This window comes from Barbus barbus, assembly GCF_936440315.1.
Source record: "Barbus barbus genome assembly, chromosome: 32".
In the NCBI taxonomy this organism is placed as follows: Eukaryota; Metazoa; Chordata; class Actinopteri; order Cypriniformes; family Cyprinidae; genus Barbus; species Barbus barbus.
The window spans coordinates 3,293,397-3,363,220 of NC_136760.1; the positions used below are offsets into that span (position 1 = coordinate 3,293,397).

At 37.5% G+C, this 69,824-nt stretch overlaps 2 protein-coding genes across 2 annotated transcripts; both read left to right on the forward strand.

Annotated features, from left to right (window-relative positions):
* Nucleotides 1-7,485: 7,485 nt before the first annotated feature.
* On the forward strand, nt 7,486-52,567 carry LOC306852296 (transient receptor potential cation channel subfamily M member 4-like; the record flags this gene model as incomplete). Its single annotated transcript, XM_079389008.1, has 28 exons — nt 7,486-7,542; nt 11,343-11,404; nt 11,492-11,669; nt 15,032-15,212; nt 18,688-18,857; nt 21,325-21,493; nt 21,872-21,939; nt 23,121-23,357; nt 23,732-23,828; nt 23,959-24,080; nt 24,977-25,210; nt 27,327-27,428; nt 27,536-27,664; nt 31,181-31,310; nt 31,403-31,548; nt 31,627-31,739; nt 35,632-35,739; nt 35,832-35,878; nt 35,978-36,216; nt 36,350-36,465; nt 38,488-38,620; nt 38,781-38,955; nt 39,802-39,967; nt 40,061-40,242; nt 40,339-40,471; nt 43,656-43,728; nt 43,815-43,908; nt 52,314-52,567. 28 exons carry the CDS (start codon nt 7,486-7,488, stop codon nt 52,565-52,567), a joined length of 3,915 nt encoding a protein of 1,304 aa, XP_079245134.1.
* On the forward strand, nt 52,489-60,648 carry LOC306852202 (uncharacterized protein). The gene is made up of 6 exons (XM_079388885.1): nt 52,489-53,359; nt 57,885-57,985; nt 59,712-59,780; nt 59,951-60,005; nt 60,165-60,201; nt 60,309-60,648. Exons 1-6 carry the CDS (start codon nt 52,657-52,659, stop codon nt 60,328-60,330), a joined length of 987 nt encoding a protein of 328 aa, XP_079245011.1. The 5' UTR covers nt 52,489-52,656; the 3' UTR covers nt 60,331-60,648.
* Nucleotides 60,649-69,824: the final 9,176 nt, after the last annotated feature.

A 69,824-nucleotide genomic window follows, 5' to 3' on the forward strand; every position in this document is an offset into this window, starting at 1 on the left:
CAGTGACAGCTGACAGGACAGGAAAGTTTGTTTAACTGACATATAGCCTAACAGCATCTCATTGTTCTACCGAAGCTCATTTGGCTGGTGTACCTTTTCCGCGCTCATTTGACTAGCTCCTGGTGCTGAGGCAAAGCTGAAGCATGCGTCTGAAAAGTCCCCCGTTTGATTTGGATGAAAAAAAAAATACACCGGTTCCGCATCTTAATAAAGGCATTTCTTGTCAAGAAAAAGGGGACAAAAACTGCAGTTTTGAGCGCAACTCGCTCTTTAAAGGAATGGGAGATGACGAGGGATCACGTGACCCTTCGACGGCGATGCAGGCTTGAGTCTTTCGCTCTGCTCACTTTGCCATATTTTGTATGATCCTGTCAGTAAAATTTGAACCACTCTGCATTGGACCTGTCATGAGTGCTAAGGCAGACAAAGGGGATCGGAAAAGAGAGATTGAGCAATCGCCAATGAAGAAAAAATTCAGAGATTCCGCCATCTCCAAAGACCTCGACGATGCTATTGCTAGCAGCATCGAACTAGCATTTAAAGAGCGGCAAAACACGTGGAATTCGGTTGTGAATTTGGCAGTAAGAGAGGCGATGGACTCTGTGCTGATTCCAGCATTACGCGAACTGCGTGAAGACATACAAGCGACCAACAAGTCGGTTAAAGAGCTAAGAGAGGAGTTTGAGACCATAGCTACCGCGGCGAAGCAGACACGTGACCGCGTAGATTCTGTTCAAGCAGCTGCACGTGAGGATAGGAGGACAGTCACGGGCTTAAGAAATCAGCTGGAGCGACTCACAGAGAAGGTGACGGATATGGAGGACAGGTGCAGGAGGAACAACGTACGACTGGTGGGGCTGAGGGATCCGACGCGGCTGGTTTCCTCAGAGTTAATATTTTTAAGTGGATTCCTTCCTTGAAGGGCCGTGACGTTGAGATTGACCTGCACATCGCGTGTATGACGGAGGGAGGGGCTCCGATCGGCCGCACACTCTCATCTTCCGTGTACTGAGATAGTCAGCTGCAAATATGGCTTGACCCCAAAAAAATTCTAACAAAAGGTTTCTCAGCGGTTTACAGTAGTATCAGATGTACTTAAAAACATACTAAAAGTTTACCAAAGTTTGACTCCAAGAAAGGCCCCATTTTCAAAATGGCGGCTGTCAGGTCCATAAAATGACCATTACTCCTTTGTATTCCTCCTAGACCAGGAATACTGGTGCCTGATACATGTTTTGGCCATGTAATATTCTAATTAGCATATTTGCATTATAGATAAGTGATTACAAGTACAATTATATATTAAATCAATTGGTTACAAGCATATTTATGCGAAAAATAAGTACAATTCCCCTTAAGTAATTGCATATTTCTCCTTTCTCATATTGTTTTGCCTAGTGTTGGTGGTTTCTGTAGTTCATAATTCTTTTGATTCCAATAAAGAATAAATTCATTAAAACTGTGTGGTACTGTAAAATTATTGTTTTAATAGTGTTTTATTTTTTTTTAATGGTTTTTTTGTTTTGCCTTTTGTTTTTTATATATATTTTTTATACTTTTCTATTTTCTTCAGTTGTTTCCTCTTATTCTGGTTTATATTTTATACTTTTTTTGCACTGTGACCTTCACTAGATTTACCATTAGTCGTCACACTCTTCCTCCCATAGAGGTTGATTATAGTGATTCTCACAATTCCCAACTTGACATGGTCTACAAGTACCTCTTTTCCACCAAAGCAGTTCCAGGTGCTAGTTCAGAGCCAGTGCTATAGCCGGTTCTTAGTTGGTTCGACTGGCGAACCCTTTAAGAACCGGTTGCTTTTCCACAGGCTAGAGAGCCAATACAGAGCCAGGGCTTACGTCACTGAATACGTTTCATGTTTCGGTTCACTAGCGCGGCACAACAGGCTTGTTCGAGGTGCATCAGCGCCACGCAGATCGATCGGCACACAACACACTAAAGCACCGTGAGAGCGATCCAAAAGCTTAAAGAGCCGTCTGCTTTCCAGTCGCTCCCGCAGCACCCCGATATGCCTCGCACCGAACGGTCCGCGCAGCGCCAATCCATCCCGGACAAGCCTAAACAAACTATCATCAATGGCGGACGTTGCGTTGCTATTGATGTTCATGGCTTTGCGAACCTACATCGGCATCCAAACACGGCGAATCAAACGTGTTCGCGTTTAGCTGCTATTTCAAATACGGCAGTCCAAGTTTCTGTTTGTCTTGTTGGTCACGGTAACCCTGCCCCCAGCCCCTGACGCAAGAGGTTCTTCCTTCTAGCCCAGCAATGTTTTGGTGCTACTTACGAACCGCTTTTACTGGTTCGGAGCTGGTGCTTTGGGTGTCGAAAAAACAAAGAACCGGTTTGAAACAACCGGCTCTGGCTCCGAACCAGCACTGGAACTGCTTTGGTGGAAAAGGGGTAAAGCAGGCATGCACCATAGTCCATATGCCCTGCAACTGCACCGTTGTGTTCGGCAGGCAGTTGTGCAATTACAGTGGATCATCTGCAGGAGGCTTTCTGGGGCAGCAGTCTTACTGGTCATAACTGGCAGGAACCGGTTGTTCACCAGTTTCCATCCCCAATCCACTGTGTTCATGTCTTGCTTTCCAATCCAGTGAAAGCCCATTGATCTGCACGATTGTCACAACACTCAAGAATGGACTCTGCGAGCGTATCAGTCTTAACACTACTTGTGTCTTTACTTCCATGTGTTATCGTAGTCCCACAGAAAAGACAATCAGTTTGGCTATTGAAAGGACCAGTTGCTTCTCTGGTACTTCTTTTATGGTGGCTCAGATTTATTATCTTGTTGGATTTTAATGTCTTTTTTATTTATGTACTTCTGTCAACATTTTGAGTGTACTATTTCACCAGCAGAAATGTGTACGTCGTCGTCTCTTTGTACACTTGCATTGTTGATTCCATCAGAACCTCAACCACATCAGAGCCATCTCTTAAGTTTTTACAGCAAATGGGGCAGGTTTCTTGGTTTACAACAACATGACTCATGGTCAAAATTGCATTTGGAGTGTACTTTTTTCTCAAGCTAATTCAACAGTGTCATCCTCTCTTAACACACTCACACATTGTTGGCCTTTTTCATGTGTTAGAAATCTTGGTGGGGGGGTGGGTGGTTTAAGTAGTCAAGGATGAATTTTGTTTGAGAAAAATGGTATACACTGTGCTGCCAACAACATTTCAATGAGACAAGCAATATCAAATGTCAGTATTCTCTTCCACCATCTTCTGAATTGCTGAAAATTGTGAATTTAGTTTTGTTGGGATACGTATAATGCCACCTTTGTACTCAAAACATCTATAGAGGAAAACATCTATTTAGCAAAAAAAGGGTATGTGTCCAAAAACACTTACTGAGTAGGAGTTACATGACATAGAATGGCTAAATCGTTTACATCTCTGGTTCACCCCAAACAATGATAAAACCTTACAGTAATCTCACAAAATCATGTATTCCATAAGTATGTAATCATGTCAGTGCAATTTAGACAAGACCAATGGATTCATAGACCAAGAAAACATGGGGTTAGATACCAAGAGTACTTGGCTAGGTCAAATAATGAAGGAGTTAGGATATTTTAAGGGCTTCCTGCCCATCTTCCTGGACACTATCTTGAAAATTACACCTTTCTAGTGGTTAAACTTTGGTAAACTTTTAGTATGTTATTAAGGACACCTAATACTACAAAAAACAACTGAGAAACCTTTTGTTAGAATTTTTTTAGGGTCAGATGGTTTTTTTTTTTATATATGCTACATTTGTTTAAAGAAAGTGGTTGCAATCCATTTATTTTAGCTACATTGAAATAAACAAATTTAGTTGACTAACTTTCCACATTTTTATTTAAATGTAGCTAAAATAAATGGATTGCAACCACTTATCTTAAAAAATGTAATTTTTTCATTGTACATACATTTATAATATTACGCCTACATTACGCCTTTTTAATGTAATAACTTTTACTTGGGCTATGGCAAAATATATATTTTTAGTGTTTCCTAAAAAGATTCAAAACCCGCGGCCGTGACGTCACCCGTCCAATCACAGCTAGCTTCATTCAAACTCAAAACTTTGAGTCAGGAAGAAAAGGTAAGCATTTCAAGCTTCTTTATTCCAATTTAAAGCACTTTAGAACGTTTATGATTTATTTTCGTATCTTATTATTTTAACCAGCTCAGCAACGCTAATGCAGAGAGGAACTAACACGCCATTGCATCAAAGTTATCAACGGCAAGTGTTAAATATGCAGTGTTTTACACCACAGTTTGTTAGTGGGAAAATAAAACATATAACGTTATTTGTTTGTGATTTTCTTTCTCAGTCGGACACAGACAAACAAGTCCGGTGATTTTTGTCTTTTAAACCAGGAGGATGGCTGAGAGATCTAACCAACAGATAAAAGGTAACGTCAAGACAAACACATTCACTATATTACAGTACTGTTTTAAACTTTGTGTTCATCGGTATTTATGATCCGCGTCGTCAGTTTCATCGAGCATAACCATAAACCATGTCATGCTAATTAAGTTTACTAATGCAGCCGAAGCCCCGGTAAACAAGCGGCTCGAGGAGCATTTATGATGGCTGTTTTGATAACGTTATTTACTATTTCAGACTGATATTAGCTCCTCACGTTTTTTAATTTGAAACTCATACTTGCAAATGTTTTTGAAATCAATATTTTCAGAGCAAAGGTGGCGTGGAGTGCTGGGATGTCAAAGACATCAAGGCGGCTGCAATACCACGGGCCTAAAGTGAAGTAGCTACGTAGAGTTCACATTGATTTAATTGATGGTTTTAGTGTTTGCGAGATGTACACCATCGTCTTCTGAAAGGTTTTTTAAGTATATTGCTTCATTTTTGGATGAATTGCTATTTTTTGCAAATGTAGCAGCACAAATGGTTCTTCTGAAGCAGTACAATATTTTAGACTGAGATTTAAATCATTTATCAGCTCATGCAGACACAAGACAAACACTGCTTCTTCACACCACATGAAGGACATCATGATATCCAAGGATGTTTGATGTAATGTAGTGTGCCACTATTTCTGATTCAGACTGTATTGGCAGAATTAAAAAACATGAAATGCCTTTGATTCAGTCATTATGCTTCAGAGGAATAGAGTTGGGTCTTGAAAGTTCTAGTTCTAGTAGGCTTTCTTAATATCTTAATATGGATTAATAAGGTCTTGTGTGTTATATTTTGCTTTGGGTTTGTATAAAGGTGTGTTGATTTATTATTTATATTTATTTGGTTGTTTTATTAATGAAAACCCCAGCTCAAGAACATTCAGCTGATACACCCCTGAAAGTTTTTCCCAATTAAATCCAGTTGACCGACAGCTCTGGAAGACATGTTGTGAAAATTACTACAAGTTTTTGAAAATTACTACAAGGTTTTAAATGGTCACACGCCCTACTGAATAAATACTACTCTGATCCTTCACACCTTTATTTTCAATTATGAACATTTAAATGTCTTTCCACACAAGTCTTAATTTTATGATTTGTTGTGACACATACTAACGCTTTTTTTGATGCATTTAGAAAAAGGAGCCTGAGCAGGTGCAGAAGGCAGCAGTCCGCATCATTGCTGTTGAGGAGGAAGAGGAAATGTCACGAGGAACCCACTGGATGTTTTGATCGTCTTTGAAGACAAAGAGATGATGTCAACCAAGTCTAGTGTCAGTGCACTGCTCCTGTTTTTGCACTTTATAGCACACTAGCTTCTCAAAGCAGCTTTACAGAACAGGCATGTGTCTACATTACAATTGAGCCTGATCTGTTCTATAAATACAATACTTTTTAACTTGAATAGTGTTGTATCTCATGATTTATAGTGATGCTATATGGGTGCACTCACTTCTGTTGTATACTGTATGTTTGAATAATTCAGTGGAAGTAATATTGATGTGACATACTGCTACAATTCCTCACTGCTAATCATGATGTTCTTTCTATTAAGTAGTATGTTTAATACAGGATATTTACAGTCTGATGTAGTAAAAAGAGAAAGTTGTATGAACATGCCCTCTGACCTTACCTCTTTTACTTTAAGGAATGCTGTTTTTGTGGAGCGTCAGTATATCTGATGTGTGAGCGGCCATCAGGCGCAAATGTAACAGAGCAATTCTTTATAAAATTCCAAGATGTTTTTGGACATGTATTTAAAATTGTTTTTGCTTCGTTTTATTTTTACATGTTTGAAAGGTTTTGTTTGTTTTTATCGTTTTTTAATTTATTTTTAAAACATGGTTGGTGCATTTTATGTTTTGCAATGCTAAAACCATTTGAGGTTTAAATAAACACTTTGAATTGTTAATAATCTGTCTCTGTCATTGAATTTATGTATTTATTGTTATGACCTTAAAAAGTGGATTCAGCATTGGGGGGAAAATTAATATATTTTTACTCAAAAATAATACACTTATAGTATCTTGCGTGTGTGTTTCAAAGACACTTAATTTGTAATGTACTCGTAATACAAAAAAAAAAAAACTTTATCACTAATCAAGCATGAAAATAGACGTACTTAAAGTGTACTAAGTATACTTGAAGTTGTCTCAATTTAGCATCAAAAAGTACACTAAATACACTTTAAGTTATACTTTAGTATAATTTAATTACAACTAAAATACACAGTACAAAAAAAAAGTTTATCCAAAATAGCACACTTCAAGTTAACTAATCGTTAACACACTTGAAGTATACTGACAATTAGTCTGGCTGCAAGTATACTTAGCATACTTTTTTTTTCACTAGGGCACTTTCAATGCATTGTTACAAATATCATTTTCAGCACACAGTTAAAAAAATTCATAAAATATATTTAAGTAAAATGCAAATAAATATACTTATAAAAATGTAAATTCAAGCATATTTTTGTAAAATGTTTTTTTAGAAAATATACTAAATTACAATTATTTTAAAGTGTGTTAAAAGTTGTATTTTGAAAATAGTCAAACGTATGCTGCTAATATACTTTTTGTATATTTAAAAATGGTACATTTTTTGTTATTATATTTGCAATGTACTATTAAAGCAGGGAATATATTACAAATACAATAAAGTATACTTTTTTTCACTAGGGTAAGCAGCAAAATAAGCATGTATAGCGCGGTGAATGTTTATATGATTGTCAACCAATGGGATGCTACATTTTATTCTTTCTGACATTAAAGCACTTGAATACGACAAGCTCTTTTAGCTAAAATTACGACTTCGTAAGTGGGAAACAGGAAATTTCCGACAGCACGTGAAGGCAGTCTTTTCGTCTTTTTTCCTCCAATCACGTGCCTCCTCTGTAGCCACACCCTGCGCTGGTTACACCTGATTTCTCAGGTACACCGAGAGTCTCGAGCGATCCCGGACTTCCTCGTTTGCGGGTGTCCTGGATGTTACACGCTGAAGTCAAACTCACGACAAACAGCGACTTCATAAATCTATAAACAGAGCAAGATGAATGAAAAGGAAGTTGAGGAAAGTGCAGTGGCCGTGATGCCGAAACAAGATCTGGTAGGTCTGTCAGAAAACTGCTTCCCAAACCTGTTTCTACAACCGAAGCACTTCCTTGCCTTGATTTTGTGTTGTTACAGGCACGCTCCGGCCGTTTGATGCTCATTTATTATGTTATTAATAAAGCAAAGACAGACTGCTTGCAATTCGGTATTGTTTCGCTTTATTGTTGGCAATGAGCAGGACTGCAGGGAGGGAGTTTCTCTAAAACAGCATACCACGAGTTATTATTGTGCATGTGCTTCTCAGGTAGTTATCATTATTAGTCACATAGTCGCCATCTATAATGCACACGGTACAGTTACATTTGCTGTAGGATACTATTTAAATGTACTGTGAGTGTTTTATGAACACATATTCTGCTTTTGTGGTGGTCTTTGTTTTAAAGGGATCATATTAAAACACCTAATTTATATAGGCGTATATAGTAAAGTTTAAACATTTTTGATTTCCATCTGTTGTTTATATATATATATATATATATATATATATAAGTATAAGTGACAAACAGGGTAAAAACATTAATTTACGTTCAATTTTATTAGATTTTTAAATTCCATGTTCTATTTCAGTAATTAAATTCTAATCAATGTATTCAGTTTTAGTAGGTATAATTTTACAGTACACACACACATGTTGGTTTTTATGGTTTACACGGACTCTCCATTGGCATAATGGTATTTCCTGTCGCTCTACAACGAAACCTACCCCTCGCAGGAAACTTTGCATTTTTAGATTTTCCAAAAAACTCATTCTGTATGATTTGTAAGCCTTTTGAGTTACGGGGACAGCAAAAGTTTCCATATATCACCTTCATGTTGGAATACCCATGTCATTATACACATTTGTGTCCCCATAAACCACATAAACAAGCACACGCAGTATCTCATTTTAATTTAGCTAAACTATAATAAGCTGTCTTTTAACAGATGCTTCACTTCATTCAAAGTTGCATTCATTAAAAAATGAATTCTCAGAAGATGTACTTTGAACAGTTTAAAGTTCTTATCCCGTTTCTCCAAAAATAATTACCCAATATTTCTATATATAGAATATTAGTAGTTATTTGTACTGTGCATGAAAAAAGTTTGTGCTTTTGGTGTTTCAGTGTTCTGGACAAACACTGCAGGGATATTAAACAGTTCTTACAGTCTAAATAAATGATGAGGTTTTTGAAATGGTAAACTGGTCTAGCTTGCTTTCTTGATGAAAGGGGTGGGTGGGGACCTAATGAAGAAATTACAAGTGGAGTCAGGATAAAGTGAGCAGTTTAACCTCGTTTTGTGACTGATAAAATCAAATAAATAACACGTTACAATAAGTTTTTATTATTTGTTAACATTAGTTAACTGCATTATTAGTTTGCAATACAATACTTCTACACTGTAAAAAAAATATAAATAATAAAACACTGCCAACGCTCTAAAAAAATGGTGCTACATAGCACTAAAAGTGGTTCTTGGCTCGTAATCATAGGGGAACCGCTTTTGGTGCTATATAGCACTATTTCTTTAAAGGTGCTATACAGCACCTTTGTCAAATGTTATGTAGAGCCATAAGAGATGCCATATTTCGTTGTATTTCTTGAACAAAAATGGTGCTAAACCAGTGTTTTTTTGGCTCGTAAAGGGGCTTAACGGGTTCTTTGTACGGCAGTGGTGCAATATAGCACCTTAATCACCTCAAAGCACCGCTGAAGAACCATACAGGAGCTTAACAGGTTCAGGTTCAATGGTAGCAGTGCTATATAGCCCCTCAGTCACGCTGAAGAACCAATTTCTGTTATTTTAATTCAGTGATTTTAACTCTTGATTGTGTTTTTAATGCTTTAAAGAGCATTGTTTAATGTTCTAATAACCATAAAAGGTACAGCTCAAAAATTCAGAGAGAAAGGCTGCATGGCTAGAAACTGCTGATCAACTGAATGCACAAGTAGCAACTATGTTAAAATGTCATTAGGCTACATTTTGGGCACAATACAATATATACAGTTGGTTGTAGCCTATGTTTTATTTATTTGATTATTTAAGGTGTATTTTCTGTGTACTTTTATTTTTGGACTAATCATAAAGTCAGCTAATTGTATGTGTGAGAGAGTCAGTGTTAATATCGATGCGTTCCAGTCGGTCAGTGTTAGAGGAGCTCATCTTAGCCTGACAGTTAGCCTGCTCCGGACCAGGTTAGTTTCTCAGCATAAGCTGCCACAGTGACTGAGCTTGAGCTATGCTAAACTTGCTTTCCGAAACCAAATCAAGTGAAAAGTCAGAATTACTGAAATAAGCCTGGCTTGTTTGGTAAACTAGTTTCATGAAACTGATCCGTTTCGATGAAGAAACAAACTCATCTACATCTTGGGAGGCCCGAGGATGAGCAAATTTTCAGCAAATTGTTGGGTGAAATATTTCTTTAATGTTATTCATTGCTAATTTTAACATTTATTCATACATTTAAAAAAAGAAACAGCTGAAGTTCTTAATATTAATCAATGCACTGTGAATTAACATGAACATGCAATTAACAATTATGCTTCTACTAAAATTAACCAAAAATTATGAAATGGGTAAACGTACCTATTAAGCTCACCAAAATCTACATTGAGACATTTTTAGTGCACAAGAGACTGGTTTCAGTACAAAAAGTAGTTAAAATAAAATATTAATCTGTCACACAAAAATATTTGATTTTAAATGACAAAAGCATTTCAATTAAGATATACATAAATTCAAAAACATTTTTATACCCTGCACACCCCTGTTCCCATTAAGCTCACATCATGTTTTATTAAAAAAAACAACCCTTTTAAAGAATAATTGAAAAATATATATTTTTTGAAGGTACAAAGTCAATCACAAAAAAAACGAACGCTAAAATCAAGTAACAAGGCATTCAGGTCGATCAGCTATATATTCATAGTGAAGTTTCATCTAAGCACACTGCAACATCTATAGTCCATGTTCAGCTAAGTAACACGGTCAAAAATCAAATAAAACAAACCAATAAAACATTTAATTCATGGGGACGAACACAGAAACTAGCCTCATTATGAAGCCTCTTTTTAAATGGATGTCAACTTGTTTAAAGTCTCTTAAGGCTGGAGAACACTACATGACCCCCACAGATTTACAGTCTGGAGAAATTGATGCTAGTTGCCGAAGATCAGAGCCAGTCTGCAGATTTGACTTGACAGAATCCATAAAATATCGATTAAATTAACTTAAAGTGACAGTCATCAGTTTATATCTTTATATAAGTCTTTCTATGAAGTATTAAATAGACGTTCAACGTGGAAGCGCTTAAAGAATGCACACTGAGCTTAATTGGAGAAGCGACAATTTTTAATATTTATGTAATTTATAAAAATGACAGGATTTTACTAAATATAGTCTAGGTTATGTATTAAGTTCATACATATTTTATTATGAACAACTCTTATTAACAATATCTATGAAATTCTACTTTTTCTTATTGATATCACACTGAAGCTGATAGTAGTGCACTCTTTAAACTCACCTCAACTCAATAAATTTTTTCTTTTTATAATCTGAGCTCAAAAATGAAAGTGAGCTTTAGGTATGTTTACCCTACTTTAAAAAGTATGTTGCTCATTATCACTTCATGTTTTTACTAATGTTAATGAACGGGATGCTACTGTAAAGTCTTACAGGTAAGATGAAGTGTTACACATTTTAAAGTTGCGCTCAGTGTTTTTTTTCCTCAATCGATCACATAATTAGCTTAATAATACTGAATATTACAGTATGCTTTCTAGTGCATTATTTTAAAGTATGTGTTGATTTTAGAGCTGGATTCCAAATTTCTTTAAGAAGAGAGTGTGCACGACATTTGTGGAGGACTCTTTCAGGTAAGATGGTTGACTGTTCATTATTGAGTATTCAGTATCTCCACTGTAGGACAGTCAGAGCACGAATCCTCCATCTGTTGTTTGTAGCAATGGCGGTCGGTGTCAGTGTGGGGCCACGCGGGACTCCCACCGTTCAATGGTCCTGGGCGATTACTTCAGCACGGCCATCGTCAGTCACTGGGACAGCACACAGCACTCCTCCGAGCAGCCCACAGATGCCTATGGAGAGCTGGAGTTTGCTGGGGCCGGCAAGAGACACAGCTATGTGAGTTCCTCATGCACATGTTCAAATTAAAGGCACTGTGGCAGCAGTAAGCCTGGATGAATACTGTATGAGCTTTATATAAAACAAAAAACTTAGATATTAGTGATATGGATCACATGGATAATAAAGAATTACACTTTGGTGAACAAGTACAGGAAAAAAAAATACATATACATATACGCATACATACAGTCGTGGTCAGAATTATTGGCACCCCATCAAAGGCGTCTGTGAAAATTAATCTGCATTGTTAATCCTTTTGATCTTTTATTTAAAAAAATCACAAAAATCGAACCTTTCATTGGATAAGAATTTAAAATGGGGGCAAGTATCATTATGAAATGTTTTTCTCTAATATACATTGGCCACAATTAACAGCACCCTTTTATTCAATACGTTTTTAACCTCTTATTTTCCAATTTAACAGCTCTAAATTTTCTCCTATAATGCCTGATGAGGTTAGAGAACACCTGACAAGAGATCAGAGACCATTCCTTCATCCAGAATCACTCCAGATCCTTTATATTCCCAGCTCCATGTAGGTGCTTCTTCTCTTCGGTTCACCTCACTCATTTTCTACAGGGTTCAGGTCAGAGGACGGGAATGGCCAGCAGAAGATTGGTTTTGTGCTTAGTGACCCATTTTTATGTTGTTTTTGTGGTTTGTGTTTGGATTATTGTCCGGTTGGATGATCCAAACATGACCCATTATAAGATTTCTAACGGAGTCAGTCACTTGTTGATTTTTTTTTTTTATCTGTTGGTATTTGATAGAATCCATGATGGCATGTGTCTAAACAAGATGTCCAGGACCTCCAGCAGAAATATAGACCCACAACATCAGAAATACAGCAGTATATTTCATTGGACACATGGGGTACTGTTTAACCCCGAGTTCACCAAACCCATCTTGAGTGCTTGCTGCTAAAAAGCTCATTTTTAGTTTCATCTGACCATAGAAGCCAGTCCCATTTGAAGTTCCAGTCGTGACTGATAACTGAATATGCTGGAGATTGTTTTTGGATGAGCTAGGAGAATTTTTCTTGAAACCCTCCCAAACAACATGTGGTGATGTAGGTGCTGTTTGACAATTTTTTTTTTTTAAAGGTTTTCTGACCCCGAGACTCTTTTTCTGCAATTCTCCAGCTGTGGTCCTTGGAGAGTCTTTAGCCACTCAAACGCTCCTTCTCACCATGCATTAGGATACTGACACGCGTCCTCTTCCAGGCAGATTCATAACATTTTATGTTTATTAGAAATTCTTAATTATTGCCCTGATGGTGGAAATGGGAATTTTCACTGCTCTAGCTGTTTTCTTAAAGCCACTTCACTAATTTGTGAAGCTCAATTATGTTTTGCTGCACATCAGAAATATATTCTTTGGTTTTTCTCATTGTGATGGATAAGGGAATTTAGGCTTTGTTTTCCCTCCTATTTATATTTCTGTGAAACAGGAAGTTATGGTTGGATAATTTCATGTTCATAATCACCCTGGAGTGCTCAAAATTGTGAATATGAATGGGAATATACTTCAGAGATATTTTACTCATAAGAATTTCTAGGGGTATCAATAATTGTGTCCAACGTGTATTTGAGAAAAACATTGCATAATGAGATTTCCCCCATTTTCAATTGTTTTATTTCAATGAGAGGTTAGATTTTTGTGATTTTTCTTTTTTTAAAATAAAAGACCAAAAGGATTTTTTTAAATAAAAGATCAAAAGAGCTTTGATCATATTTACCAAGGGTGCCAATAATTCTGACCACGACTGTACATACATACATACATACATAAACACATACAGTGGTGTCCAAAATTATTAGAACACTAGTATTTTTACCTGCTAAAAATGGTTTTAATTCAGTTATTTCTGTCTCTTGCTGTAGTGTGTCAGTAGGAAATATCAGTTTACAATTCCAAACATTAATTTTGCCATTTATTATAATAATCCAGTGAGATTTATGTTTGCAAAAGGAGTCTGACAACAGCCAGTTCTCCACACAGAGATCTGGGCCCATATTCATAAAAAATCTTGTTGCTCCAAGTAACAAAATTCTTAGAAATGTGGGCGTTTCCTCTTAAAATTAAAGGCAAGATCCTAGTAAAGAAAAAAGTAATTCAGAAAGCCTCTTAACCCTTAAAAGAGGTCGTAAGGTCCAAAATTGTTAGGAGTACAGACGAGGACTTTTTTAAGGGGCATAAGAGTTTTTTAGCAGCGGAGAAAATGGACGAAACATGAAGAGGGAGAAGAAATGTTGCACACAATGCATGACAGTGAGTTAATAAGATGCTACACATTAGATCGTGCAGGGATCATCTTATTAAAGACATGCTAACATCTCCGACACCGCGCTGAAATGCCATAGCGCCAGAAATGGATGTAATCACTACATTAACATATTTGGCAACTGCAAAAATGCAACTATGCAGCAGTGATGATTTGGGTCTGTTACAGCACTTATGTCGCTGTTCATTTCCTATAAAATACGTTAAGTATGACAGCATGATAAATAAAAAATAAAGAATATATATATATGTGTGTCAGTCTTCAAAAGAATGTGTCATAGCTAGCAACGGGGTCAGCTCTGCCTCCTCACTAAGATACAAGTTTTTGTCTTTTCCTCCCTCAAAGAGTTGCTCTCAGATTGGTCCTGAATCACTTTTAAGCTTAGACTCCTAGTTAGACATTTTTAAGCTATATTAGGAGCTCTCTAAAAGGATTCTTAGAATTTTTAGGAATACGGGCCCTGGTCTCATCATCATCCAGCCTGTCTGGAATGACACAAACCAACAGAACAAACTGAAACTGAGACAGACTAAATCCTTTATAATTACAAAAGGGTTATGTTTTCACTTGTTGCTTAGATTGTTCAATAATCAAATTATAAATAATTTATATTTTTATAATTATTTTGGGGTCTGTGACGAGGGAAAAAAAAACAAACTTCACATTAAAAGCATTTGATAAGCAGCAAAAATAATTGTGATTTGTAAACAGTGTACAGTTTTAATTTGACAGAAAATTTGCCAATAGTTGAAGAAACCATATGTACAGTTGCTTTTACCTTTACTTCTTTAATTTTGATTTTACTCCCCTTCTCTTTATAATTCTTAATGCTTTTTTTTTATTTATTATGATTATTATTCTTTTTACTAATGAACTAGTTCATCTACATCCAAGTTTTAGTTAATCTAAATATTGGCATAAAAAGCAGCAAAAATAATTGTCATTGTAAAAAGTGTACTTTTTTAATAAAAAAAAAATTATTAAAATCAACCCCTACGACATAAAAATTGTCTGTAGTTGAGGAAATTTTACAGTACAAAACCTGTTTTAATCTTAATCCTCATTTTTATTGCAGTTCTTGCGTCTCTCCAGCACCACAGATCCTTCTGTGGTTTTTAATATCATGAGACAGCACTGGAAACTGAAGCAGCCAAACCTGGTGGTGTCAGTGGTTGGCGGTGAAGGAAGGTCAAAGGTCAAGAGCTGGGTGCGAGATGTCTTGAGGCAGGGGCTGGTTAAAGCGGCACAAAGTACAGGTGTCGTATTCTCTTCTTAAAATTATTCATTTATTCTTCATTTTCACATTTATTTATGCTTTCACAACCAGTGTTGGGCAGTAACACATTATGATAATAATCAGAGTATAGTTACAAGCCGAGGTCTCTATACGTTACCGCCGCGTTACATCACTGCAGACAGAATGCAGTGTTTTATCATCTAGATTGTAAAAAGCGTGTAGCACAAGCTAGAAGTCTGCTACCCGACCCGAGCCCGACGGGTCCCGAAAAATGTGCGGGTTTCGGGTCGGGTTCGGGTTAATGTTTATTGAACAGCGTCGGGTTCGGGTCGGGTTCGGGTTTGTAACTAAGAAAAACTAAATAGGCTATATATAGTTTGCGTGCCGTGTGCTTTGCCTGCTTGCTGTGTTGTGGTGACCGGCACGCGCGAGAGAGAAAGTTGCGTGCGCAGATGTGCAATGTGCATCTGCTACACAGACCACAGACACACAGGCTCTACCTGTGTGTCTGTGGTCTGTGTAGCCCAGGGGTGGGCAAACTTTTTGGCTCAAGGGCCACACTGGGTTTTAAAATTTGACAGAGGGCCGGCCCAGTAGCAGATTATGAAACACGATCTCATGAAAGTGCGTATCTATACCACAAATTAATTTCTAGTGCCATTTATACACCAAAAATGTTTTTTGCATGCATATGCTACGTAGCTGTAAACCCCTTGGTTAGGATTAGGGGTGCGGAGTGCGTGCCTATTACACCCCATAAACTGCGTATCATAAGCACTACAGATACAATTCGTGGTATTCGCGCTTTCATGAGATCGGACTGAGCAAACACATTTACGCTGTGGCAACGTCTGCGCGAAATTCAACAACTGAGAGACGACATTCTGACAATACATTTTTTATGCTAAATATCCCCCATTTAGCATGTTATGTTTTGAGGTTAATTTTTAATTAGTCAGATGTTAGATAACCTCGGGTTCGGGTCGGGTTCGGGCTTAACATGTAAATGTATTTGTCGGGTCGGGTCGGGTTAAATGATCGCGGGTACGGGCCGGGTTCGGGCTTCAGTTTAAAGCCCGTGCAGACCTCTAGCACAAGCCCTGTCGAGTCCAGTGCCAGCGCATTAGAGACCTGACTCCCACGAGACCCGACGCAACAGTGTGTGTGCGGGACAAGATGAGCGAGTGTTGGTGCGGGCGGGTAGACACTCGTGTGTGTGTGCAGGACAAGATGAGCGAGTGCTGGTGCGGGCGGGTAGACACTCGTGTGTGTGTGTGCAGGACAAGATGAGCGAGTGCTGGTGCGGGCGGGTAGACACTCGTGTGTGTGTGCAGGACAAGATGAGCGAGTGCTGGTGCGGGCGGGTAGACACTCGTGTGTGTGTGTGCGGGACAAGATGAGCGAGTGCTGGTGCGGGCGGGTAGACACTCGTGTGTGTGTGCAGGACAAGATGAGCGAGTGCTGGTGCGGGCGGGTAGACACTCGTGTGTGTGTGTGCGGGACAAGATGAGCGAGTGCTGGTGCGGGCGGGTAGACACTCGTGTGTGTGTGCGGGACAAGATGAGCGAGTGCTGGTGCGGGCGGGTAGACACTCGTGTGTGTGTGTGCGGGACAAGATGAGCGAGTGCTGGTGCGGGCGGGTAGACACTCGTGTGTGTGTGTGTGCGGGACAAGATGAGCGAGTGCTGGTGCGGGCGGGTAGACACTCGTGTGTGTGTGTGTGCGGGACAAGATGAGCGAGTGCTGGTGGGTAGACACTCGTGTGTGTGTGCGGGACAAGATGAGCGAGTGCTGGTGCGGGCGGGTAGACACTCGTGTGTGTGTGTGTGCGGGACAAGATGAGCGAGTGCTGGTGCGGGCGGGTAGACACTCGTGTGTGTGTGTGTGTGTGTGTGTGTGCGCGCGTGTTTGTGCGTGTGTGTGCGCGCGTGTTTGTGCGTGTGTTTGTGTGTGTGTGCGCGCGTGTGTTTGTGTTTGTGTGTGTGTGCGCAGAATGCGGGAGAATAGAATGATTCATGGGACTCCTGCAGAATAGAAATATCTAACCATAAAATATCTAAAACAAATAAATTATTCATCTATTGCACAAAAACAACAAGATGTCGTAAAAATTATTAACAGGTGCAAGCGTTGGCAGAGTTTCTATTTGGGCTATAACACATGTTTGCGGCGTTGAGCAATGTTGATTTCTGGAACGCAGTGGTCAGTCAGGAGTGTAGTGATGATTTGTGTGCTTGTAAACAAAGATTCATTATACATAAATTCATTGTGTTTTAATAGTGATTTGTGAGATCGCGATGAACTGAGATGTCGTCTTTTTACAGATTATAAAGGCAGTGCTCTTTTCTGATATTCTGCCGTGCCAAACCATGCACGCAGCATATGCTTGCTTTAGTTAAAAATAAGTGTTTTGTGAATTTAGTAACAAATATTTATTGGGAGTGTTTATGCTGGGATTTCATGTAAATTTATGAAAAAAGTAATGTAACTAATTACTTTTGAAATAAAGCAATCAGAACAGTAACGTGATTACTTTTAAAAGGAGTAATCCGTAATCAATTTAATTACATTTTCAGAGTAACTTGCCCAACACTGTTCACAACGGTGCTAAAGTGTTGATATCTGAGTAGAAGGTTTAGATCTCCAGGCATGCTTGTTTTAAGGACCTGTTAGTTGTTTTGCCCTCTTATTTGTGAAGTTTATATGCCATGTGACTTTTTGTTTGTAGATGTCACCTGAAATGCATGATGAGAAAAAAAAAAAGAAGTGCATGACTACAGTGACTGGCATTACAAGCAATTATATGAATCATACATTCATCTGTATACTTCCTGCAAGTCATCAAAGGCCCAGCTGCCCTGACACAAATTCAGGCTGGATTAATTATTTCATCAATGTCAGGGTTATGTCAGGAAAGTGTCTCAACAGGTTCTTCTCAGTGTGAATATAGTCCCAAAACAAACCAATTTAAAACCCTTTTCATCAAAATAAATTAATGCACTATGCAATTTCATGAAAATAAATGGAAATTTAATAGTAATTAATAATTATATTGATACAGACATGTAAATAGTACAATCTTAGAATATATTAATTATTATTATGACCAGTAAATGTCCTTAAATTAATTACATTTACTTTACAGTTTTTGCATTTTACAGACACTTTTATCCAAAGTCACAAGGAACAAAGCAATTTGTGAAAGAACCAAGAATATTTGTAATATACAATGCCAGATTTATTGGACAGCTAGATTAAGAAGCAAGCCTGTTGCGCTGCCAGTATAGCAGCTGATGAATTTGTACATGGTTTGTCTTTAAGCATATTAGAAACACCATGTAAAGAACATTGCTTTTCACTACAGGGGTCTTTAAGTTTGATTGACCACAACTGGGAGCCAGTGGAGTGAGATCAGGAGGGGTGTGATGTCCTTTCTCTTTGGCTGAACTTATTTGGCAATTAAAAAAAGTTAATTTTGTATTTTGGATGTATAGGAGCATGGATCATAACCTCAGGGCTGAGGGAAGGCATCGGCAAGTGTGTAGGAGAGGCGGTGAGAGATCATGCCAACGCAGTGTCTTCTGTCACTTTCAATAAAGTGGTTCCTATAGGCATTGCTCCTTGGGGAATGGTACATAATCGCCAGCAGCTCGTCGACCCTGAGGTAACACAGCTTATGGTGCAGCACTAGCATGCTCAACACTAAATATTGTACCCTTGATACAAATGAACATATTGAAAGTAAACATTCGTCTAGACATCACTATTTGAACTTGTCAAAGTCGAGAACCAAATTTGCTGTATAAAATATCTACAAGTACATATTTTTATAAATTATTAACTGAAAAATATATTGTGATGTTCTTTTTGAATAAATGAAGAGGTTATTTGATATGACCAGATAGATAGATAGATATTATTCTTTCAGTAAACTAAAACAAATGAATCTCATTTATAAATAAACTTTTTTTTCCTCAAATACACATTGGACACAATTATTGACACCCCTAGAAAATATGAGTAACATATATCTAAAGTATATTCCCATTCATATTTATAATTTTGAGCACACCAGTGTGATTATGAACATGAAATTATCCAGCCATGGCTTCTTGTTTCACAGGAATATAAATATGAGGGAAAACAAAGCCTAAATTCCCTTAATCATCCATCACAATGAGAAAAACCGAAGAATATAGTTGTGATGTGTAGCAAAAGATAATTGTTTCACAAATTAGAAAGTAGCTGAAAGAAAAGAGCCAGAGCAGTGAACATTCCCATTTCCACCATCAGAGTAATAATTGAGGAATCCAATCAACAGAAAATGTTATGAATCTGCCTGGAAGAGGACGTGTGTCTATATCGTCCGAATGCACGGTGAGAAGGAGAGTTTGAGTGGCCAAAGACTCCAGGGACCACAGCTGGAGAACTGCAGGAAACAGCATCTTCATCACTATATGTGACCCTGGACCACAAAACCTGTCTTAAGTGTCGATTTTTCTGAATAAATAAGCTTTCCAGTGATGTATGGTTTGTTAGGATCGGACAATATTTGGGCGAGATATAACTATTTGAAAATCTGGAATCTGAGGATGCAAAAAAAAATCTAAATACTGAGAAAATCATTTTTAAAGTTGTCCAAATGAAGTTCTTAGCAATGCATATTACTGATAAAAAAATTATATTTATGGTAAGAAATTTACTAAATATCTTCATGGAACATAATCTTTACTTAATATCCTAATGATTTTTGGTATAAAAGAAAAATTGATCATTTTGACCCATACAATTTATTTTTGGCTATTGCTACAAATATACCCCAGCGACTTAAAGCTGGTTTTGTGCTCCAGGGTCACATATGTTGTTTGGGAGGGTTTCAAGAAAAAGAAAATCAAGAACTACTAATACTAGTTTGCCAGACAGGATGGGGTTCTGTGGTCAGATAAAACTAAAAAAAAGCTTTTTAGCAGCAAGCACTCAAGATGGGTTTGGTGAACACAGGGACAAAAAGTACCTCCATGTGTACAATGAAATATACTGCTGTATTTTTAATGTTTTGGGCTTATTTCTCTGCCAGAGGTCCTGGACATCTTGTTTAAATGCATGGCATCATGGATTCTATCAAAAAAACAACAGATAAAAAAAAAAAAAATCTAAACCTGACTGACTCTGCTAGAAATCATATCATGGGCCATGTTTGGATCATCCAACAGGATCTCCAAACTCATCAGGCATTATAGGAGAAAACTCTGTTATTTTGGCAAATGGGGGTTTCAAAAAGTATTGAATAAAAGGGTGCCAGTAATTGTGGTCAATATGTATTTGAGAACCTTTATTTAATGAGAAATAATTTTCAATATAGGCTATATAAAATAAGTAAATATTAGCATTTTATTTTTTAAGTTTATTACAAAATGTTTTTATTTTTTATTTAATATTCTCTTAAAAAAATGTAACTGTATTATCACACTTTTTTGTTTATTATATATATATATATATATATAAAGGTCTTATCACTATTCTTCCTTTTTTTAATCATATATTTTTTAAGTTATATTTAATGGGTCACACTATGTGCAGTGTGAGGACCAAACCAAATCTCCAGGTGCTGAACCAGGCTGAAAAAATTGTGCACCCGTAATTATTTTCATTACATAAACTTTTAATTCTGAGATTATGTAATTCTCACAATTCTATTTTTTAAATCACCTCCATTTGCACTTCCATTTGTTTTGTAAATATATGGAATACAAAAATTAATGGTATTTGCTTTTTATTTCACAATTCAGACTTTTCTTCTCAGAGTTGCTAATATTCTATTGTTATCTCGCGATTCTGAGTTTATATCTCACATTTATTATTTTTTCTCAGAAAAAGTCTGAATTGTGAAATATAAACTTGTAATTATAAATGGAAAAGTCAGAAGTGTGGAAAAAACAAGCTTCCATAGTATTCCATACTTTTTAGAGCAGATGTGCCATGTACTTCAGAAATAGTAAGAGGAGTTTGTTAGTATGCCATTAAAATAGAGCAAAAATCATATCCCAATTTGTAGATAAACTAGCATTGCACACTGCATTTATCATATGGTTTACAGTATCTCAGAAAAAGTGTCTCTCTCTTTCTCTTAGGGATGTTTCCCCGCAAAGTACTTTGTCCAAAATGCTCCGCGTGGCACCTGCTCTCTGGATAATAACTACAAGGCTTTCCTTCTAGTGGATGATGGGACTGAAGGACGTAAAGGTGGGGAGGTCAGTTTCAGAGGCCGTCTGGAGGACTACATTTCACGTCAGCGCCCAGGTACAAAATAAACTTTAAAAAAGGCACTCTGCACTTCTTAGGAAGGATTTAGAAATGTTAACTGATTTGAGTTGACTTTACATTACTTGGTTTCATTGCAGTTATTTCACTTGTAACGGGCTAACCAGCAAACCTTGGTTTAACAAGGGAGAGGTTTTGGCCACCTAAAGGTCATTGGAGCTATTGCAAGAGAAGACAAAGCTTTTAGTATAAAGGCAACAAAGCTTATCAAATGAATTATTAACCATAGTCGATAAAAATGAATTTATTAATTGTTTAATGTGTAAGCATTGTGTTTTATGTATTATATGCTAAGATCCCTTTAATGAAAACAACAAGGATTTCATACTGACTGCGGTTGCTTAAATGTCATCTCAGGAGGCAGTGCAAGCATTGACATTCCTGTTCTGAATATGCTGATATCTGGAGAAGTTTCCATGGTGGAGGTGAGCAGATTGCAGTTATTTTTCACTGGCCACTTTATTAGGTACACCTTGCTAGTACCGGGTTGGACCCCACATTTGAAAGGGATAATTGAAAAAAAATAACCCAAAAAATGAAAATTTGCTATTAATTTACTACCCCTAGTCCATCCAAGATGTAGGTGGATTTTTCTTCAGTAGAACAATAAAGAAGATTGAGCTGAAACCACGGCCTTTGGTGATTTCATATAATGCAAGTCAGTGGCTACCAGCACTTGAGTAAAAAAAAGAAGCATATACAGCGAAGACTAAATAAATCCCAGCGGCTCCTGATAATTTATTGAGGTCTTTTGAAGTGAAACGATTGGTCTGTGCTTGAAACTGAACATTATTTAAAACATTATTGCCTGGAATCCACAACCTTAGGCAAACAGTCAGGAGTGATGTCCGGTTCATGAACTAATCATTCGTTTGAACTGGTTCTTTTTAATGACCTGGATGAAGCAGTTCATCAAATCAGACTAAATCATCTGAAACAGCACAGATCTACAAGGTACTCAATCAAAAGTCACTTTTGGATATGCCTGACAGTCACTTAGACTCGAAATGAGCCAAAATACCGGCGTATATGATTCTATGGTGCTGGATTTTATCAGCTCATTCAGGACACGGATGGAAGATTGGCGATCTGGTACTATGCACATTTGTGAACCGAGCACTTATATGAAGTGAATAAATGTCATCTTTCATTCGTGTTTGCCATGTAAAATATCAGTGTTTCATATCATTATTGGGTGCTCCAGTAATATATCTGTGTATGTGACATTGCATGAAGCAGTTTGGGGAAAAGAATCAGATTCCTGAGGCTGTGGATTACAAGTAATAATGTCGTAAATATTCACTTTCTTGCACAGACCAATTCTTTTGCTTCATATGACCTCAATATATATTGTTAGGAGTCACAGGTATCAATTTTGTCTTGTCGGTGTATGCTTTTTTGACACTCAAATGCCTCCAACTTGCCTTTTATGAATCACCAAGGACCATGGTTTCAGATAAGAATTTTTTACTGTTCTACCGAAGAAAAAGAAAAGAAAAAAACCTCACCTATATTTTGGACTGAGGGTGAGTAAATTGACAGCAATTTTTCGTTTTTGAGCAAACTATGCCTTTAATTTTTCTCTTACCATGTTTCTTCATCTCAGGCATTAGACATCTCTCTGAAGAATTCAATGCCCTGGTTGGTCCTGGCTAGTTCGGGTGGGCTTGCTAATCTTGTGAGCGACATTGTGGAGAACGTGCAGTCTGCTCCGATGTCTGTGTTTGGAGGAGCAGAGAAGGAGGCAGAAGGGTCTCCCAACGTGGAGCTTAGAGAGCGAATAACCACCAAAGTAAAGAAACACTTTCCTTCAGAGCAAGACATGGACAAGCTTGTTGACAAGGTGAATGTCTCGCTCTGTACTTAATCAAACATAAATGACGATGAACGACAAATTGGTTTTCATTTTCACAGAGAGCCAATCTCTGTATAAAAATAAAATAATGATGCTGTCATCTTTCTAAAGTCATTCCCTGTAATTTAGCTCTAAATGTCAGGTGAAAATTGTCATTTTGAACCCCCAAAATAGTGGCCTACTCTGTAAATTAAGCCATGATATTTAATATTTTGTCTTTTTAATTCACTAATGTGTTCAATTCACCAGAAAAGCAAAAAAAGTCATACTTTTTAGTTGGACCTCTGGTTAAGTTGTCATGTCACAGGCACTTTATTTAAGCACTGATTTTTATTTCTTGCTGCTTGGCTGGTTCCTGAAAGGTTTTAAGCATCTACCAGAACAAAGACCTCATCTCCATTTATCACGCAGAAGGAGTGGATGATTTTGACACGGTGATGCTTAAAGTGCTTGTTCAAGGTAGATTTAAACTGGTTGTTGCAGTGTTTGTGTCACTAACTTCTAACCTTTGCTGTCTACAGTGTACTTTGGTGTTTATACATTTTAATATATTTTTAATCTACATCATTTTGCTGTGTATGTGTGTTAGCGAGTAAACAGCGGGTTTCGGTGTCTACTAATCCCTATGTTGATGAGTTGAAGCTGGCTGTAACCTGGAACAGAGTGGACATTGCCAAGACTGAACTCTTCAGTGGAAACATCGACTGGAAGGTACAGTAGAGAATTGTGAGAAATTAAGTGATCTTCTGAACAAGGGCAAGTTATTGAGCGTTACTGTAGTTCAAACAGTACAGCATGACACTAAAAGGGCCAAGGTCTTGGGTTTGATTCCCAGGATGAACTGATTAAAAGAGTGGCTTTGGATAAAAGCATCTGCCAAATTCATAAATGTATGTAGTGGCAAAACTGAAAGTGTCATTCACAAATGATTTCATATACTTATTTCTTTTTTTTTACATTATGCTACTGTTCAAAAGGTTGGGGTCATTAAAATAAAATATTTTTATTTAGCTAGGACCCATTAAATTGATCAAAGTGTCAGTAAAGACTTATGTTGTTGCAAAACATTTCAATTTCACTTTGTTCTCTTGAACCTTCAATTAATAAAAGAATCCTGAAAACATCACGGTTTCCACAAAAATATTAAGCTGCACACCAATATTAATAAGCAGACGTTTTTGACCATTAATAATGTTTCTTGAGCAGAAAATCAGAATGATTTCTGAAGGTTCATGTGACACTGGAGCCTGAAGAAATGATGCACCACAGGAATAAATTACACTTTAAATTATATTCAAATAGAAAACAGTTTTTTAAATTGTAGTAACATCTCACAATATTAATATCGGTTAAAGCCTTTCAAAAAGTCTTACCACTCCAAACTTGAATGGTAGTGTATCTTTTGAGAGGTTATGGTACTATTAAATATATTTAAACTGACTCATCCCATATTTCTCCAAATTTCAGACTGATCAATGCATTTGAGCACATGAATATATGACCAATCACACAACCATTCCTTGTATTCATATTAATGTCCATGAACTACTAATCAGTTAGGCGTTATGTGATGTGAATGATTAAAGTTGTTATATTTTGACAAACAGTACGAAGATCTTGAAGAATCCATGACTGATGCCCTGGTGAACGATAAACCCCAGTTTGTGCGTCTCTTCATTGACAACGGTCTGAACATTTTGAACTACCTGACTTATGGCCGACTGGAGGGTCTTTACGGCTCCATCTCTAAAACCTCCCAGGCTGGCATACTGCTGCAGCATCTCCTGGAAGAGCGCAGAAACGAGTCCAATAATCTCACGTGCGAAGTCAGCATTTATGAGGTGAGATCTGGAAATTGATAAATATTGTCTGTCACCATATTTATAGTAACACCCACCTGCAGGCAGTTTCCTGATTATTTACCATTTAAGATGGACAAGATTTATTTTCAGCTGAAGAGTTCAGGATTCCAGGATTTTTCTCCATATGAACATGGCTCAATGGAGATAATTTTTCATTGTCCAAAATCCATAATCAGGCAGCTTCAAAGTAATCCACATCCACATTTATGAAACACATGTGAATGAAACTTAAATTGTATTCCAGTTTTAATTGTGCTTCTGTTTACAGATAGCCTGGGATTACACAAAATTTGTATTTTAAAGACAACCGGTTTGAAGCGAGCATAATTTGCTTTTTGGGTTAAAATAATTTCTTAATATGATATTCGAATGGCATGACAATTAGATTACACTGTACAGAAATTAATCTACACGCTAATACACACTATACTTGTAGTCACGCAATGCTGATGCTGTTAACATTACTAATTTGAGAATAAAGTATAACAATAATAATACTTTGCACCGTTTGTGAGGATCTTGTCAATGATCTCAAGGCAGCTGGGACCATAGTCACCAAGAAAACAATTGATTACACACTACGCCGTGAAGGACTGAAATCCTGCAGGGCCCGCAAGGTCCCCCTGCTCAAGAAAGCACATGTACATGCCCATCTGAAATTTTCCAATGATTCAGAGGAGAACTGGGTGAAAGTGTTGTGGTCAGATGAGACCAAAATCCAGCTCTTTGGCATCAACTCAATTCGCGTGTTTGGAGGAGGAGGAATGCTGCCTATGACCCCAAGAACACCATCCCCACTGTCAAACATGGAGGTGGAAACATTATGCTTTGGGGTGTTTTTCTGCTAAGGGGACAGGACAACTGCACCGCATCAAAGGGTTGTGGATGGGTATTCCAGCATGACAATGACCACAAACACACGGCAAAGGCAACAAAGAAGTGGCTCAAGAAGAAGCACATTAAGGTCCTGGAGTGGCCTAGCCAGTCTCCAGACCGTAATTCCATAGAAAATCTGTGGATGGAGCTGAAGGTTCGAGTTGCCAAATGTCCTCGAAATCTTAATGACTTGGAGAGGATCTGCAAAGAGGAGTGGGACAAAATCCCTCCTGAGATGTGTGCAAACCTGGTGGCTAACTACAAGAAACGTCTGACCTCTGTGATTGCCAACAAGGGTTTTGCCACCAAAAAACGGCTGCACAACCCCACGCATGGAAGATAATTCCACACAGCGCTGCAATTCCATGTTTTCAAACAGATGGCGACAAAGAGGCAAAACTTACGGACTGCAGCTTTAAATAAAATTAACTTGACCTTCAAGGGGGGCAGGGGGGCACCGTTGGGGGGTGGGGCGTCCCCCTAATATAATGGCAGGGGAAACACTGATCTTGGTTGACCTGAGGATGAGTAAATAGAGTAAATATTCAGGAAATTTCATTTTTGTGTGAACCGTTCCCTTAAAGGGATAGTTTTAACACCAAAATGAAAATTTCCATTTACTCACCCTCATGTCATTTCGTACCTGTGAGACTTTTGTTCATCTTCAGAACACAAATGCAAAAGCATGTTTTGGTTTCCACAATAACCAGTGAGATTTGCGCATCATTGTTCACTGATCAATGCTTATATGTAAATAAAGCCTATATTCAATCTGTTCATGATAAGCAATCGGATTGCTTTATTCATAATTTCTTTATGAATGCTTTGAAGTGTCATAGAGGCAGTTGCATATCAGTGGAAGGACAGAAATGTATTGATTTCATTAAAAATATAATTTTCGTTTTGGGTGAATTATGCCTTTAAGAAAACTCCTAACGTGCCGTTTAACATGTTATATTCACATTCTGAGCTCATCTGCTTGCTTGTATAATGTGTGTCATCAGTAAGGTGTGTCCTGAATCTTATTTGGACCCATTAAGCGTTTTAGAATGTCCTGCTGCTTTTAGTGAGAGTTTATCTAAATATTTGTGGCTTAAAACAGATGTAATTGACTAGAGAGCTGCAGTTCTATGGATGTTTTGCGCACCAGTCGTGTGAGGGAAAACAGTGACTGAATATGTGCTGTTGTAAAAGTCACCCATTTCTCATCCTACTGTAGGTCAGTCTGCTGCTGGAGGATCTTTTGGGAGAGGTGTGCCAGCCCTTCTACAGGTCTCTTCTGCAAGTGGAAACAGCATCTACCAAAAGAAAAGCTTTGAAGGTACCAGACCTCACTTTAGTTCTTGTATAAATTGACACATAGTTTTTTTTATTGTCCGCTCAGTACATAAAAATGAAATGCTTTTTTCTTTGAATACCACCCTTCAGAAAGCATGCAAGGTCCTGAAGGAAGAGTGCTTATATCGAAAAAGCGTGTGTCGGCACCCATGGTTATGTCTCTTCCTCTGGGCGGTGCTGCAGAACCGTGGTGAAATGGCGATCTTCTGCTGGGAAATGGTATCATGCTTCTGATGAGTTGCTGTAGTTATTGTCCGGTTGTCAGGGATGTGCAATATATATCGGTTGTAGGCGCATATATATATATATATATATGAGACAGAGAGATATTCAGCCATTTATAAGAGATTATGAAGTAATGAATTTACCGTATTGACCTGAATAGAAGATGACCCTGATTATAAGACGACCCCTGCCTTTTCCTCAGTTAAACACTTTTTTTTTTTTCTGAAATCATTTTCATGTTGCATATTTTTCCTATTTTAATTTTTGTTTTGAAAGTATGGTAAATACTGGTAAAATGTACCAACACTCACATTTAAAAGATCTACACTTTTTGATATACCATAAAAGTAACAGGTAGCCCATCTGAATTTAGGCTTTCCATCTCATAGTAGGCTAGCCTACCAGCATTTTATTAACTGTAGAAGTGAAATCTTCAAATCAGGGTACTGTCTTACGTTTTGTCCCTGATGGAAGTTTGGTCACATCAGGCTAAAATGACAGTCACGACTCGTTCCGCTGTAAGCTTTTCTTTTTTCACTCGCGATCTTTACAACACACATAACATTACATATTTCATGGCACACTCGTTTTACGCGTATTTGGCACCACCTATTGTTATGGGTGTATTGACATGGGGTCTGCAAGTAAGTTTGGCATCGGGCCAAAAAAATTTTTCGCCACTACATAGTCAGAACGATTATTTCGCCACTACATAGTCGGCCAAGGCCAGGCAAGTTTATTTATATAGCACATTTCATACACAGTGGTAATTCAAAGTGCTTTACATAAAAGAAAGTGAAATAGACATTAAAATCAATAAACATAAAAATAATAAAAACAAGGAAATTTAAGATGATCTAGAAATTGATTTAAAATGAATTTAAAGAAAATGATTATACATAAAATTCATTGCAGTCAGTTCGGACATATAGCACAGTGCTCATTCAACAAATGCACAGTTAAACAGATGAGTTTTGAGTCTTGATTTAAATGTGGCTAATGTTTTAGCACATCTGATCTCTTCTGGAAGCTGGTTCCAACTGCGGGCCGCATAATAGCTAAAAGCAGACTCCCCTTGTTTTGTGTGAACCCTTGGTATTTCTAACTGACTCGATCCTAATGATCTGAGTGGTCTGTTCGGTTTATATTCAGTGAGCATATCAGCAATATATTTAGGTCCTGGGCCATTGAGTGACTTATAAACAAGTAAAAGTACTTTAAAATCAATCCTAAATGTAACTGGAAGCCAGTGTAAGGACCTGAGGACTGGTGTGATATGCTCAGATTTTCTGGTTCTAGTCAGAATCCTGGCAGCAGCATTCTGGATGAGCTGCAGTTGTCTAATGGTCTTCTTGGGAAGGCCGGTGAGGAGACCATTACAGTAATCCACCCTGCTGGTGATAAAGGCATGAACAAGTTTCTCCAAGTCTTGACTGGAAACAAAACATCTAATTCTTGCAATGTTTTTGAGATGATAGTATGCTGATTTAGTTACTGCTTTGACATGACTACTGAAACTAAGGTCTGTCTCCAGAATCACCCCAAGATTTCTGACTTGATTTTTAGTTGTTTGACCCCTAGAGTCAAGGTATGCATTCACCTTGAGAACTTCATCTTTGTTTCCAATTGCAATGACTTCAGTTTTCTCCTTGTTTAACTGAAGAAAGTTCTGGCACATCCAACTGTTAATTTCATCAATGCATTGGCAGAGGGTGTCAATGGTGCTGTAGTCATTTGGAGATAAGGCTAGGTAAATCTGGGTATCATCAGCATAGCTGCGATAGGCAATTTGGTTCTTCATCATTATCTGACTTAGTGGGAGCATATACAGGCTAAACAAGAGCGATGCAAGAATTGAGCCTTGTGGGACTCCACATGTCATGGCCGTCCACTTAGACTTATGCTCTCCTATACTCACATAATAACCTCTCCCTTCTAAGTATGATCTGAACCATTTGAGTGCCATCCCAGAAAGCCTGACCCAGTTTTCCAGTCTCTCTAAGAGTATGTTATGATCGACAGTGTCAAACGCAGCACTAAGATCTAGTAGTACCAGCACTGATATTTTGCCAGAATCAGAATTGAGGCGAATATCATTTATTATCTTAATGAGTGCTGTCTCTGTGCTGTGATGTGCTCGGAAATCCATTTGACTTTAAGTAGTTGTTCAGCTGATTAAAGACTAACTTTTCAGTAATCTTACCTATGAAAGGAAGATTTGATATGGGTCTATAGTTGCTCAACATGGTGTTATCAAGATTGCGCTTTTTCAGAAAGGGCTTAACAACTGCAGTTTTGAGGGAGTGTGGAAAAGTCCCAGAAAGAAGTGAGGCGTGCACCACTTCTAAGAGATCAGCTTTTAAACAGTTAAGCACATTTTTGAAAAAGGATGTGGGAAGTGTGTCAAGAACATAGTCAAAGGATAATTTAAATTAATTGATGAAAAATGCAACTAGAATTGTCTGTGACATGCTGTTACAGTGTCTTTTGTAATTGTGAGCTGTTACTCCGTGTTAAATGCTGTAGTAGGACAGTCATTAACCAAATGCCACATTTGTGTGGCGGTGACAGGCAGAGTAGGTTATGTGAGCGGAGTGGAGCCTCAACAATTTCCCCTCCGCGCATTTAATAATTTCCCGGTCCCGATCCACTCCGCGCTCACTGAAATCAGAAACACCGCTCTACCTTCACTCCGCTGCTAAAGTATTTCAGTATCACAGTTCTGTTCATAGGCCTATATTAAAAAAATGAAATAAATAAAAGACTGTTTCAACGTGGCTTATTGGAACGCTAGTGTGCAAACTTTTTTTTCCCTACCACATGACAAGCTAATTACATGGTTGTCAGCATTAAAAGGCATAGTCTAATTGCTGCTTTTTACAGTGCAATTTTTTTATTTATTTTTTTGTGATAAATATCAGAACGTTTTCGTCAGTTATTTTACCTACAGATCGATGCATTTCTTACAGATTTCTGCTCATTCGAAATTGGATACAGATGAAAGATTACATTTGTTTGAATGCATTATTGAGAGAGAGTGATTGCGTGTGATTAAGTATTGTAGTAGTTGTTTAAATAATGCTTTCTGCTCAAAATATTCATTATATAGAAGGAACAAACAAATTCCTTGAATTATTATAACTTCCTGCTCATGTCCATTGCTGTTATTCACATTCTTTCTGATTTGAGGGATCCTTCTCTATCTGTTGCTGACCACTGGTCTAGACCCTGAATTTAAGACAACCATGGTTTTTTTTCAAGTATTTCCAAGAAAAAGAAAAAAAGACTTGTATTCGGGTCAATACGGTAATATCAGTCCATCCCTGCATACTCACTCGAAGGCTCTTATCTATGATTTCATGAAAAACCTTGAACATCCAAGGAACCTAAAGGAACCCATCCATGGAACCTATTTTTATTAGGAGTTTACTGTGATCTATTAGATAATCTGTTCTCGGATGGAAATGTTGGCAGCATCATGCTCATCCGTGCCGCTCCTCTCTCTCTCAGTGCGGTGAGTCGGTCGTGACTGCTCTGGGAGGATGTAAACTATTGAGGGAGCTGTCTAAATTGGAGATTGAGACAGAAGCTAAGCTTTCCATGAAGGAGTTGGCCACAAAGTTTGAGTATATGGCTCATGGTAGGATGTGTGAAAGTCTTTGCTTTTGATATCTTATAAAACCAGTGCTGAAAGATAGTTTAAGGTTTTTTCCACTGTAATTGTTTTGACAGATGTGTTTAGCACATGCTACCAAACCAAAGCAAGTTATTCCTACAAGCTGCTGATCCGCAAGTCTTATCTGTGGGGTGATGCCACCTGTCTGAAGATGGCCTTAGCTGCTGACGCCCGTTATTTCTTCAGCCATGATGGAGTACAGGTCTGTTAGCATGCAGATAGTCATGGTTTCTTTTGAAATAAGGTGAGTGTTTTTCTTAAACAGTCGCTTTTTTTTTAGTCCCTGCTTTCTCAGATCTGGTGGGGTGACATGGAAAGAGGAACAGAGCTCTGGAAACTCTTGCTGGCGATGATCATTCCTCCTCTCCTCTACACCAGCCTCATCGATTTCAAGTCAGTACATCAGCGATGGAAATTTCCTCACAGTTTCCTTGCATCTTCCCATCCAAAGTGAGCACACACACACCGTGAACACACACCCGGAGCAGTGGGCAGCCATTTATGCTGCGGTGCCTGGGGAGCAGTTGAGGGTTCGGTGCCTTGCTCAGTTGTGGTATTGACGAGAGCGCTGGACATTCACTCCCCCCACCTGCAATTCCTGCCAGACCTGAGACTCGACCCACAACCTCTGGGTTACGAGTCCGACTCTAACCATTAGGTCACGACTGCCCTAATACAAGTGTAATAAAAGGGGTTTTATTAACAAAGGGTAGACAAGGATAGACAAGAGTAACTAACAACTACTAAATGGATACAATGAATGGATAAAGTGCAAAGATTGATAAATGCAAGTGACTGAGTTGAACGTTGCTATGGACGTTATCTTATGGAAAGATAAGCTGAAATTTCCTTGAGGAAACCTTATTCTAGTATCAACAAATAAATCGAGACATTTGTTATTATCTGACATCAGTTATATACAGTTGGGCAAAAAAGTATTTAGTCAGCCACCAATTGTGCAAGTTCTCCCACTTAAAAAGATGAGAGGGGCCTGTAATTTTCATCATAGGTACACTTCAACTATGAGAGACAGAACGGGGGAAAGAATCCTGGAAATCACACTGTCTGATTTTTAAAGAATTTATTTGTAAATTATGGTGGAAAATAAGTATTTGGTCAATAACAGAAGTTCATCTCAATACTTTGTTATATATCCTTTGTTGGCAATGACAGAGGTCAAACGTTTTCTGTAAGTCTTCACAAGGTTTTCACACACTGTTGCTGGTATTTTGGCCCATTCCTCCATGCAGATCTCCTCTAGAGCAGTGATGTTTTGGGGCTGTCGCTGGGCAACACAGACTTTCAACTCCCTCCAAAGATTTTCTATGGGGTTGAGATCTGGAGACTGGCTAGGCCACTCCAGGACCTTGAAATGCTTCTTACGAAGCCACTCCTTCGTTGCCCGGGCGGTGTGTTTGGGATCATTGACATGCTGAAAGACCCAGCCATGTTTCATCTTCAATGTCCTTGCTGATGGAAGGAGGTTTTCACTCAAAATCTCATGATACATGGCCCCATTCATTCTTTCCTTTACACGGATCAGTCGTCCTGGTCCCTTTGCAGAAAAACAGCCCCAAAGCATGATGTTTCCACCCCCATGCTTCACACTAGGTATGGTGCTCTTTGGATGCAACTCAGCATTCTTTCTCCTCCAAACACGACGAGTTGAGTTTTTACCAAAAAGTTATATTTTGGTTTCATCTGACCATATGACATTCTCCCAGTCCTCTTCTGGATCATCCAAATGCTCTCTAGCAAACTTCAGACGGGCCCGGACATGTACTGGCTTAAGACACATCTGGCACTGCAGGATTTGAGTCCCTGGCGGCGTAGTGTTACTTGATGGTAGCCTTTGTTACTTTGGTCCCAGCTCTCTGCAGGTCATTCACAAGGTCCCCCCGTGTGGTTCTGGGATTTTTGCATTTTGACCCCACGGGGTGAGATCTTGCGTGGAGCCTCAGATCGAGGGAGATTATCAGTGGTCTTGTATGTCTTCCATTTTCTAATAATTGCTCCCACAGTTGATTTCTTCACACCAAGCTGCTTGCCTATTGCAGATTCAGTCTTGGCCATAGTGGAGTTTGGAGTGTGACTGTTTGAAGCTGTGGACAGGTGTCTTTTATACTGATAACGAATTCAAACAGGTGCCATTAATACAGGTAACGAGTGAAGGACAGAGGAGCCTCAAGAAGTTACAGGTCTGTGAGAGCCAGAAATCTTGCTTGTTTGTAGGTGACCAAATACTTATTTTACCAAGGAATTTACCAATTAATTAATTAAAAATCCTACAATGTGATTTCCTGGATTCTTTCCCCCCATTCTGTCTCTCATATTTGAAGTATACCTATGATGAAAATTACAGGCCTCTCTCATCTTTTTAAGTGGGAGAACTTGCACAATTGGTGGCTGACTAAATACTTTTTTGCCCAACTGTAGACTCTAATGCAAATGAGATTCACAAACTGACAATACGCTAATGCCAACGGTCTCTGGAAAGAGGTTTGGAAAGAGTGATATTTTTACATTCCGCATCTGGGCGGCGATGGGAAGAGAGGAGTTGGATTGGTTTCACTCTTGATATGACACACTGGTGAACAATGAACTCCTGAGCACAGAGAAGGTCCTTTGGTCTGGAACACACAAACTGGAGCCAAGAAGGTGAAGGTTCTGACGTCTGTACAGAAGATCCAGACTACCTGGAACAATCAGGAGGGAGGATCATTGATGTTGACATTCTGAAGTCGTAGCAGAATATCCTGGCAGTTTGGCACTCACAAAAGGAGGAGCGCTCGAGACAAATCTGAAGTCATTGGAGAAGATTCTGGCAGCTTGGAACTCGCAAGCAGAGGATCGCAGAAGAGAAGATTCTGAAGTCGTTGCAGAAGATTGGGGGGCACTAAGCTTGTGGTTGTTGGTGCTGTGGCACTTTCCAAACCAATTCCAGATTAACCTACACATTGTGCTAAAAATATGAAAATCAAACACCAGTGGGTAATGCTGAGGGTATTCCTCCCTAGTGGCTTCGGCCACAAGGCAAAACCAGTATGGTCAGTCTGAGGTAGTGAGTGATCGTTTACACTTATGTCTGAAAAATGAAAAACTGTGACCAGTGAAAGGCAACATGGTGATTGGATCAGTCTTTGATCCATGAAATGCTGACGTCCTTATCTTTCCACAAATAATACGTTTGAGGGAGAATAAAGCAGTTCCTGCATGGGCTTACTGTATTGGCGCTTTTCCACTGCATGGTACGACTCGGCACGGCTCAGTACAGCACGACACAGCTCGGTTTGCTTTTCCACTGCAGATTAGTACCGCTTTAGAGTGGGTGGGATTATTCACACATCGTTATAGTTGCGCCTCTACTGCCGTGACTCCTGAAAAAAAAAAAACATTCTGCGTCACCCCCAGGGGCAGTGAGGGGGCACGTAGAGGGGGTCATGCTTGTCATGTGAGACACAGCAGCCACAATAGCACTTATGTAGGCTTATGTTTTATTTATTTTTTTCCCTTTTTATTCAAAATATTTCCAAACGTGCTAACTATATCAGGAAATATCTTGATTCTCAAATATGTGTAAGTAAATGCTTTTTGCACCTTATATTATATTAGGCTGTAATATAAATTGTTGTTTGATCAATAAATGGTGATGGGTAAAGTAGACTAATAGTGTAATCTATTAACTTTTTACTTGATTACCAGATATGGGTGTCATGCCATAAAATATTTTAAATCCGACTGACGTTGTATTTAATGTGAATTTAGTAACAATATTGTAAGTTACTAATTATAACACTTATTTTACAGAGAGCAAAGAACATTTACTTCATTGTCTAGCCAGAGTTCAGGCACTCTCAAAAACTCCCATAATAATCACTGAAGCTATTGAATATGAATGAATTATCTTACTTGCATTCGCATGCACATCTGCACTTTGTTGTTTCCGATGAGAGAATTCGCCAGATAATTCAGTCAGCAAGCAAGTGAACAAAACATAACCGAATTCATTAAATACATTGCTAATATTTGTGCCAATTTGACCCAAATAGAACCTGAGTATACAAACCTTTTGACATTCCAAAAGTTGTTAACACTCCCATCCGGTCAAACAATTCGGTAAGAATTAAATTTACCAATGAAAATGTCTTCAATTTCCAGTTCTTCATGTTAAAAGTTAATGCATCAAAGAGTGTTGGGATGTGGTTGTGACTTTAACATTTCATCCAATATGCTGAAGTTGAAAATGTACTGTGTAGTAAGAATGATTAAGCAGTCTTCCTCACAGGAAAGCGGAGAATGCAGAAGAAGGGAAATCAGTGATGGTACCTCCACCTTCAGCAACAGACTGTAGTTACGGAGAGACCGTCTTTTCCTTCGCTGACATCAAACACCAGTAAATTAGGTTTTATTTGATACATCATGCATAAATAGAAGATCTCTGTAGACAAACATGTCTTTATCTATTATCTCTTTGATACTTTGCAGTGAAGGTGATCATGAGGACTCGAATAACATCAGACAACCCACAAAAGGTTTTCACTAATGATCTTTTTTAGTCCTTTACCTTGATCATGTTGACCAAAATTTTTCCTCTTTATTGCCTTGTCCTGTTTACTCCTTTTGGTAAGCAGGTACTGCTATGAATTCCCAACCTAGGAAGGTTCTCATTTGGGTTTCCCGCTGGAAGCAGTTCTGGTACGCCCCTGTCACTTCATTCATCGGCAATGTTGTGATGTACTTCCTCTTCCTGTTTCTGTACGCCTACGTGCTATTAGTCGACTTCAAACCACCTCCACCCGAAGGCCCTGCTGTTTCTGAGTATGTGCTGTATTTTTGGGTGTTCACGATCGTGTGCGAGGAGATTCGAGAGGTAGCTGCTGCATTTATCAAGTCACATCCTGGTCTTTCATTGTGTAATAAATAGTGATAAAAAGATAAATTTTATTCAAGTATGATGAATAATCCATCCATTTATTCCACTCTCTGGTGTCTTTCACTCCCAGACATTCATTGTGGGCAGCAAGACATTTGGTCAAAGGTTGATGCTGTATGCTCAAGATGTGTGGAATAAGTTTGATGTTCTTGCCATCTCCCTCTTCATCACTGGATTGGGCTGCAGGTAATGCTTGACAACCCTGCATGTTTCCATAAAAATATTTAGCAACGGTTTTCAACATTGATAATCCAAAATGTTTCTTGAGCAACAAATCAGCATATTAGAATGATTTCTGAAGAATCATGTGACACTCAGGACTGGAGTAAGGATGCAGAAAATTTGCTTTGCATCACAGGAATGGTTTAATATATTCAATTAAAATTGTACAACATTTTAAAATATATTCAAATAGAAACTTTACATTCTAATATTATTTTAAAAAATATGGAGGGATAGTATCCAACTGGTAACAAAACAATTACAGAGCTTCCCCTTGTATAATGACAGATTCTACCAAAATTGTAGACAAAAAGCAAATGCTAAGAATGATACAAATTCAGATTTATAATTACTCTCTCTGATGTTTGTTCTGCTTCAACAGCATTAGATGTGAATAAATCACCATGTCCTGATCATATTGTTTCGTTGTTTTTTGAAACTAGTAGCTGATTTTATTTCTCCTCTGCTAACATATCTATTTAATCTTTCATGCTAACTAATACAATAAGATAGCCTATGATTTGGAAATCGGCATTTGTTGTTCCCTTGTCAAAATGTGGTGATCCTTCTTTAATGGATAACTATAGACCTATATCTTAGCTGTGTATTCTTTCGAAACTTTTGGAAAACCTAGTTAGTAAAAAGTTGACAGTATTTAAACTGTCATAATATTTTGTCTATTAACCAATCCAGGTCCTGCAAAGGGCACAGTAAATGACATTGTGGAGTCCATAGATAACAAACAACATTGTGCTTGTCTTTTTTTGATTTGTCATGGTCCAGAGTATCAAAGGCTATGTTATATTATTAAATAGGCTTAGATTCGTGGGACTATCAGAAAATGCTATTTTATGGTTCATTGTTTATTTAATAAAAGGTAGAACCCAATGTGTACAGATGGAAGATGTTCAGTCAGATTCTTTGGAGGTTGTTAAAGGAGTACCACAGGGATTTGTGTTGGGGCTGTTATTATTCAGTATGTGTGTGTGTGTATGTATGTATGTATATGTGTGTGTGTGTGTGTGTGTGTATCCTTGATTTTAATATCGATAATGCAAGGTTCCATTTTTACGCAGATGATACTATTGTTTATTTCTCAATGCTCAGCCCCCTCTAAGCAACGATCTGCGGCTACTTTACAGTCTGCTTTTAATATTGTCCAAAATAGGTTCTGTGCTTTGAAGCTGGTTTTATAAATGTTGAAAACAAAAAACAAAATGCATGTTTTTTTCATATTCTAGAATAAAACACTGCTCTGAGATTTATAACTGATTGTAAATTTTCAACTCCTCATTGTGAACTATACAAAAGAGTCACATGGCCACCTTTGAATATTCAGAGAAAAATGCATTGGTATCTGTTGATATATAAAGCCATATTGGGTTATTTACTATTTTATGTCTGTTTCATTCAAATGACTTCGTCTGGCAAATACTCGTTACGTTCTCAATCAAAATATAATCTTTGTGCCCCCCTGGCCAGAACTGAGCTTGGTAAAACCACCTTAAAATATGCCACCATTTCAGATTGGAATCTTCTTCAAAAGGAAATAAAGTTACAAAACTCTTAAAATCATTTTTAATTTTACTACCTAATCTAGTGAGCAAATTAATGGTGTGTAGTTTGTTTTTGATTGGTTATATGTTGGTTTTAGTATTGCATGTTGTAATTGTAAATACAAACTTGGCTGCATCTTGGCCAGGACAGTCCTGTAAAAGAGATTTTTAATCTCGGTGAGTATTTTTCCTGGTTAAATTAATGCAATATATAACATATTACTGTTTTTACTGTATGTTTTATCAAATAAATGCAGCTTTAGTGAGTAAGAGACTACTTTCAAAAAAATAAAAAACTGGTTCTGGTTACAGGCTGAGGGGGTCAACTTGGTAGTTAGCATTTACAAAATATTCATCCTACCTTAGTTGTGTGCATTCTACTATATTTTTGCTAATCATCTGTGTGTGTGTACTTTTGTGTCTGTCTCAGGATGTTCAGTTGGTCATTCAACTTGGGACGTGGTATACTGTGTATGGACTACATGGTCTTCACGCTGCGACTCATTCACATTTTCGCCATTCACAGACAGCTGGGACCAAAAATCATCATACTTGGAAAAATGGTTATATTTACATTTACATTGAGGCATTTAGCATATGCTTTTATCCATATTGACTTACAAATGAGGACATATGAAATTATATAGCATTTTAGGATTTCATCAATATTTCACAAACACAATATTTGACATCTCACTCTTCTATTTCATATTCATACCACAGATAAAGGATGCATTCTTCTTCTTATTTTTCCTGGCGGTGTGGCTGAGTGCATATGGAGTGGCCAATCAAGCTCTACTGTACCAATATGACCCAAGCCCTGATCGAGCGTTTCGACGAGTCTTGTACAGACCATATTTGCATATATTTGGACAGATTCCTGTAGAAGAAATAGACAGTATGTTCTCTTCTGATTTACACTAGTTAAACAGAAAAATGAAAATTTGCTAACAATTCTCTCACCCTCTGGCCATCAAAGATGATGGATGAGTTTTTTTTCTTTATTAGAATAGATTTGGAGAGATGTAGCATTCCATCACTTGCTCACCAGTGGTTCTTCTGCAGTGAATGGGTGCCGTCAGAATGAGAGTCCAAACAGTTGATAAAAACATTACAACAATCCACAAGTAATCCACACCACTCTAGTCCAACAGTTAATGTCTTGTGAAGCAAAAGCTGCATATTTCAATGAAACTAATCTAAATATAGGGTGTTCTGCCTTTAAACCATAGTCAATAATAATGCTTCCTCCAGTGACAAAGTCTACTCCTTTCATCCACTCACATCAAAAACCACTGACATATTTGTTTGTAGATTGTTTACACTTGTAAATGATGCTTCTGTGCAGATTTGGACGAGACATATTTTTCACTTTGACCAGGAGCAATGGTTTGAAGTTAAAACATCTTAAAGATGGATTTATTTATAATACACCAACAGCTTTTCACTTCACAAGATGTTAATTGATTGACTGGAATCGGTTATTAGTGGATTATTGTGATGTTTTTATCAGCTGTTTGGGCTCTCATTCTGACGGCACCCATTCACTGCAGAGGATCCATTGGTGAGCAAGTGATGGAACGCTACATTTCTCCAAATCTGTTCTAATGATGAAATAAACTCCTCTACATTTTGTATGGCCCGAGGGTGAGTGCATTTTGAGAATTTCTTTCTCTTGAAAACTAATATTTTACGACCTTTTGTTATCATGCACTAACTACATTGTGTCTGTGTGTGTGTTAAGCTGGGAAGTATTGGGATAGAGATTGCACAGATAATCTAACACTGATTAATGAAGGGAAAGAGCCATGTAGAGACACCAGCCACAACTGGCTTGTGGTCATTTTGCTGGTCATATTCCTACTAGTCACCAACATCCTACTAGTCAACCTGCTAATCGCCACATTCAGGTAATCGTTTGTCTATTTGCCATCTGCTGTAAATATTCATCAAATTATCCATCCATTTATGTGTTTCTCTTCTTGTTGTGTCTGTTTCTGCAGCTATACCTTCTCTAAGGTTCAGGAGCGCAGCGACACATACTGGAAGTTTCAGAGGTATAATCTGATAGTGGAGTATCATTCACGTCCAACTCTCGCTCCACCCTTCATCATCCTATCCCACATCAACCTCTTAATCAAAAGAAACTTACGCAAAGTGCCATCCACCAAAATCCACCGATTTGGTAAAGTTAGAAAACGATTACAGTTCAACAAGCTGATTTGTTGAAGATGAAATGTGATGTAAAGTAAAAACTGTTCATTTTTCACTTTTATAATAGCGGTGCAGTTGAAGGGTAGAGAGGCTAACAAGCTGGTGAAATGGGAGACCTTTCAGAAGGAGAACTTTCTGGCTCTCGAGAACAAAAAACGAAGAGGGACAGACTCTGAGAGGCTAAAACGCATGACTGCTAAGTGAGTCAGACTTTCATAAATTTTCCTACTGAAATAAGAATGTATTGTGTTATTTAGACATATTGTTACAACATTCCAGTAAGTATTTTCTGTGTGTGTGTTTGTGAACTTACAGGGGTGCACATAAGGTTTTTTTTTTTTTTTTGGTCTGGTTCTCATGAGAGCACATGGAGATTTGGTTTGGTGCTTACACTGCACATAGTGTGACCCATGTAATATATATATATTATACAGTCAAACCAAAAATTATTCAGACACCAGATATCATTTTTTTTCTATCTTTTTACTAGTGGATGCAGGAACACTATATTGCATTTATATAAGTGAGGATGGCAAAATAAAGTAAACTGTGATATACCCAAAAATACTTCATACAGTAAAATTGATACAAATTTGGGACCAAAAATTATTCAGACACTTTGACCTGACCATGTTTTGCTTAAGTGTTTTTCTAACTTTTTATACCACAGACTGAACAAAATGAAGCATTGCTTGGAAATTGGATGACTTAAATTGTTATTATCTAATTGTATACTTAAATTTAACAGCTGATTCAATACATGCCTTTCTATCAAAGTTATCTGACAATGTCAAGATGAATTTGTTGACACAGTTTAACTGAGTTCTTGGCATATTTTATTACCATTTTCTAAACTATAGCAAATAAACTGAGATAATGTGAGAAATGTTGGTGTCAGAATAAATTTTTGGTTGACTGTATAAAATAAACAATGAATAAAGCATGAAAATACTATCTTATTTCAAAATAAATGAGTATATAAAAAACGTATATATTACACTTAAAAAATACAATGTTAGCATTGAGTTTTTTTCCTTTTTTAAAATAATTTATTTAATATGAATTTAACATTTTCAGACCTAAAAATTTGGAAGGTTGCCAACAAGTAGGTCTATGCGTGAAGTGATTCAGTGAATGAAATTTTGTGAATGAAACAATTTTAGGTTTTGTGCTGAAACTGGCAACCTAGATTTATGCTTTCATTTTGAATGGAAATCTTATACAGTATTACAGTTTGTCAATCTAAAACGATGATTGTGCATTAACAGCTGTCAAGCATGTTGCTATGCGAATGAGTGGTCTGAACAGCACATTTTTAATTTTGATCCCACATGTGCCCCTGTGCACCACTTATGTGCACCCCATACAGTGGTGCTTGAAAGTTTGTGAACCCTTTAAAATGATAAATATAAATATGACCCAAATGATAATCTGATTTTCACACAAGTCCTGAAAGTTGACAGTCAATCCATTCAAAGTTAACCCCTTAACCTAAGTTTAACTTGAGTTAAAAATATGCTCTTTGTTACTTATTTGTTCTGGAAAATGATCCAATATTACATATCCGAGAGTGGCAAAAGTATGTGAATCTCTAGAATCAGCAGTTCATTGCAAGGTGAAATTAGAGTCCATCTGTTCAGAGGTGTTTTTAATCCGTGGGATGACTACCAGGTGTCAGTGTGTGCCTGTTTTATTTAAAGAACAGGGATCTATCAAAGTCAGATGTGAATCATGGCATGAAAAAAGGAGATCTCTGAGGACCTCAGAAGAAGAGTCGCTGTTGTTCATCAGGCTGGAAAAGGTTACGAAACCACCTCTAAAGAGTTTGGACTCCAAGGATTGTGTACAACTGTAGGAAATTCAAGACCCCTGTTACCCTCCCCAGAAGTGGTCCACCACCAAAGATCACTCCAAAAGCAAGATGTGTAATAGTCCGTGAGGCTGCAAAAGATCCCAGGGTAACTTCTAAATAACTAAAGGGCTTTCTCACATTGGCTAATGTTAATGTGCATGAGTCCACCATCAGGAGAACACTGAACAACCATGCTGTGCATGGCAGATTTGCAAGAAGAAAGCCGCTGCTCTCCAAAAACAACATCACTCTCCAGCTGTAGTTTGCTAAAGATCAGGTGGAAAATCCAGAGGGCTACTGCAGAAATGTTTTGTTGTAGTATCATGGTTTGGGCCTGTTTTGCTGCATCTGGGCCAGGGTGGCTTGCCATCATTGATGGAACAATGAATTCTGAATGATATCAGCAAATTCTAAAGGAAAATGGACATCTGGACATCTGCCCAAGAACTGGATCTCAAGAGAAAGCGGGCCATGCAGCAAGACAAAGACCCCAATTTGTTTTACCAAAGAATGATTAAAGAAGAGATGTTCATGTTTTATGAACGGCCCAGTCAAAGTCTGGATGTTAATCAAATTAAAAAGTTGTGGAAGGACCTGAAGCAAGCAGTTCATAGGAGGAAACCAACATCACAGAGTTGAAACTGTTTTGTACTGAGCAATGGGCTAAAACTCCTACAAGCGGTTATGCAGGACTGATCAGCAGTGACGAAACTTTACCTGCAGTTATTGCTGCAAAAAGGGGGTCAGACCAGATATCGAAAGCAAAGATTCACATACTTTTGCCACTCACAGATATGCAACACTCTAAATAAATAAAACAAATGACAAAGGACATATTTTGTCTCATTTGTTTGACTGGATTCTATTTGTCAGCTTTCAGGACTTCCATGAAAATCTGATGATGTTTTGGGTTAAATTTTTGAGATGTCAAATTCTAAACTTTCGAGCACCACTGTATATATATATATCATATTTGATCAATTATTAGGCTTTTATGCCTCATACAGTATAATATATAGTATGATGCTCATAGTTGAGGAGAAAACACACCACAGTTTTATTAAAGAAATTTTGTGCAGATGCTAATATTTATATGGCCAAAAATAAGATGAAATTCTGAAACCTCTTGAAATGTAATCATTGAGCTCTTTATAACAGTATAGAAGACCAACATAAAATCATATTATTTCAACATCTCCCAGTAAGATGATATTTAAATGCATGGTTTTATGATCAAAACTCTGTAGTTTCAAAACATACAATGAAGTATAATACAATGATGATCAAGAGATGAACCTGTGTCATATTTGATAAATTTTAACTCGGTTTTTCTTAAAAACAAAAAGGTATGGAGAATAAAGTTTGCTCATAACAATATAAATGTCATTGTTTACTTTCTAAAAATCAATAAAGATGTTTTTACAATTATACTAAAAGGCTTTTTACTAGCTAAAAACTATTAATCGTAGTTGATTACCAGAGTCATTACCTTCTTGTTCCTCAGATTAAAGCAGAATGTTGATGTGTTTCAGAGTGGATGGTGTCATCAAACAGGTTGGCGAGATCAGAGATGTTGACCGCAGACTACAAGCACTAGAATCAGATGTAAGGGCACATTATGTGATATCTGCGTTACACTGTATATTAGACTATATTAAGATGTTATTCATTGAGTGCTCATCTGTTTGCAGATGGAGTACTGTACATCATCTCTTCAGTGGATTATGGAAGCTCTGTCTCAAAGCAGTTCAGTGAAGAGCACTAAAGCACACCCGACTCGCAAAGGTACACCTGCTTATGTCACAATACTTCAATATATTTTAACACAGATTTTCCAACTGCTGGGTGACAAAAAAAAAGAGTGAAGGAAAGCATGTAAGAATAATAAGTGATTAAAAACAGGGGTTACCAAACTTAAAAACAAAGAAATAAAATAGTCGAAATATTGCTTATACCAGAAGAATAATTTGCTTTAGAATTTTTTTAATATGAAATTTGAATGGTATGACAATTAGAGATTAGACTGTACAGAAACTTAAATCTACACGCTAATACATACTATATACAGTCACGCAATGCTGATGTTGTTAACATTAACAGTTTGAGAACAAAGTATAACAATAATAGTAATTTGCACGGTTTGTGATACGAGCTAACCGATCGTTAGATTTAATCACCATTGGAAGTGCGATTTATTGTAATGCTTTTTTCCTCAGTTGGTCAGAGCAAACATGGCAGACGTGTTAATTACTTCTGATGACAAGATCAGGGGAAAATTCTTATTTGGGTCATATATTCCAAGATGTCAGCTAGAATCTGTGATTCCAAAGTGCAGTATCTACACTGGTGCGTTAGATTTATTCATGCTGGAGCCGTGCCGGTGCACAACCCACACAAGGAAGATAATTCCGCAAATAACTGCAATTGCAGGATTTCAAGCAGAGATGGCGACAAAGAGGCAACACTTTTGGACTGCAGTCATAAATTCTTAATTTTCAAATGTTCAAAACCTTAAACTTTAAACATAAAAAAGTTTAAACTAAGCTTTTATTTTCCCGGAATACTTTTGAAATGCTCTAAACTTCTATCAGTGTGTAAAACTCAACTGACTGTATAATTATGCATAGTTAGGGTAGAAAATTAAATAAAAATGTGAACTTTTAAAATGGTTACTTATTGTGTGTCCAATCAAATCAGTTGAGGACCACAGCTTTAGTGGATGTATTTGCCGTTGCCTGACAATTAGAAGATATTTTGGTAACGCTTTAGATCACAACCCGCAAAGAAGCACGTAAGTATACTGAATTTACAGTGTACATTTCTGTAATTATAGTGTACCTATAAAGAACGTAAGGGAACAATGTGTAACCTGCAAAGAACTGCGCAAGTAAACTGAAGTTACAGCGTAACTTTTTTTTGTAATTGTGTACCTATTCATTACCTCCGTGTAGGTATAGGGGAATATGCGACGTTTGGGGAATAAAGGGGTAACAACCTATAAAATTACAAATCATTTATACTGTAAGTATTTTGAAACTAAGGGGTACATATTCTAATATTACGTAGTATGTCCTAAACAACAATCTTTTGTTTGGGCGTGATTTAGACTATTTACTTTTTATAATTCTATACTGCTATTTTATTATAGGCCTAGGTATTTTTAATCATTCAAAGACAACATGGAGATTACTGAACAACAAAACTGGACATCTGGACTGGAAATGAGTTAATGAGTTTCAGCTACAATTTATAATTCACAAGTCAGCTTACCTTATGAAAGCTTATAACACACCAGCAAATTCCCAACACCACTATCACCAAATAACTTTGCATGATATACCACCAAGGTTCAACGCAGCTTAAAACAAGCTTTCCAGCTGTTCACAGAAAAAATACATTGTACAACATTTGTATTTCAATGGATGTATACTGTGCTGTTTTTATTTAAAAAAAAAAGGTTTTAATTTGGCCATCAAACAATTAAATTAAAGCTAGTGCAATATTTTTCTCTGTAATTAATATACACTTTTTCTGTGTTTAAGCCCAACTTGTTCCTCCCTTATTCCATGTAGTTACAGGGTAAATGCAACAGTTGGGGGCTGTAAATTAAAGTGGTGCTTGGTTACCTCCCTTGTTTCATGTAGTTACAGGGTAAATGTCTACAACAAATTGCTCTGAAATGATTGTTTATATATATATCATTAGGCAGTCGTGGCCTAATGGATAGAGAGTTGGACTTGTAACCCGAAGGTCGTGGGTTCGAGTCTCAGGTCCGGCAGGGATTGTAGGTGGGGGAGTGAATAACCAACACTCTCTCCACCCTCAATACCACGATTGAGGTGAGACCCTTGAGCAAGGCACCGAACCCCTAACTGCTCCCCGGGCGCCGCAGCATTGGCTGCCCACTGCTCCGGGTGTACACGCACTACTGTGTGTACACTTGGATGGCTTAAATGCAGAGAACAAATTCCAAGTATGTGTCACCATACTTGGCCACACACCACTTCCCCGTCCGTCCGTCCGTGTATATATACAGTGTATATCAGGTAATATTCCAATAAACATGGTGACTGTTTTATTTAATTCAAATATTTAAAATTTGGGTTTTTAAGCAAAGCAACTCCATACTTATACAGTTAAACCTTTGAAAAGCCTGTTTAAGAACAAATTTAAAATTGTTCAATTTGTTCATGTTTTTCACCCACTGACAAAGTTAAACTATTATGGCCAAACCATCACATCAATAAATACACAGTAATAAACACTGAAAGTCAAGATTAAACTATCTATTATAGCGAACTGACAGGGTTTTACCGTTTTGATCGACGTCCTCAAGCACCATTTTGACTAGTTCACAGTTCCCGGCCGCTCAGTGTTGTGAGAACATACTCGGACAAAACCCTCCAGTTATAAAGGAACAAATTCCAGTCAGTTTAAAAAATCTCTCTCCTCTTCACTTCGATTAGTTTTCTTGTATTTTCGACATATTCCTGTCATGAGCGCCGCAAACACTGACTTGTCTCAAGTGCCAATCAAGCCGTTTCCAGTTCCCCATCACCACATTCACTGGTCCAGTTTTAAATGAACACACTCCAGACAGTTTCAAAGTTGTCCCTCGTCTGCACTTCGATAATTATTTTTTTCCTGTTTTCTACACGTTTCACCGCAGACACGGATTTCGTCGCACTCAGAACCATTTGTGTTTGAACCTCCACATTCCTAACCAGGGTTGCCAGGTTTTCGCAACAAAACCCGCCCAATTTCTACTCAAAACTAGCCCAATGGTGTTTCAAGGGGGGAAACGTTGGATTGAAACAACCCAGAGTGTTTAAAAAGTAGGCCTACACAGTGCGTTTTTGCCAAATTTTTTGCAAATATAAGATTGTTGTTAGGTCATAGCCTACACACTACGTAATATTAGAATAGGTACCCCTTAGTTTCAAAATATTTACAGTAGAAATAATTTGTAATTGTACAAGTTATTACCACTTTATTCCCCAAACTTCACAATTTATTCCCTTATACCTTCACGGAGGAACTGAATAGGTACACTATAATTACACAAAAGTTACACTGTAAATTCTGTTTACTTGCACAGTACATTGCAGGTTGTAATCTAAAGCATTACCGATATTTTCATTTCCAGCCTAAACTGATTCATGGTTTATCTTTTTGTCATCAGCCTCAGGCATTTCAGCTTCCACTGAGAAATGAAAAAGAGCCTACTTTCCTGTATTTGTCTTCTGTCTCTCACTTTCACGGACACATGAAGCAAGAAGCTGCAGAGAATCAGGGAAACGAGGGGCGATGACTTGTCAAAAAAAACTCCCGTATTGTTCTGGTTTCCATTTTTAAACGGGTCACCCTCGCCTTTTCACGGTTCATCCTGCTCTTACAAGTTTAGTGCTCCCAAATGACCTGTCCTCATTTTGCATGTGATTGTGGGAAGGGAACAGGGCACAGAATGTCCTTGAACTTACTGTACAGTAAAAGGTCAATTATGTCATGTTACATTGATAATTACTTTTATTGTTAGGTTTTATTATAAGGTCAGGGAAATTTATATTATAAGGTCTTCATAGAATCTGATTTTATAGAGCTATAACATTGTTTAGAAGAATAAATAAATGTTTTTAAATTGAGGCTTAAAAGGATAGTTGACTAAAAAAAATTAATTCTGTCATTTACTCATGCTCAAGTTGTTCCAAACCTGTATGAATTTCTTTCTTCTGCTGAACATAATATATTTTGAAGAATGTTGGTAACCAAGTAGTTGCTGGTCCACATTGAAATGCTATGGAAGTCTATGGGGACCAGCAGCTGCTTGTTTGGAACAACTTGAGGGTGACTAAATTATGATTTTGGGGTGAACTATCCCTTTAAAAGCAGCAGTAGGAACAAAACCTATGAACAATTCGCATTTATTGATTATGTAGTCTTGGAACATATCTTGACACATATGTTACAGTGCATGAAATTAGCCTACTGTTCAATAGGGATGTTTTTATATATATATATATATATATATATATATATATATATATAGTAACTTTATTATTTGACAAACCAAACACCTTTTTTTTTTTTTTTTTTTTTTATAAATAAATGCCTTTTGAACTCAAATATGGAACTGGAATGCTGAAATTATTGTTTACATTTTAAAAATACTAAGACATTTTTCATAAGATGTACTGTAATTGCATTCTGTAACAATGTTCTATGATTTGGTTTGGGTCTTTATTCAGTTTTTGGATATTTGTTTAACTTTGTGATGCCATTTTTATAGTTCTTCATTGTCTTATTTGTGATATTGTATTATTTGTTTTGTATGAGACTTTTAATATACATTTTGAAACCATAACATCTGATGTAACTATTTATAGGATTGTAATGTTTTGGCAACCTCCGCAGAACAGAATCATCAGACAGAGAGGAGATAAATAGATTGCGTGTCCAAGTTAGCCTCTCGGATTTCAGGGGCAACAAAGATCCTTCCGCATGTTCTCACTTCCCCCACCCCTCTAAAACTAAAGCTATCCCAATGGACTCTCTGGACTTGTAGACCCCACTAAGTTTTCTGTCCTGTGTTAATGTATTATCCATTGAAACAGGAAGTTTGGGCCGTACAGTTTGTCACTTAAAAAAAAAAAAAGTGGCAATAGGTTATAGTTATGTGAAAGCTATGGTAGAAACTGAGCTTTTCAAAACTCCAAATCAGTTGAACCAATTGCTCACTATTTTAAAACACTCCAAACGCACACGCTGGCGATACACCAAATGGTCAAATATGCTGTATACATAATGCAAATGTTTTTTCTTGAAAAAGTATTATTAACTTTATAATAATCATTCTAACTCCATCAAATATTAAGTGTCGGTATATGTGTTCTTTTATGAGTCGTTATCATGTTGGAATACTGCCCTGCGGCCTAGACTCTGCTTCAGTATGTCACAGTACACGTTGACATTCATGGTTCCCTCAATGAACTGTAGCTCCCCAGTGCCGGCAGCACTCATGCAGCCCCAGTCCATGACACTCCCTCCACCATGCTTGACTGTAGGCAAGACACACTTGTCTTTGTACTCCTTACCTGGTTGCCGCCACCCACGCTTGACACCATCTGAACCAAATAAGTTTATCTTGGTCTCATCAGACCACAGGACATGGTTCCAGTAATCCTTGTCTTCAGCAAACTGTTTGCGGGCTTTCTTGTGCATCATCTTTAGAAGAGGCTTACTTCTGGGACGACAACCATGCAGACCAATTTGATGCAGTGTGCGGCGTATGGTCTGAGCTCTGACAGGCTGACTCCCCACCTCTGCAGCAATGCTGGCAGCACTCATATGTCTATTTCCCAAACACAACCTCTAGATATGACGCTGAGCACGTGCACTCAATTTCTTTGGTCGACCATGGTGAGGCCTGTTCTGAGTGGAACCTGTCCTGTTAAACACGCTGGTCTTGGCCACCGTGCTGCAGCTCAGTTTCAGGGTCTTGACAATCTTCTTATAGCCTATGCCATCTTTATGTAGAGCAACAATTATTTTTTTCAGATCCTCAGAGTTCTTTGCCATGAGGTGCCATGTTGAACTTCCAGTGACCAGTATGAGAGAGTGAGAGCGATGACACCAAATTTAACACACCTGCTCCCCATTCACACCTTAGATCTTGTAATACTAACGAGTCACATGACACTGGGGAGAGAAAATGGCTAATTGGGCCCAATTTGGACATTTTCACTTAGGGGTGTACTCACTTTTGTAGCCAGCGGTTTAGACATTAATGGCTGTGTGTTGAGTTATTTTGAGGGGACAGCAAATTTACACTGCTATACAAGCTGTACACTCACTACTTTACATTGTAGCAAAGTGTCATTTCTTCAGTGTTGTCGCATGAAAAGAAATGATAAAATATTTACAAAAATGTGAGGGGTGTACTCACTTCTGTGAGATACTGTATGTACAGTTACTCTTTTTTTATATTTATGGGAACCATATTCCAAGTAACAGAACATCAATAAAGTACAGTCTTTTTCAACAAATTTGTTCGTGGACACGGTAAAAAAAAGTTGATCCTTACTCACTTGACGTGATGTATAATCATGTCTTAGTCCCACATAAACAAGCTTTTCAAAGAAAAAACAAGGAGTATGATACTTGTATACCTTATAAATATATACCAACAATCATAAATGTAATTTAACCTTCACCGGCAGCCAAAATAACTTTCTATGCATATCACTAACACTTGCCCAAAACTGATAATGAAGCACTAGCCTGGCTGCTCTGTTCTGTTATGTTCTGAACCATCTGAAGTATTTTTTAGGTGTTTCTCTGAAGCACTTGACCATACCATAGGGCAGTACTCAAGATGCGATAAAACTAATGACTGTACCACATCTTTTAAAAGTGAAGATGGGATAAATGCAGAACATTTCCTGACCACCACTATACCTTTCCCCATAGTGCTGCTTACTATATAATCTATATGTTTGGACCAGGATAACGTATTGCCAAGCATCACACCCAGCAACTTAACATGTTACTTGTTCTATTGGCACCCCGTTAATAAATAAATTCAAATCAGCAGCCTTAGTCATACTATTTTTGTTACTAAAAACAATACATTTAGTTTTTTCTAAGTTTAAAATCAATTTGTTAATTCGAACCCACTTCATAATTAACAACTCATCACTTAAATTTTCCTTAAGCTCAGTTAATGTATGTGCCGTGGAGAACATTGTAGAATCATCAGCATACATAACTATATTTGCTTTATCAACAACATATGGTAAATCCTTTATAAAAATGGAAAACAATAATGGACCTAAACAACTACCTTGTGGTACACCACAATATATATTTTTAGCCTCCGAGAAAGATCCATTATGAAACACTTTCTGTTTTCTATTAGAAAGATAACTTCCAATCCAGTAAAGAGCTGTGAGTGAAAAACCATAACATTTTAGTTTAGCAATAAGAATATCATGATCAATAACATCAAAAGCTGCTGTATAGTCTAATAAGACACCACAGACCAATTTCTTATCATCTTGGCATGCTAACCATTCGTCTGTCATGTGTATAAGAGCAGTACTTGTGGAGTGTCCAAGGTCTGTAACCATGTTGTGCATTAGTAAATAATCCATTGATTCTAAAATATTGTAAAATTTGTTTAAAAATAATTTTTTCCAAGAGCTTACTCAAAATAGGAAGAATACTAATTGGCCTACAATTAGATCCTGAAAAATCCGTTTTTCCCTTTTTAAGTAATGGTATAATTTTAGATTCTTTCCATAGACTCGGATATACACCACTAAGCAAACTGTTAAATATCTATTAAATATGGTAAATTGGTTGAGCGAGCTGATTAGCTACTGTTTTTAGCAATTTGCCATCTATGTCAATCCTGGTAAAGCAAATTAATTAAACATTTTGGAATACTACTGAGAAATGAGAATAAAAATAAGCTCAGGCTGCCACAACAACAGGAATAAAGGAATTTCTGGAAATGACTTGTTTTGAGCACCAGCAAACCCAAAAATGAATGTTTTTGTTCAGTATGCATTGCATTCTATGTCAAAGACTGATGAGCGAAAACAAGCATGGCTTGCAATGCTTAAGATGAAATACTCCCCAAAGAAGGTATAGTGTTCTTATCACATTATGGACAACAAGATGCCCTAGTTTCCCAGTATGAGTCAGGAAAGAATTGTGAAAAAAATAAATAAATAAAAAAAAAAACTTCTAGCAGAACCTGTGGAGAGTGTTTAGATATTAAAATCTTCCAGAAAGTGAACACACATCTATTTCATTTTCACTGTCCAGTGACGTAAATGGTAGCAGGTGCAGACAGCAGCAGATACAAGGGTATGCCGTGAGTAAGATGTATAGAGGTGACCTTTAGAAAAGGACCTGATATAGGAAAAGCAAGAGCAAGCGAGCGAGGGATGGAGTTTCAGCAGCTGAGTGATCTATTGAAGGTCAGATCATGCAGTGTACTGCTACTATTGAGAGCCTCTTTATATAGCTTCCCACCCACCAGACCCAGCCAGGCCTAAGGAGGGTCAAGTGGCTTCACTCGGGTGGGTCTATGTTTGTGTAATGTTGGTCCTAAAGTTGATTTGTGCCTTCCTTTAATCTTCCATTACTCATGAGCACTTCTGTTTATCTCATTTTCTCTCACATAGACAAAGAAGTAACAATAAAGGGCATTAGAAATGTGTCTTGTGCATGTGGCCCTGTCAATCATCCCAGTATGTTCCTCTGTTCTACACCATTCTCTGAATGGTGCGAGTGTACATGTGACCGTACAGCAGAAACCAGCCCCCTCTCGGTCACTCAACTATCTCTCTATTTCCCTCCAGTGAATCCAGCGACTGCATTTCCAAGTACTTGTTCCAAAGCTCCAGACCCAGAAGATCCAGAGATCTTGGATCTTTGAACCCCAGAAGAAACTGCTCCTCTTGAGTGGATATGAACACATTTTTTATAAACTGTTTTCCTGTACTTGTGTGAAGGAGCAACTGCAAGATGGTAGCTTCACGTAGCTGGCTGTTGGGTCTTATCGTAGCTCTGCTTTGCAGTGGACCGTTCGGGGATTCTGTGCAGGCTGAAGAAAGGCTGCAAAGTGAGGAAGCTGAGGTGCTGAGGGGTCTGGACCATACTGGAGGTGAGAAAGAGGAGGTGGCTGATGAGGAGGGGGGTGGAGATGTATCTGAAGAAGATAAAAATGTGGGAGGAGATGGGGAAGGAGAGGGAGCTGAAGATGGAGAGGAAACCTTTGAGGAAGAGGTGACCCCAGAAGAGGAGATAAGTAAGGAGGCAGAAGCTGCTGAGGTCGAAGTAGCAGAAGCTGAGGAGGAAGAGGAGGAAGCAGGAGTAGATGAAGAGGAAGTAGCAGAGGAAGATGAGGCAGAAGGAGTTGAAGATGAAGAGGAAGCAGCAGAGGAAGAAGAGGAATATACAGAGGAAGAGGAGGAATATACAGAGGAAGAGGTACCAGTAGCAGAGGTAGAGGAGGGGACAGAGGAAGAGAACGTCGAAGTAGAGGAAGGATTAGCAGAAGAAGAGGATTCAGCACAACAGACAAAAGAGGAAGAAGAAACAGCAGCAGAAGATGAGGGAGCACCAAGTGAGGAAGAGGCAGATGAGGAAAAGGTAACTGCTGATGAAGATGAGGAGGCTGGAGATGAAGGTGATGATGAAGAGACCACAGTTGAAGATACTGTTGAAGGTAACTACTGAATTAATCATTAAATAGCCTTCACTTAACAATCAATGTTAAGTGTTTTTACTTACAATGAAACATAAAAAAACAGGTAAAAAATGGTAATACACGCCTTATTAAAATTCCTGAGTAATGTTTACTTTAACATATTTTATTACTGCTGCAATTCGTCAATCATTAATACTGATAATGTACTTTATAAAAATCATTAAATGACACATTCCAAAACCTGAAGGTGGACATTTTTACAATTATACTAAAAAGCCTTTTATTTGTTACAGTAGTATAAACTATAAATCGGACAAGAAAAGGCATGCAGTAGATTGTGTATAACAGGTTTTTCAGCTTTACAAGTTTTGATCATGTTGATAATTTAGAGGTCTTAAAAATTTGCGTATCAAATATGATGCAGTAAGTTTACAGAGTTAAAATGCTGTCTATGTTGGCATCTCACTAGGTTTTGGAACAGAGATATTGTTGGCTGCGCAGAATCCTGTGAATGCCTCAGTGAGTCTATGAAGTCACACATTGGCCCTAAAATAGCTCACTAGATCAGAACAGCAGCTGAAATATTCCAACCACTTTAAGTCCTTTCTGGCTGAACGTTGTTGACATGAACCTAACATACGGTATATGCATTACATGGTATTACTTAAATGGCCACCACTGAAACCTAGGGTCTGTTATTAAGGTAAAATTCACAAGCTCTAAAGTACATTTGAGTTTAAGCTGCCATTTGACCTGGAACAAAGCAACCGTATCTATCTCGGTGGCAAATTTCAACTAGCTAACCGCTGTCAGTTGAGTAAACAAATTCAATTTTTGCACCCCAAGAAAGGGACACCATTTTTAGAGGCTTTCCAAATGAAAGTGAAGAATTAAATACCTTCACAATGGGCCCTTCCACAAGTCCTTTAGAGAAGGGACACTTCAAAGAAGTAATTGTGGTGTTTATGGTCATGTGACCGAGGGTGGCAGGTACTTGTGATTCATTTTAATGCTAAATGGTGGGAGACTTTGAGTTAATGTAAAAATAAAAATTCAAGTTGTCTTGTTTTGCTGTATTAACACTAATTTTCTGCATGTATTTTATATGAAGTTTCATAAGCATTTAGAGTGTTTAATATTAGATAAATTAGGCAAATGTGTCTACCTGCAGAGTACAAAAATGGTAAGTCAAGAACAGAAAGGGAATAGAACAGAAAGAAAAAAAAAAGGACCAAGCACCGAACCCTGCACCCCAATGACTAGCCGCTATGACTGTGACACACATTCTCTCCAGGAAACCTTAGAGCTGACTGAACAAATCTTTCAAGCACTTGCCAGAAAAGTTGACAGGACTAGTCTGTAGCTTTCAACTGTTGTAGGCTTAAGTGTTGTGGGGTCATCCAAGCCTGCTTAAATATGGTGGGAAAGTAGCCAGTAGTAAGAGACACATCAATGTCATAGAATGGAGTTGAAGAGATGTCTCTGAAGTGTTGCTGATCTTGTTTCAGTTGTAAGTGACCTTGGCAGAAGAAACAACTAAAGGACAAGAGGGAGATGAGAGACTGATACTTGCTCAAGTTTGCGGTGATTCAGAGAGAATGACAGATAACTGGAGAAAAGGGTGTTTAGAGAAATGTAAGAAAGTGACAAGATTATTGTTAGGGATACAGTCATGGGGTGAGCCTGTTTGCTTGCATTATGTGCTGCAGCGTCTCGTGAGTTTGTTTACAGGTGCAAAGGAAGCAAGTAAGTAAGTTTCCTTACTTTAGCAAAGGAATACCAGTCACCTCTTAGCTTTTATCGAAAACCTCTAATAGGGCTGTGCGATTTGGGGAAAATATCTAATTGCGATTTTTTTTTTTTTTTTTTTTTTTTTTTTTTTTTTTTTTTTTAATTTATTTATTTATTTTTTGACATATTGCGATTTGCGATTTTTAAATTTGCAAAGTCAAGCTTCAGCTAAATATTGTCAATAATGTGCAGCACAGTATGAGTATCGCTAAAAAAAAACAATAGAAACCATCAGAGAAATTCTTATAGTTTCCATAAAACCCATTACAAAATTCCTATTTGATTTGGGCATTATTCCAATAGGAATTACTGTTGTTCTATTGGTTGCCATCTGCTAGATTACATCCCACCAATAGAATGCATCAAAAACCAGTAGACACCATTATAGCTTACATTCAAACCAATACAATTCCCATTATAACCATTAAATCCATTAAATTTTCTATTGTGTTTTGGGAGGGGTTCTACGGTTTTGTTTTGTTTTTTCTGCAGGGAAGATTATTACTACTTTTACAGAATTACTGAATTTCACAGGAAAGATTTGTTTATTTTTTATAAATAAAGAACTGTATTTCTTTAGTTAATTTTTAAAGTATTACATGTTACACAGTCTGATTTATTAATTTTTTAAATATTTGGGATTTTAAGAACAAGTGGGAAATGTGCTGATGTTTAATTTCATCCAAGTGAAATTGGCAAGAAGTTGGACATTCGTTTTAAACGTGGAGCGTCAGGCCTCGTCCATATTGCCAGATGCGCTCGTGAGAGACTTGTGGAGCAGAACCGGGCGCGAGACCGTGAGTATAAAAGAGCATTATGAGACAGGCTGCGTGTAAATGGCTCGTCCGTGAGACTCGGAGCGTGGGGCAGAGCGGAGCGGAGCAAGCATTCAGAGACACGGGCTGTGTGTGCAGTCTTCTGAATTAGCGAACATGCATTATAAACTTATTTCAAATTAATCTGTTGGGGAGATAAAATATGTAAGATAACATTCATGTAGGTTGCACTTTGATGTTTCTGATGAGAGAATTCACCAGAAAGCGGTATTCAGTCAGCGAGCAAGTGAAGAAAACACAGGCATTTTAGCGATGACTCATCTGAACACCTCTGATTGGTCATTGCATTCATAAGCTCAACAGAATCATGTGTGATTGGTTATGAATAGTTAACTACTTTTTGGTGAATCAAACAAGAGAGAAAGGATGGCAAAAAAACCCAGAATAGCTTTGTAAACCAATAAATACCAATGCATTTGCCTTCAAACAGCAAGTGAAGGCCAGGCAACTGTATTACTGTGTATAGTATACAATGATGTGTAGAAAATTTACAATCCGCAATAAATCTTAAAGCACCATGATACACAGCTTCCAAAGAGGAAAGAAGATGAGAAGAGGCATGCTGATACACCACATCCCCATAATCAAGAATCGGTAAAAAAAGTATCTGAGCCAGAATTCAAATAAATGTGGCCCAGATTGGGCCGGTTCTGGTTCAATTTATTTATTTTCATGACTGACATGCAGTGTTCCTATGGCTTGCTTGTGGCCCAAATTTGGAAAACGGGAGCGGACTGCCCAAGTGCCATCATTCTACACAGTATGTGGGCCGGAGCAAGGTTTTGGATCTGGACCGGATCTGAACCAGAATTAAAATCAATGTGGCCCAGATTTGGGCCAGTCCTGCTTTATATGGTTTATTCATGGCTTACATTGGGCTTTCCTTTGGCTTACTTCTGGCCCAAATATGGCAAGCAGGAGTGGACTGTCCAAGTGTCATCATTCCACGAGGTATGTGGGCCAGATGAAAGTGTCCGGTGTGGGCTTTATCTGGGCCTCAGGAGTTTTGCTATCTGGGCAAAGTCTCAGCTTTAAATTTTGCCATTTGTTTGGGAAATTCAAACAATAAATACCATTTTGTGGCTCTTTAATGTTTCATTACAGATCGCTGTAACACCTCAGTTCAAGCGGCATCATCTCATACAAGTACCTATACATGCTAGCTCAAAATAAACAAATGAACATCAGAAGGTATCTTGTTTCAAAAGATGTTTCAAGTTCTTTTGAAGCAAGATATATTCTATTTTTCAAGTTCAAGTCCACCAACGTTAATCTACTCTCCTGTTTGGTTGGTTTGTTGGACAAAAATAGCAGATTCGGTATTGAGATTGGTCAGATCGCCTGTCAGTCAAACTCCCTGTGAAGGGTCAGTTAAGTACTTGTCCACTGATTGCTTTAGGTAAGCTTAGCAGTGTCTTAACCAGCTGCAACAAGGCCGAATTCTGGGCACACTGCATGATTTTAGCCCCAATTTTCAATCATCAATTTTGTGTAAATTGCTGACAAATGCCAGAAATCTGAGGCAAATCAGTACTCGTTCATGTGAGTGATAATCAAATTGTGTTATCACGTGACGCGATCTGAGAGAAGCGCTGATGCATCACTGATGCCCATGAGATATTTGTCAGCGACTTAAAATCCTGCTGTGTAAAGTTTCTTTTGACTGGAAATGACATCGACAATGACCTACAGCAAATGAGAGCGCACGATATAGGGCAACTGAAAGTTCACGGGGAGGAGTCATAATAGACCTCCAACAGAACATCAAAAAGCAACTGTTCGCTTTCATATTCTTTAAAAAAAAAAAAAAAAAAATTTCACTACAAATCAGCGTACAACTGCAAGCTTTTTGGGGGCTACTGTTTTTGACAGTAATATTAAGAACTTTGTTAAACCTAATCTTTCTCTCTCTGTAGAAACTGCCAATGAGGTATATGAAGCAGCAGAAGAGTTGGTCTCCCTGAAGGATGTAAAGTATAGCTCAGGCTCTTTCTGTGCCATTTGCTCAGTCTGTGAGGTAACCATGCTTCTACCACACTGCACTTACACATGCCCCAGTCTCTTTTAAGAAAGTTTTTAATTGGGCCAAATTTAAAGGATTAGTTCACTTCCAGAATAAAAATTTCCTGATCATTTTATTACATACCTTCCCCAGTCTAGGGACGGGAAGGAGTAATAAAGAAAATGGTGGAGGAATGGAGGGAGTTTTTGCCTTCTACTGACTCACACGCAACACCATAATCGATACAAAACAATATAAGATTTATTGAACACAAGGAAGCAAACAGAACTTCAGGAGGGGTCAAGGCCAACATAACAAACAGAACATACTAAATCTCAAAAGCAATTTACCTGATCTAACAAATAAAAGTACAAAATACTACCCTACCTCCTTACTGTCCTTAAACAGGAGAAAACGTATAGATAAAATAAATGGCAACCACCTCCCTACAGCTTCCCCCAAAGAAAAAAAAATAAAACAAAACAAATCTTAGTTTTAATTAAAAAAAAAGTACAAAACTCACATGTTTGGGCTAAATGAAACCTCCCACAAGAGGACTAAAAAGCTTTCAATACTTTTGTCAACAACACATTAAACACAAAAGAACAAGTCAGCAAAAGGGACTCTTGCTCCAAGCCTCCACACTCCAGACAGCTCAGTTTTGCCTTTTATCTCCCAAACATTTCGTCTGATGGACCAATCAGGAGAGTGCAGTCATCAACAAAGTCATCTACTAATTCAACTCCACCTGTTAATCCTTATCAACCAGAGAGAGAGAGAGAGAGAGAGAGAGAGAGAGAGAGAGCAAAACAAACAGAGCACATACACAAAAAGGGACGCTCCCACTTATACAAGTCCTGGGATGTAACAATTTACTCACCCACATTCCATCCAAGATGTGTGTCTTATCTTGTAAAACCTTTTGTTTTCTTAAAAAAAAAAACCATTGCTCGTCTTGCAATGGTTGTGACAGAGATTGAAAATCCACCATGATTATGTAGACATGTTAGAAAGTCATGTTTATTCTGGAAACAAACTAAATAAAATAAGGGGACAATTGCCATTATTGCCATTTATTAAAGCCATTTATATTAGGAAGCAGCAATGAAAAATAAAAAATTAAGTGGTTCAGTATTTATGCTTTCTCACTGAATCCTGCAGTCTCACAGATTCTCTCTTCATAGAAAAAAATGCTGCTACGATCTAAACAAGATATTAATTTTGTGTAGACAGCCTGAAGCTGTAGTCATATTGCAGTTCTGCTGTGCAATGAGTTCCTTTAATTCTCTAATTTACATACTTTATGCAGGCTATTTACGTTATGCAACATTATGCGACTGCTGTGTAAATACATGCATGCCACCTTTAAACAGCATTAAATAAACATGCCATGTCAGATGCAGCTTTGCAGTGAAAAGACGACTTTTGTTGATGTTGATAAATCAATCAAAATACTACAGACTATTAAAAATTATTTTAAGTAATTGGTTATAGTTAATGTCACTGGAAATCAATCAATTTCTAAACCTGATGACATCATCACGACAATAATCAGTGCATGAGCTATTTCAAATATTTTTTTAACAACTTTTAGGTAATTTCACCCTTTTTTTAGCATATGCCAAACTCCCTGAACTTTAGTATAATACATGAACTTAAAGTATATATTTGGTGAGATCCAGTAAAGAGCAGAGGTGTAGCTTACTACTTTATCTCTGTCCACCTCTCTCTTTCCTCTCAGCACTGCGGTATCTGTGTCAAATGTCCCTGTGAGGAAGGGGACGCATCAGCACACTGCAATCACTGTGAAGTAGGTTTTCTTTCTTAATATTCATATTAAGAAAGAAAATAATTATTCTTAATTCATATTAATAAAGGCCAAAAGTATGTGGACATTAACCTAAAATCTTGAATTTTATCAAAATAAATATCTATGAACATGTTATGCATTACCTACCCTCTTATCGTCTTCCTCCACAGGCTTGTTCCTACTGTTACGTTTGTCCTGTGATCTGTGAAACTGTCTGCCTGCCAGGTATGATGCTGCTATTAGGATGCACACTCTTCATTAGTTCTAGAGTATCAAAGTTCACTTGGCTTACACTGAACCAAACGCTATTATTTATTAGCAATTTAAATGTTCAGTCTATTTTGGATAATATTTTTGGAATGTTTTTTGTTTGTTTGTTTTCAGGTGGAATTCTTGATGTACTGAGTGGTTCTCTCTACCAGTAAGGTTGAAAACAATACTTGTAGAATAATCACATTATGCATGTATTCATACCTGTTTTATGTTGAGCCTTATTTGTGTGTTGGTTTGCCTCCACTTCACCTACAGGACAGTAAACACGTTGCTCTGAATACCTTCAGCATTTTTACAATGCCATCTCTTGATGAACAGAGGAACTACAGACTAGTGTTCAAATCATTCACCTGCAGGCCTGTCTATTTGACTTTGATTTTCACTCTGAGGCCAGCGATGAGAGTGGACAACCCATTTTAAATATAACCGAGGAACTACCTGAAACCTAATGCTTACCATTTAATGGCACTTTAAAGGTGGCTTTACAAGCTGGATTAAATTAATAACAAATGTGTTTAGTAGGCCTACTCGTATAATATTTCACAATATTACTGGTTTTGATTGTATTTTTGATCAAATAAATGCAGTCTTGGTGAACATAAGACTCTTCTTTCAAAAACATAAAATCTTATTGACCCCAAGCTTTTGAAAGTATGGCGTAACTTACATTGGATCGAACAGTAATAACAAAAGTTCAGGTCAACATGAATGTGTCAATTCTGTCTGCACACCTAAAATCATAATGTAATTCCGGTTTCAGATTAATCGTGTCAATTTAAATAGTATAAGTATAATTTATGAGTGTGTCAATAAACAGATACACTATACACAATATGATTTTACTCCCCTTCAAGTTCTTTCTTCTGCTGAACACACACAAAGATATTTTGAAGAATATAGCTAACCAGTTTCTGGTCGCCATTGACTTCCATAGTTTTTTTTTTTTTTCCTTCCATACTATGGAAGTCAATACTATGGGAACCAGCTACCCATAGTCTCATACAGGTTTGGAACAACTTGAGCTTGAGTAAATGATGACCGAATTTAAATTTTTGGGTGAACTATCACTTTAATTTAGGACAATTCATGTTGGGAAATTGAACAAATGCAAGAAATGACAGACCTGCACATCCTGATGAGACACAAAACAAACACAGAAAGAAAGTAGTGTTTATTGCACATGCGGTACACTTGAAACAGGCACTGTTGTCAAATCCTGGTAGAACGACTGGAGATCTACTGATAGTGAATGGAGGAAATTAAAGATATAACTTCAACATATGCATATTAGATTAATAAATATTCTTTATCTTTACACAGTTTATTCTTAGCTTCCACTGCAATTGTCTATTCAACACACTATTCATACAGATTAATGAAACTAAACAACTGCACTTTGACATGCTCTGCTCATACCACGGAAACCACCTCCTTACGGTGTGAACATTTGGTTAGTGTGGAAACTTCTAGTTTCTTGCCTTCTCTAAAAGTCATGACATTTTTGTTTTGCGGTTATGACAGAGCATGTGTAGAAAAAATTTGGTGTGCAAAAATTTTCACTCAGAAATTGCTAATTTCACAAACAATTACAATGAAAAGGCAAGTAACACTGAATTAAATGTAAAATGATATATATTCATATGAATGTATGGAACTGTATGTGTGAATGCGTAACTCTAAACCCATTTCCTTTTACAGGAAATAATTTTTTTCACTGTGGACTAGTTAGTACATACAAACATTCAGAGGCAATGACAGCCTGAGTAGCCTCACCTGTTGCTGTACTGTGTGGTCTGTTCAAAATTGTAGCTTGTGAAATGGTAAGTTGGCGCACTAAAAGGAATGTTTTGAACACTTTTCAGTAGCTAAAATGTTTTAAGAATTAAATGTAACGTGACTCAGACAGTTCTTCTGATTTAATATGGAGATATGCTTATTAAAACTGCTTATTTCTAACAAGCAGATGCTTCTCATGACGTGTGGTTGCTATTTTATTGTCTGACTTCAGTATTGCAAATGGTGAGTATTTTCTGTCACTTTCTTCTTGTGTTGGTTGAAACAGCTTTATTTAGGTTGTCACTAAATATAACTATATCTCTATGCATATTTTTATTCTAAGAACAACACATCCAAGAACAGGACTATGTACGCATCAGGCAAAATCTTCACATTAGTTGAACTAACAGTTATTTTAACAGTCTCACACTCACTTTCAACTTAGTGCGAAGAAGAGTCTAAAGCAGTTTATAGAGCTGACCTTCTTTTCTTTTTCTTTCAAATTTATTTTAGATTGGCGTTACTTTGGCTGTGGTGAGCAACATTACATTTTCATTCCTCCTAAATCAAATATGTTTCTAAATATTAATAATAAAAACATATATACATAAATATATATAAAACAGTGAGAGACAGAATAACAACAAAACAAATTCAGAAAAACGCATTTCAAAAAAGTTATACATTGATTTGCATTTTAATGAGTCAATTAGTATTTGATCACCTATCAATCGGCAAGATTTCTGGCTCCCAGGTGTGTATACAGGTAAGGAGTTTACCTGAGATCTCTTAAAGGGAGAGCGCTCCTAATCTCAGTTTGTTACCTGTATAAAAGACACCTGTCCACAGAAGCAATCGATCAATCAGATTCCAAACTCTCCACCATGGCCAAGACCAAAGAGCTGTCCAAGGATGTCAGGGACAAGATTGTAGACCCACACAAGGCTGGAATGGGCTACAAGACTATCGCCAAGCAGCTTTGTGAGAAGGTGACATCAGTTGGTGCGATTATATGCGAATGGAAGAAACACAAAATAACTGTCAATCTCCCTCGGACTGGGGCTCCAAGCAAGATCTCACCTCGTGGGGTTTCAATGATCATGAGAACGGTGAGGAATCAGCCCAGAACTACACGGGAGGATCAAGGCAACTGGGACCATAGTCACCAAGAAAACAATTGGTAACACACTACGCTGTGAAGGACTGAAATCCTGCAGCGCCCGCAAGGTCCCCCTGCTCAAGAAAGCACATGTACAGACCCGTCTGAAGTCTGCCAATGATTCAGAGGAGAACTGGGTGAAAGTGTTGTGGTGAGCTGAGACCAAAATCCAGCTCTTTGGCATCAACTCAACTCAACATCTTTGGAGGAGGAGGAATGCTGCCTATGACCCCCAAGAACACCATCCCCACTGTCAAACATGGAGGTGAAAACATTATGCTTTGGGGGTGTTTTTCTGCTAAGGGGACAGGACAACTGCACTGCATTCAGGAGTATAGACTATGTAGCCTACTGTATGCACATCAACACACTTGGTTCGTCCTCCATGTTTTCCTGCAGTTGAATGTGAGCTGAAGGCAGGAGCAGTGGGAGTTCGAGGAGGAGGTCTGAAGCACAAATACACTGTCCTGCAGTTTCACTTCCACTGGGGTGGAAAGGACCTGATGCACCATCCAGGAACCGAGCACTCTCTGAACGGACACAGATCGCCTCTGGAGGTGAGAGATGAGGCCTGCGGGAGATAAAGACAGTGGGAACTATCGAGTTAAATGTCGCTTGTATTTAGACTCACGTGTCGTATTTTCCTATGTAGATGCACATTGTAAGCCGGAGAAATGATCTTAATGACAGCACCGCAACAAAAGTTCAAGACGGCTTTGCTGTAATGGGCTTTTTCATTGTGAGTTGCATTTGCAATGTACATCCACTAGAAAGCAGTATTAACATGACATTCGACAGTTTATTTAGGAAGTATTCAAAGTTTTCTGCATATGCAAGTGTCCTGTTTTTTCTTTCCTGAAATCATACAAACACTTTGTGTGACCCTAAGGATCTTAATGGGCCTCTTTAGTTTCATCTAGTGTCATTTTAGTAGGCTATAACAGAGATGGTACTATAGTGTTTTTTATTTTTAATTTTTTTTAGTTCAGTTATTTTCATAATTTAGTTTTTTTTTTTTTTTTTTTAAATATCTAGTTTATTTTAAATTTGTTTTAATTATTAAAACGTTGGCTTTGGCAGCTAGCTAAATTTATATATTATTGATTATTTTAATTCAGGTAGCCTAATGCTTATTTTATTTCAAATATAGTATGGCTTTGATATTAGTTAACTACCTGTATTGCTTATGATTGTGGTAAAATAGATATTTGCAGTACAGTGACACAACTAAATGTGGCTGATGCTCATCCTCTCCCTCTGTCTCAGTTCATTTGGAAAAACAGGTCTTATATAAATTCGAATGTGATTTTCTAGTGGTAGATACCTAACTGTTAGTAAAAAATCTCAGAGAAAATTGAAAAGGAATTGCAAATGAGTTAAATGATGAATTACACTCAAATCTTTTCCTTCAGGAGGGCGACAAAAAGGAAAAAGAATAGGAAAAGACGACATCACATGTCTGGGAAAGCTTTACTGATTTTTTATCTCCAAAAAATACCAAGAAATGGTAAAATTATTGTTTTGGCCAAACATCAGTCTAAACAACTTGTAAAGTAATATAATAGCTGTATAGTTCTGTATAATTTGCATTATAAATGTACCACAGCTTGTGAGTCCGTGATTGTAGGTTTTTTATTCTAACATTTATAATTTCAAGTATTCATTTGATATGAATACTGCGTGTAAGGTGCGGCCATATTTATATTTGTTTGACACATTTTCATGGCTGACATCCCATCATTTCAGTAGGATTCCACACAATCGAGAATTTCGTGAAAGATTTCCTCATGCAGATTTCGCGACTGGTTCAGTTTGCTCATGTGAATTTGCTGCATTGAAGAACCGAAAGCTGCTTGGTTTGAAATGGATACGAGTGGCACTTCATAAACAATGGACTTTTTGTCTACAAAATGTCTCTGAAATATCACTGAGACTGCACCTTTGTCACTGTATTGTTGAGATATTATGCATATTTTGTCTCATTTTGATTTTACTGCTAGGAGACGAAGTCAGAATCATGGAGCCCTTTTCTTTGCGTCAGCTCTTAAAGGGGGTTGATCTCAGCAAGTACTACCGCTACAATGGCTCCCTGACCACCCCTCCCTGTGACGAAGCTGTGGTTTGGACCATCTTCAAGGACCCAATTAGGATCTGCAGAGATCTGGTACAGGCAAATTCATTTCCCACTCCAAATAATTCCACAACTTTCTTAGAGAGCGAAGGATTTTTATGCATTATCATCTATCAAGCGCAAACGGTATTACTCAAGGCTGCATTTATTCATTTTAAATCACAGGAATATTGCAAAATATCATTACAATGTTTTCTATCGTAATATATTTCAAAAAGTAATTTATTCCTATGATGCAAAGATGAAATTCTCAGCAGTCATTACCGCTGTCACATGATGAAATAATAAAATAAAATAAAAATTCTTAATGTGCTACTTCATATTTTTGTGGAAAGCAAAAAAAGTTGCAGCATTTATTTAAAATGGATAATTATACATGACTTCACTTCTGCTTTTAATTAGTTTATTGAATCCTTTCTGAATAAAAGTATTTATTTTTGAAATACTCATAATCAGATTGCAGTTACTTTTTATTACATATTATTCACACAATGGCAGCAAATTATTCATAATTTCTTGATTTTCCTTAATTCTTTTTTTTATATTTTCCTTTCTAAGAATCCCACTGTGTCATCCCATTTTATCTTTGAAAACTTCGGATGTGGAATGTCATTGCTGTTTTCATGTTTATTAATGTTTGTTTTGTGTAATGCAAGGATTCCCAAACTTTGTTTTCAGCTGAAACGCTTTGATGTAAAATAATTAACCAAAATATCAGTTAATATTTCAATTATTTAACAAGACATTCACATGTTCAAAGTCCTCAGTTGGTTAATGGTCACATGGACATGTAGGTAAGTTTATATTTTCAGTGTTTAAATGTTTTTTGTTCTTATTTGAAAAATTATTTCTATTCGACATGTTTATGACTGAATTAATCAGTTCAGTTTATTAACCCCAGGCCAGTTTGGGAAACCTTGCAGTAATGTAATGTTCAGTCCGTTTTATGATGTTGGAATATATTTTATTTCTCTTTTTTTATATCAGCGTGGTACGTTTGGTAACACTTTAGAATAGGGAACACTTATTCACTATTAACTATGACTTTTCCCTCAATAAATTCCTAATCTTCTGATTATTAATAGTTAGTAAGGTAGTTGTTAAGTTTAGGTGTTAGGGATGTAGAATAAGGCATTAATATGCGCTTAATTAGTACTAATAAATGGCTAATATTCTAGTAATATGCTCATGTGATATATCATTTGTTCTATCTTACTGTCATATTACTGTCATGTTGTCTAGCCTCCATCTCCCCTATACCCCTCCCTTTTTTCAGCCTCTGTCTCCTCTTGTATCTTTACTGTCATCTTTTATCACACTCATCTTTTACCGCATGCTACACATTTTAACCAAATTCCTTTGGCAGCAGGTGCAGCAGCCTTATGACCTGAGTATGTAACCATGTACACACGTGCCTCTGCTAAATCAGTGCAATCGGTAAAATTATGAATGATGCCATATGGTTTCCAGTTCAGATCATCTCATTGTGACTCTTTTTTTCTGTAGCTGCTCAGATTCCCAACAAAAAATGTATTTTGACAACGTGTTCCGGCCGCAGGAGCCTCTGAACATGGTCTATTCTTCTGCTGCTCTCACCGCAGGTATACAGTATGGTGTGAGCCATAAATAAGAGGAATTAGACAGCTATAAATAACCAGACCTGTCTTTTATTCATATTTACCTCAGGTCCCGCAAGAGCAGCTGACCACGTCCTGCAGCCACAGACCATTCAGGGGCCCTAATCTGAAAATTCTGTGCATAGTTTAATTGCCAAAGCTCTTATTTTACTCCTTGCAGTAGGAAAAAGCATTTTTTAGGCCAATTTAATAGTATAAAATATAGGTAAGTTTGGATACATTGTGTTATATTTTAGGATATAATGATTAAATAAAGGACAAGGAAGGACTGTGTACTGTAATTATATGGATATTGCATTCAATATGTTTACCATTCTTAAAAGTTGGTTAGCTGGTCTCATGGTCTGACTAAGCCAGCTATGCTGATGTGTTTACGATGTTTTGGAGGGATTTTCAGCTAGTTGACCAACTAATCAAACAAACACCAGCTCAGCCAGACTGAGAGACTAACTGAACACTTACTGCATTTTAGAGAACATACAATTAGTTTATTTTTATTTTTTTGTTTGTTGATTTATTATTTATATTTTGCATATTTTTTTAAACCTGTTCATGTATACATTTATTCATTTAAATGAACAGGTAACCTAAAAATTTAAATTGGCTTAATTTGTAATAATATAAATTAATAATTCCTTCCTCCAGTTAAGTTGTCCTCTCACATCAAAATCCAGCAACATATCTGGTTACAACTGTTTTAAACTCTTTGCTTGTAACGTGCTTGATCTGCTTATTTCTCTCCTGATTCAGATGAGACTGAAGAAAGCAATAATATAGATAGAGGACTTGAATTTTAGCGGAAAGAAACAATATGAGCTTTGAAGTGTATTAATGATGGATTTATTTATTACAAACATGCAGTTTGTGGGTGTTTTTTATCAGCTGTTTGGATTTTCATTCTGACGGCACCCATTCACTGCAGAGGATCCATTGGTGAGCAAGTGATGGAATGCTAAATCTGTTCCAATGAATAAATAAATGAATCTAAAACGATAACTCATCAACATCTTGGATGCCCTGAAGGTGAGCAATTTTTTTTCAGCTAATTTTCTTAAACCTATATATGTTTTTCACATGCTGGTTATTTACCAAGGGTGCCAATATAGGAGGACACTGCATGTTTATTAGAGACAAGTTGAATAAGCAACGGTATAATGATAGGTTACACACCCACAAACGTCTTTGTGTCACTCAAAACCTGCGATCCGCTGTGCAAAACAATAATTGAAACCACATGACCTTATTCCTTTTGTATGCCCACATACACATGAAATGAAAAGGAAAGAGGAAACAAAGAGAATACAAAAAAAAAGTCCTGTCAAAGCTGTGAGTTTGATGCCAGCTTACATAACTTCATTTTACAAAACTTATAAAGCACTGTGGCTGTGATGGAAATAGCTAGAGCAGCTAAAATGAATGAATAAATAAATAAAAAACAAAGCTTTTGACAACAAACAGAATAACAGAGACTTAATGATTAATAACCACAAATGTTTAAAAATAAATGACAGACCATGTAAATTTGGTGTAAATGTCATTAATATAATCAGTATTATTTAAATATCATCATTCTTCAAACTTCTTGCTTTAATAAAATATTATAAATAGGTAACCCTTTATTTTGATGGTCCATTTTGAACATTCTGTTGACGATTAGTAATGTTGCACATCCATGTCAAGTCTCAGAGTTTTATTAGACTCTTTGCTTAATATCTGCTAACTCCTCATTGTCAGTCTCCCAAGACATTCTAGTAACTGTAAGTAACTTTGCAAGTACATATCATTGTAATCTAACCCTACCACTCTACTAATTTTCTACTAGCAAACTAGTGAGAGTTAGTAGATATAGTCAACAAAATGCATTAAAGGGAGCATCAAAATAAAGTGAAACCTATACATGTAACATGACCCCATGACGAACCCTTATAATGTCGACAAAGCTCATTAAAAGCCACAGCCCTAAAAATATGCACAGAATCTTGTGAGATGAGATAGCTGGTGCATCATGTGACCTTATTGACAGTTTCAAAGACATAATTTTTCATTTTTTTTTCATGACTCTTCATGACTCCAAACAAAAGCTCCAGGCTTGTTATCTTGGCAGGATATCACTACAAGTGGATGTTAAGATGGCTGTTTTCACATGATTGATATTGTGAGTGTAACTGTGGTATGCAGTTCCAGTGTATTACATGCGCTAGTAGTCACTGGGTCAGCTCAGGACTTTCCTTAAATATTTTATGGCAGTATCTAACTGTACTGTTTACACCTACATTATTTATATACTTGCACATTTACCAAAGAATTCCATGTGTTTTGTTTTTCCCATTTTCTTTGTCATGATTTTGGGGCAAGACTAGGAGGAAAGTCAGGTAAGAGGAGGCGATGCAGCAGATAGTTCACAGACAACTTAAGATGGTAATCTTTAAACAGTTTTCAGTCGTCAGACAAATCTGTTGATATGCCAAGAGACTGAAAGAAATCAAACTGATATAGATTCAGAGGCATGCTACTGAAATGATGTATTATACATGTGGTTATGCGCATGCGCTGATTTGTGACTACGTGTTTTGAGTTTGAGCTCCGTCAAGTTAATTCTTTATAGTCTATTTTCTATCTTAAAAACTATTTTATACACTATCATTTTCGTTTCTATAACGTGTGAATATATCCCCTATAGCATTCTAAAACAAAACCAATCAGAGCGCCTTGTTATCACTAGTTTTATTTTGATTTCTTGAGTCTGCTATTAGCTTATAGCCCGTTAGCATCGGCAGCGTGGCTGGGAGCTGTGGAGAAGCAGATCCGCGACCTGGTGGAGAAGCAGGCCCAGCTGAGAGAGCGGAGAGCCGCGCTGGAAACATCCCGGGCTGACGCTCACAAGTTCGGGGCAAGTATACAGCACGCTGCTAACACTCCCACCACCTCTACTCCGTGTGTTTCTCTGCACAGGCCCTGTGCACCCAGGACACGATCTTCCCAGATGTCCTTCACTCCGGCGCCGGGACACCACAGACCCTGGGTGCATCATCAGCGGAAGACGCGAGCCAGGCCCCGGGCGACGACCT

Excerpts from the sequence above, each read along its gene's own strand:
- LOC306852202 (XM_079388885.1), top strand. The coding sequence starts at position 52,657 with ATGGTAGCTTCACGTAGCTGGCTGTTGGGTCTTATCGTAGCTCTGCTT. Across the intron at positions 57,986-59,711 it reads CCATTTGCTCAGTCTGTGAG|CACTGCGGTATCTGTGTCAA; the intron begins GTAACCATGCTT and ends CTTTCCTCTCAG. Across the intron at positions 60,006-60,164 it reads TGAAACTGTCTGCCTGCCAG|GTGGAATTCTTGATGTACTG; the intron begins GTATGATGCTGC and ends GTTTGTTTTCAG.